This window comes from Eubalaena glacialis, chromosome 2 (assembly GCF_028564815.1).
Source record: "Eubalaena glacialis isolate mEubGla1 chromosome 2, mEubGla1.1.hap2.+ XY, whole genome shotgun sequence".
NCBI lineage: Eukaryota > Metazoa > Chordata > Mammalia > Artiodactyla > Balaenidae > Eubalaena > Eubalaena glacialis.
In genome coordinates, this window is record NC_083717.1 from 25877596 (window position 1) to 25937170 (window position 59575).

General features: G+C 43.7%; 1 protein-coding gene across 2 annotated transcripts; it reads left to right on the plus strand.

Annotated features, from left to right (window-relative positions):
• Positions 1 to 2904: 2904 nt before the first annotated feature.
• IL15RA (interleukin 15 receptor subunit alpha) lies at positions 2905 to 47651 on the plus strand. 2 transcript variants are annotated; one of them, XM_061179618.1, is made up of 7 exons: positions 2905 to 3006; positions 36179 to 36373; positions 38138 to 38230; positions 40319 to 40513; positions 41085 to 41117; positions 45047 to 45131; positions 46918 to 47651. In XM_061179618.1, exons 1-7 carry the CDS (start codon positions 2922 to 2924, stop codon positions 47012 to 47014), a joined length of 783 nt encoding a protein of 260 aa, XP_061035601.1. In that variant the 5' UTR covers positions 2905 to 2921; the 3' UTR covers positions 47015 to 47651. The 2 variants fall into 2 exon arrangements, with proteins under 2 accessions (XP_061035601.1, XP_061035605.1); XM_061179622.1 differs by lacking the exon at positions 38138 to 38230.
• The last annotated feature ends 11924 nt before the right edge of the window (positions 47652 to 59575 follow it).

Here is a 59575-nt window from a genome sequence, read left to right on the forward strand (position 1 = left end):
TTGGGAGAAACTCCTAACAGGCCCTGGGTTTCTTTTTGAGGTGATGGAATTATTCTGGAATTCGATAGTGGTGATAGTCATACAATGTCATGAATAAAAACCACTGAATTATACTCTATATAAAGTGGTGAATTTACTGTTACAGGAATTATATCTTACTTTAAAAAGTTAAGATTCTAAAGCAAGAAGGAGGAAGAGGAGAAGGGGTTGGGGAATAATCCATTAGCCTAGATCCATAGCCTCCCCTTCTTGGTGGCCCAGTGTGACATGTTACCCTCCTATCCTGAGGGTTCACTGCCTGCCCCCCTCCAGAGGACAGCCGATGGCTGAAGACCTAGCTCCCAGGTATCATCTCTACTGACCCCACAGCCCTGTCCTCAACTCCAGCTCTGCTCTGAGTGGTGGCTGCTGACCAAGCTCCCCAGCCCTGTAAGGGGCCCTCTTATTTGAAGGCCCCAAACAAGCTCCCACCTGAGTCACCCTTGAGGTGTGGACACTGTACCTTAGGGATCCAACTGTTCTGCAGCCAGGTCAGTTCCTTTGGCCTGAGAAAACAGGTCTTGGACTTTGTTCTCAGAAATAAAGATACCATATTGTTATAGGTGGAAGTGTGTCACCCCAAAAAGATATGTTGAAGTCCTAACCCCCACTAACTCAGAATGTCACCTTATTGGAAATAGGGTCTCTAAGAGGTCACCAAGTGAAAATGAGGTCATTAGGATTAGGGTGGGTCCTAATCCAATACGACTGGTGTCCGTATAAAAAGGAGAAATTTGGACACAGACACGCACAGAGGGAAGACGAGGTGAAGACACACAGGGAGAAGCCAGCCACGTAACTGCAGTGACGCACCTACACACCCAGGAACACCAAGAATTGCCGGCAAACACCAGAAGCTAGAAGAAGCAATGAAGGATCTTCCCCTGGTGCCATCCAAGAGAGCATGGCCCTGCAGACACCTGGATCTCGGACTCCTGGCCTCCAGAAGATCAGAGGACCAATTCCTGCTGTCATTAAGCCACCTAGTTCTTGGTACTTTGTTAAGGCAGCCCTAGGAAAACAATACACATACAAAAGCACAGGGCTGTTTGGGTGTGGATGGCAGAGATTCACATGTTTTTAAAAGAAACCATCAGTACTGCTCATAAAAAGGAACAAACTGGGCTTCCCTGGTGGTGCCGTGGTTAAGAATCTGCCTGCCAATGCAGGGGACACGGGTTCGAGCCCTGGTCTGGGAAGATCCCACATGCCGCGGAGTGACTAAGCCCGTGAGCCACAACTACTGAGCCTGCGTGTCTGGAGCCTGTGCTCCGCAACAGGAGAGGCCGCGACAGTGAGAGGCCCGCGCACCGCGATGAAGAGTGGCCCCCGCTCACCACAACTGGAGAAAGCCCTCGCACAGAAACGAAGACCCAACACAGTCAAAAATAAATATAAATAAATAAATAAATTAAAAAAAAAAAAAACCTAATGTGTTTAAAAAAAAAAAAAAAGGAACAAACTACTGACACACAGCAACTTGAATGGATCTCGAGGGAATTATACTGAGTGAACAAAGCTGACCTCTACAGGTTACAAACTGTATGATTCCATTTACATAACATTATTCAAATGACATTACAGAGATGGAGAAAAGATCAGTGGTTGCTAGGGCTTAGGGAGAAGGTGAGAGTGGAAGGTGGCTGTGACTAAAAGAGTAGTAGTGGGAGGGATGCTTTTGATAACTGTTCCCCGTCTTGACAGTGGTGGTCACAGACATCTACATATGTGATGTGTGGTGCCCAGAACTGAATACACAAGCTCCACTGAGTGCATGGAAAACGGACTAAATCTGAGTAAGGTATGGGGGTTGCATCAATGACATTCCCTGCTTGTGCTGTTGTACTGGAGTTATTCAGGATGTTACCACTGGGGGAACAAATGGAGACCCGAGCCCAGAGACGACCCATCCTGCCTAATTTCACTCCCAGAACTGGGGATTTCTGATTGTGCGTCCCGAGCTTTCTCACTGCACACCCGCTTCTCAATAATGTCAGGCTTAACTGGAGATGCCAAGAAAGAAAAAAAGCCACCTGCAAAGCAGCAGGATGGTAGGCTAGCCGAATCGTCTAAGGCACAGAGGTGAATAACTGTCGGTCCTCCCTCCCACGCCCGCTTTAGAGAGTTTAAATGTTCTTGGGGAAGAAAGATGCAGCAGGAGTAAGAAAAGTGGCGGTGCCGGGAGCCAGGCAAGGTTCGGGCAGGCGGCCTGGGCTTCGCTCCCGGTCTGGGCCTGGGCGCACCGGGCAGGTGACCGGGCCAGCCGCGCCGCGGCGATATCCCCGCTGTCACTCAGCGTCACCGGCCCGGACCAGCGGGGCGCGCGGCCACTCGTTCGCCAGCTCCTGGTCCAGGACCTTCGAAGTCGGAGCAACAGGCGGAGACAAGCGAGGCGAGGTGACCGAGTGGAGCCGAAACCAGGTGTGACGCCCACCGGCCGTGTTTACGGGAACTAGTCTGCTTCCTGACAGCTTCTCCCACTCGTCGCGGGGACACACGACGGAACGGACTGCTGGGGTCACCAGGGGCGAGGAGGGCAAAGCCGGGGAGGACCCCGGGCCTCCTCAGGGCACAGTCCGGATCCCCGTCCCGCGCTGCCGGTGGCGCTGCGGGGACCGGGCGGCGGCGCGGGGGTCATAGGGGCTTTTTCCAGGGGAGGGGGTGGGGATGCTGAGTCACGGGTCTGTCACCGCTTCTCACCTCTCCAGCCCTCGGGGGCTAAAGCAAAAGCGAAAGCGAATGCGACTCGCGGGGCGGCCGGTCTCGGAACTGCGCCCGCCGCCTGCTCCCGGGCAGTGGGCATCTGAGCGCGCGAGCGGCGGGGCGTCGCGGCAGGGGCGAGCCCGGGAGGAGGCCGGCGGGGGCGCGGCCGAGGTCGGGCCATGTCGGGGCGGCTCCGGGGCTGCGGGGTCGGCGCCCTCCCCGCGCTGCTGCTGCTGCTGCTGCTCGGACCGCCGGCGACGCCGGGTAGGGAGCGCGCGGGGAGCGGGGAGCGGGAAGCCGGGCTGGGGGCGGCCCGCAGCACAAGGCTGTGCGCCCGCGCGCCGGAGACACGTGGAGGGACGCGGGGACCGTCGGCTCAGGGCCCCGCTCCCCGGCTCGCCTGGCCTCTCAAGGCAGGGAGCGAGTGGCCGGGCTTTTCATTCTACGTTTTCCCCAATTTCCGAGGCAAAGGGAAGAAGCCGGGGTTTGCAATGCGGGCTCGGACTTGGGAGTTTTACAGCGATTTCGAGAAACGCATCAGCCCCGCGAGGAAAGCTGTGCGCGCGTTCATCCGCCGGCAATCCCCCCGGGGGGCGGGGCGGTCCGGGGAAAACGACTGGTCTCTACCCTCCGACCAAAGCAGGTTATATGGGTGGGTGGTGGTAGGACGGGGTACGGACTGCGTGCGTCCCGGAGAAGTGAAGACGTGTCGGGCAGGTTGCACACCTGGGGGACCTGGCAACAGCTCCAAATTCTTCAGCCTTAGGAAACCGAGAGAGTGCGCGGGGGCGGGGGCGGGGGCGGGGGCGGGGGGGGGGCGCCCCGGAGTACGCGCTCCCAGGCAAACGGGGAAGAACGAAGTTGAGGATGGCTGGGTGTGTTCGGGAAGAACTTTAGGTCGCACAGATGTCATTTCCCGGTTAGACTCGAACGAGTGTCCCATAGGTTGTAGATTTTCGTCCCGAGAGCTAGACAAGAGGGAGGAGAAAGGAGAGATGGGTCTGGCTTTATCCACGTTGGCGCGCCTTAATCTTGTTACAGTCACGGAGCTCTTCGAGGGTCTGATGAAAGCTACGAACCCTCGCCTCTGAAAAATACATGAATGCACATACTTCCAAAACTTGCATATAATTTGGGGGTTTGGGACCCCAAAGACCAACCATGGACTCTCCAGGAGATAGTAATCCCATGATCTGTGTGTGTGTGTGTGTGTGTGTGTGTGTGTGTATGTGTGTGTGTTTAAGGCAACACTCCTAATAACTTACCTCCAGTAGGGCCAGTCTACCCATGACTCCATCAGAGGCGTCCATCCACAGTTGTGGCTGGCTGACCTGCTGTGAACCCATAGCTCTGAAGGCTGTCCTAAAGTTTAATTTTCCTGAGACTATGTTCGCATTTCCCCCAACTTCTGAGAATCTGAGTTATGTTGGTGACGGAGTCAGTTGGCTAGCCAGTGTCCCACATGACCCCTGTGGGATGTGGGGCACAGCCAGAGCACTGGGGCAATTCTCCTGGACAATGTGAAAGTGAAATTCAGCTTTAGTCAGAACCCAGCAAAGATGAGCCATCTGCTTACAAATGCAGAGGACACTGCAGGCAAGCTCTCTAAAGCTCATCAACCGGCATAGCTCTTTGACCCCACAAAGGCATTGCTGCCATCTTTTAGCTCCTGGTGTTTCTTAGTTTTTCTTAAACAGTTCTCTTGGGGGTACAACTGACAGATAATAAACAGTACACATTTAAAGGCACAATTTGACAAGTTTAGAGGTAAATGTATAGTCACGAAATCATCACCACGGTCAAGAGAGTAAACATGACCATCACTATCAAAAGCTTCCTTACATCCTACATTTATCCTGACCTCCCAGCCCTGTCCCCCAGGCAACAAAGATCTGCCTTCTGTCACTATCGATTTGTTGCATTTTCTAGAATTTTATATAAATGGAATCATGCAGTTTGTACTCTTTCTTGTTTGGCTCCTTTCACTCATAGTAATTATTCTGAGAATTCTCCAGCCTCGTAACTTGTATCAACAGCCCATTCTTCTTTATTACTAGCACTGTTCTACTGCATGGATATTGCAGGTTTTTTTAATCCATTCACTTGTTAGTGGACATTTTTGGGGTTGTCTCCAGTTTTTGGCTATTACATATCAAGCTGTTATGAACATTCACATATAGGTTTTTATGTGGACAGAGGTTTTTGTTTCTTTTGGGTAGAGAAAACGGCTAGGAATGGAATGGCTGGATCACGTGACATGTGTATGCTTAATTTTTAAAGAAACGGCCAAGTTATTTTCCAAAGTAATTGTACTCATTTACACTCCCACCAGCGGTGGCTGAGAGTTCCACTTCCTCCACATCCTTGTCAGCACTTGGTATGGCCAGTCTTTTTTTGTTGTTTAACTTTTTAAATTTTTAATTTTTTTACAGCTTTATTGAGATATATGTAATTGGTATATAATATTGTGTAAGTTTAAGGTGTACGACATGATGATTTGATATATGTGCATATTGTGAAATGATTACTACAATAAGATTAGTTAACATATTCATCATCATCTCACAGTTACCAAAAAAAACCTGTGTGTGTGTGTGTGTGTGTGTGTGTGTGGCCAGTCTGTCTTTTTAATCATTCCATTCTAATAGATGTGTAGTGGTCTCTCATAGTTTTAATTTGCATTTTCCAAATAATGAATGATGTTGAGCGTCTCTTCTTGTGCTTATTTTCCATCAATATATCTTCTTTTGGTAAAGTGTCTAGTTAAATATTCTGCCCTTTAAAAAAAAATGAGTTATTGAATTGAGTTTTGAGAGTTCTTTCTATATTCTGGATACAAGTCCTTTATCAGATATTTGATTTGCAAATATTTTTTCAGAGTCTGTGGCTTGTCTTTTCATTCTCATAAGCATCTAACGAAGAGCAGAAATTTTTTTTATATAAATTTATTTATTTTTGGCTGCGTTGGGTCTTCATTGCTGTGCATGGGTTTTCTCTAGTTGTGGCTCACGGGCTCTACCCTTCCTTGCAGTGCTTGGGCTTCTCATTGCGGTGGCTTCTCGTTGCAGAGCACGGGCTTACAGTAGTTGTGGCACATGGGCTCAGTAGCTGTGGCTCGTGGGCTCTGCAGCACAGGCTCAGTAGTTGTGGCGCACGGGCTTCGTTGCTTCATGGCACGTGGGATCTTCCCGGACCAGGGATTGAACCCATGTCCCCTGCATTGGCAGGTGGATTCTTAACCACTGCACCACCAGGGAAGCCCAGAAATTTTTAATTTGGATGAAGTTCAGCTTATTAATTTTTTTCTTGTACATACTGTGCTTTTAGTGTCATATCTAAGAAATCTTTGCTTAAGTCAAGGTTACAAAGGTTTTCTTCTATGTTTACTTCTAGAAGTTTTATAGCTTAGGTTTTACATTGATGTCTGTGATGCATTTTTTTTTGTTTTTTTTTATTATTATTTATTTATTTATGGCTGTGTTGGGTCTTCATTTCTGTGCGAGGGCTTTCTCTAGCTGCGGCAAGTGGGGGCCACTCTTCATCGTGGTGCATGGGCCTCACTATCGCGGCCTCTCTTGTTGCGGAGCACAGGCTCCAGACACGCAGGCTCAGTAGTTGTGGCTCACGGGCCTAGTTGCTCCGCGGCATGTGGGATCTTCCCAGACCAGGGCTCGAACCTGTGTCCCCTGCATTGGCAGGCAGACTCTCAACCACTGCGCCACCAGGGAAGCCCTGTGATTCATTTTGAATTAATTTTTCATATAATGTGAAGTATGGCTTGAAGGTTTTGTATTGGTTTGGTTTTGGGTTTTATTGCATGTGGATATCCAATCATTCTGGCACCATTTGTTGGAAAGATATCTCTGCTGAATTGCTCTTACACCTATTTTGAGCATCAGCTGTTTATATATGTGTTGGCTGCTGTAGACAAAACATCAGTACATGAAATTCATTTATATTGCTATACATTAGCACTGACCAATTGGAAACTGAAATTTTTTTAAAAAGCAATATCACTGGCAATAGCATCAAAAAGTATGAAATACTTAGGGATAAATCTGACAAAAATGAGAAAGACCTGTACACTGAAAACCACAAACCACTGCTGAGAGAAATTAAAGAAGATCTAAATAAACGGAGGTATATCATGTTCATGGATTGGACAGATCAATATTGTTAAGCTGTCAATTCTCCCCAAATCAAAATTCCAGCAGGCTTTCTTATAGAAATTGACAAACTGGTTCCAAAATCCACATGGAGATGCAAAAGACCTAGTATAGCCAAAACAACTTTGAGACACAACTGAGTTGGAGGATCAGCACTTCTGATATTTAGAGTTAGAAGGTTACAGTAATCAGGAGAGTGTGGTATTGGTGTAAAGATGGACAAAAAGCTAACAGAACAGAGGGTGCCTGATGTTTTTAAGTGAGCTTAGAAAGGAAGTGGATACAGATGGTTAGATTTGCTACTTGGCAGTATGATCCTGGTCAGGAATTATACAGGGCAGCTCATTCCTTACAACTAGCTGGGTAAATAATAGTCTCAGATCTGTTCCTGCTAGTTTTCAGCGCTAACAGACACAGCAAGTTGTTGTCATCTGTTCTTATTCAAAAGGCCTGATTTGGAGGGGAAACCCATCATCTCGGCTAGGAGGTCATTTGCTTCTTAAAGATCCTCGTAACCTGAAAGGCTGCAGATGATTTGCCCAAAGCAGCTGGAAACGACAATGATTTGTTTGAAGATGAATATCCCTGCTCATCAGTTTGGATTTTGTTGTGCAGGGTGCTAGTGTATTTGGGGGTGGTTGTAAAACTTATGTCTTTAAACATTTTTTAAACCATTTTTCAGAATCTGGGAAGTTTTGCTAAAACCTTTTTTTTTCAAATCATTTTTATCTCATTATTGCTTTGTGCTGCTACTGACAGCAAAAAAAGTGACAAAAACTCAAATGTACAAAATATGGGATTTGTTGAAATCAACCTAAATGTCCAACAGTGGAGGATTGCATAAATAAAATAGGGTTGCTTTCAAATAGTATGCATCATATGATTCAGTTTTTACTAGAAGATCTAGAAGTAGTTGTCATTCAGTAGAAAAATTATAGGTTATGTCTGTGTGTATGTGTCTGTGTGTGTAGTTGTCCGCCTTTTCTTATTTTTCTGTCATAATTTGAATTGCTTTTGTAATGAAAGGAAATAAATAAAACTACAAAAGAAATAATGCAAAAAAGATCTAGAATTTTGGAATTTTTTTCTAATTCATCTTTAATTAATTATAGCCGATCTTGTTTGGCAATGTTTTTGTGGCTTTATAAATTTTTCAAATTGCTCAAAATCAGGTTCTATAAAGTCACTGCATATAACATTTGTGCATTATATACATACATTTATAATCCTTTACAACTTGTTTAAACAATTCCTTATTGTTAGAGCTATTTGTAGGCTTCTGTTACCTCCCAATGGTTGAATATTTAGGTTGTTTCAAAATGTCTGATATTCTAAAAAGCACAGAGTAGGAATAATTGGATGAAAATTAGCTATAAAGAACAAAAAAGGCAAGGGGAAAGCCCTCAAAGTCTTTTTTAAATGGCAGAAATGTTTGAGGATATTCTTTTTCAATCAAATCATCACTTCAACTAACTTGTATTGGGCTAAATCACTTCTGCCAAATTGATTTTACCGAATAGTATGTAACTAAGTAAATTCATGTATAAAATCCCCTAGTATATACTCTTGGAGTCATATCCATGTTACTCATTATACATGATTGATGTTGTTTGAATGTTTCCACTTGGAAAGACTTACTTTTCTTCTGTGCAGAAGGGACCTGATTAAGGGCTCTGGTGGGGGGATATTATTGGAGCTGCATGGTGGAAGGGGTTACTCTTATCAAGAGTGTGAATAACAAACTGTAGTCAAGAGGGTCTGGAGGCAGGAAGCTAAGTTGGAGGCTTTTGCAATAGTTCCAGTAAGTGGTGATGAAACCCTGAAGCAAGGCAGTGTCAGTAAGGGAGAGGGAAGGGGGCAGATTTCCTTTTGAGTTCTACAAGTATAGAATGTATTTCATTCTTTCCCTTTTTTGTTTGCCCTTCAACCTATAGCCACTCAAGTCTTCCAAGCCTTCAAAAGTCATAATTTAAGGACTTGAACTGTGATGAATCCACCTACTACACAAAAGGTAGATTAAGAAGCTCAGTGAATGAGCCTGAGAGAGAGAAGAGAATTGATGAGTTAAGGGCAAGACCTGGCTGTGGTTGGTACTCACACTGAGTGCCAACAGGAAAAAAATGTGTTGGCTTGGCTGGCGTTTCAGCCAGAAAAATAATGAGGGAAAATGGATTACTGCGAACACAGAGAGGCTTTTACGCTTTTGAGACATTAGCGTCACAAAGAGCTTGAGGGCAGAAACCATATCCTATATGTCTTTGTATCCTACCGCAGTCAGTATGCTATAGGCATTTAAATGGTAGAATAAGAGAAAGAAAATACTGGAATGGATTCTGACTTTCCTTGAAGAATGGGAGGGGCCTGCTACCCTTGAACTCTGGATGCAAGACTAGGCCAGGGCTACTTACTCATACTAGACTGTGTAAACTGACTTGATAAAGAAGTCTGATTCACAGGTTCTGAGAAGTGAAAGAGGTGTGGCCCTACACAACTATTTTGGTGACTTCATTTAAATGATCGTTAGGACTTGTTATGTATATTTTTTGCTACTTAAGAGCTTTGAAAATGCCAGAATCTTAACATTTTCTCCCATTTCCATTACTTCATCCATTCCACTCTATAGATTCATAAGCTAGTAACTAACTTGAGAAAACACCCATCACATACTGGGTTTAGATCTGTAAGAGTACCAGAGAAATATATTCCCCACCTACAGGAGCTTACAATATTGTAAACAAGGTGAGACTTGCTTACACTGAATATCTAGGGAACAATGTCATGAGAGAATATATAGAGAAATTATAATTGAAGTATCAAAAGATGTGATTAAGGCCTCTGAAATGAAAGGTTGTTGATGCAATCAAATGTGTTATCTCCAGTGCACGTGTGAGAGAGTCTAGCTTTGTAAAGTTAGTTACTGGCCAGTATGTGGCTGATTGGGTTGGCTGCAGTATACTAATACCCTTGTGGATTCATGTATCAATTATTCATGGATTTATCTATCTTTGAGGACTGTTCACAACGGAAAGTAGACTCCCTTTCTTAGCAAAATGACAGAGTAGGTATTCTGAAAAACTCTCCTGCTGAAAAAAACACCCAGAAATGATAAATAATACAGAGCAAACATCTATTAAAATCCATAGCCAATAAAATAGGTAATCAACTGTTTAAGGCAAAAATAATAATAATGTTTTGTGGTGCTTATAAAATATTTAGAAGCAAAATGTATGACAAACTAGCACAAAGGCTGGGCAGAGAGAAATGAAAGTATATTGTTTAAGGTTCTTATACTATATATGTGAAGTAGTATAATTTCACCTGAGGGTAAGCTGTGATGAGGTAAAGACACATACTGTAAACCCGAAAGCAACCACTAAAATAATACAACCAAGAATCATGAAATTTCTATGGGACCATCTCCATAGAAAATCCTATGGAATCTACAAAAATGCTACTAGAATGTGTTTAGCAAAGTTGCAGAGTACACAATTAATTTACAAATATCAGTATACAAAATGCTAGCAACAAACAATTAGAAATTGAAATAAAAATAATGCCATTTGTGTTGGAATAAAAATATGAAATACTTAGGAATACATCTGACAGAAGATGTATAAGATTAGTACACTGAAAACTATAAAACATTTCTGATAAACTACTGAAGATGTAAATAAATCAAGAAAGATACTGTGTTTATGGATATTGAGAAGACTCAATATTATTAAGATGTCAGTTCTTCACCAACTTGATCTATAAATTTAATGCAATTGCAATCAAACTTTCAGCAGGCTTTTTTTTTTCCAGTTAGAAATTGATATACTGACTCTATAACCCAGTAAAGAACCAAACTCACCTTTGAAAATAATTAACAAAGAGGATTTACACTACCTGACTTTAAGACACATTATAAAGCTATAGTAATCAAGACAGCATGGTATTGGTGTCAAGATTAACAAATAGACAAATATATCAATGGAACAGAATCATCAAATATATCAAGTCCATAAATAACCCCACATATACTTGGTCCTGTGTCAAGATCCTACACTAAATACCACTGGAGGTCCACTACTGCTGCTGCTGGATGAGAGGAAGGAAGTTTTTTAATGCACAAAACCTGTCAAAGATACAAGGGAGAGGTTGGCTGCCATGAAAGGAAAAAGCAATATAACTGAAAACTCCAACCCTGAGAGCCAAGCACACAGGGCCAGCCTAAGAGTGAGGCTGGACTAAGACCACAGAGAACTTCCCCTGATGCCACCACATCCAGGCAAGCAAGCACCAAGTAAAAAACACAGCAGTCAACTGCTCAAGGTGGGGTGGGCAAGAGTGTAGAGAGATAACCCCTGTGGTTTAGATAAATAGAAAAGGACAAAAGATGAGGGTGGAGCAGGAGCACTGAGAAAAATCTTCTGCCACTCTAGCCCCCACCCTAAGCACAAGATAGAGGAATTTGAAGCCAATGGTGTTCTGAAGGTAACCATAGCAACAACAAAATCCAAATCCAATTCAACAGCTGACTAGATTGACTCAATCCTCCCTACATCATCAGTTTAGCAGAAGTGTTCACATTTTCAGGCATAAATACTATTTATCTCAGTTCTACACACATAGTTCAGCATTCAATCAAAAATTATGAGACATACAAAAAAGCGACAATAGCACAGTCCCACTATGAAGAGACAGAGCAATAAACAAGACTCAGAGATGACCCAGAAATTGGAACTATCAGACTGGAAGTTAAAGTAACTATCATTAATATGTTAAAGGCTCAAGTGAAAAAGATGGACAGGATTCACAAGTAAATGGGGAATTTCAGCCGAGAGATGGAAATCATAAGAAAGTATCAAATGGAAATGTTAGAAAATTTTTAAAAAACAAAATGAAGCAAGCCTTTGACAGGCTTATCAGAACACTTCACACAGCCAAGAAAAGAATCAGTAAACTTGCAGATAGGTCAGTACGAATTACTCTAATAGAAACATAAAGAGAAAAAATGAAAGAAAAAACAAAAAAAACCCATAGAAGAGTATCCAACAGCTGTGGTACAATAGAAAGTAATCTAACATATGTGTAATCAGAATTCCAGAAACAGAAGAGAATGGAGCAGAAGAAATATTTGAAGAGATAATAGTTGAGAATTTCCCCAAATTTATAAAAGATATTCAGTCACATATCCAGGAAACTCAGAGAACACCAAGAAGGATAAATGGCCCCCCGCCAAAAAAAAAAACCAAAAACCTCATGCTAGACACATCATATTCAAACTGCTGAAAAGTAAAGAGAAAATCATGATAAAAAGAATAAAGATACATTATACACAAGAAACAAAGATAAGAATTACAGTAGACCTCATCAGAAACTATGCAAGCCATAAGAAAATGGAGTGACATCTTTACAGTGCCAAAACAAAACAAAACTGTCAAGCCAGAATTCTAATAATCAGGAAAAGTATCCTTCAAAAATGAAACCAAAATAAAGACTTTCTCTGACAAACAAAAGGTGAAAGGATTCATGACCAGCAGACTTGCGCTACAAGAAACATTAAAGGAAGTTCTTCAGGCAAAAGGAATATAATCCTAAATAGAAACTTGGATCTACAAGAGAAAAGCTCTAGAAATGGTTAAAATGGAGGTAAATAAAATATATTTTTCCTTTTCATCACTCTAAAAGATACTTACTGTCAAAAGCAAAAATAGTAGCAAAGTATTGTGGGTTTATAGAATATATAAAAGTAAAGTGTATGACAGCAAAAAGTTAGCAGACAGAAATTGTAAATATGCATTGGTAAGATTCTTAACTATTTGTGAGGTGCTGTAATATTATTTGAGGGTAGCCCATGATAAAATAAAGATGTATATTGTAAACTTTAAGGAAACCACTAAAAATAATTTAAAGTGGTACATATGATAAGCCAATAGTCAAGATAAAATGGAATAATAATAATCAATCCAAAAGCAGGCAGAAAAAAAGGAAAATGAACAATGATCAAATAGAAAACTAGCAAAATGGTAGGTTTAAATCCAGCCACATAGGGCTTCCCTCACGGTGCAGTGGTTAAGAATCCACCTGCCAGTGCAGGGGACACGGGTTTGAGCCCTGGTCTGGGAAGATCCCGCATGCCGCGGAGGAACTAAGCCTGTGCACCACAACTACTGAAGCCCGCATGCCACAACTACTGAAGGCTGTGCACCTAGAGCCTGTGCTCTGCAACAACAGAAGCCACTGCAATGAGAAGCCCGTGCACCACAACAAACAGTAGCCCCCGCTCGCCACAACTAGAGAAAGCCCCCACGCAGCAACAAAGACACAACGCAGCCAAAAATAAATAAATAAATAAATAAATACACTTATATATTTAAAAAAAACCCAGCCACATAAATAATTACATTAAATATAAGTGACCTAAACACACCAATTAAAAAAAAACAGAGATTGTAAGATTGAATTAAAAAAACAAGACTCAACCATATGCTCACTATAAAATACTTTGAATATAAGGGCAAAGATAGGTTAAAAATAAAAGGATGAAAAAAGATATACCATGCAAACAATCCCTATTAAGAAACAATTTACTGACCAGAGGGCAGACAGCAGAAGCAAGAAGAACGACAATCCTGCAGCCTGTGCAATCCTGTTCCTGTGGTGGAACAAAAACCACATTCACAAAAAGACAGACAAGATGAAAAGGCAGAGGGCTATGTACCAGATGAAGGAACAAGATAAAACCCCAGAAAAACAACTAAATGAAGTGGAGATAGGCGACCTTGCAGAAAAAGAATTCAGAATAATGATAGTGAAGATGATCCAGGACCTCGGAAAAAGAATGGAGGCAAAGATCGAGAAGATGCAAGAAATGTTTAACAAAGACCTAAAAGAATTAAAGAACAAACAAACAGAGATGAACAATACAATAACTGAAATGAAAACTACACTAGAAGGAATCAATAGCAGAATAACTGAGGCAGAAGAACGGATACATGACCTGGAAGACAGAATGGTGGAATTCACTGCTGTGGAACAGACAAAAGAAAAAAGAATGAAAAGAAATGAAGACAGCCTAAGAGACCTCTGGGACAACATTGAATGCAACAACATTCGCATTATAGGGGTCCCACAAGGAGAAGAGAGAGAGAAAGGACCCGAGAAAATATCTGAAGAGATTATAGTCGAAAACTTCCCTAACATGGGAAAGGAAATAGCCACCCAAGTCCAGGAAGTGCAGAGAGTCCCATACAGGATAAACCCAAGGAGAAACATGCTGACACATAGTAATCAAATTGGCAAAAATTAAACACAAAGAAAAATTATTGAAAGCAGCAAGGTAAAAACGACAAATAACATACAAGGGAACTCCCATCAGGTTAACAGCTGATTCCTCAGCAGAAACTCTACAAGCCAGAAGGGAGTGGCATGACATATTTAAAGTGATGAAAGGGAAGACCCTACAACCAAGATTACTCTACCTGGCAAGGATCTCATTCATATTCGATGGAGAAATCAAAAGCTTTACAGACAAGCAAAAGCTAAGAGAATTCAGCACCACCAAACCAGCTCTACAACAAATGCTAAAGGAACTTCTCTAAGTGGGAAACACAAGAGAAGAAAGGACCTACAAAAACAAACCCAAAACAATTAAGAAAATGGTCATAGGAACATACATATCGATAATTACCTTAAACATGAATGGATTAAATGCTCCAACCAAAAGACACAGGCGTGCTGAATGGATACAAAAACAAGACCCATATATATGCTGTCTCCAAGAGACCACTTCAGACCTAGGGACACAAAGAGACTGAAAGTGAGGGGATGGAAAAAGATATTCCATGCAAATGGAAATCAAAAGAAAGCTGGAGTAGCAATACTCATGTCAGATAAAATAGACTTTAAAATAAAGAATGTTACAAGAGGGCTTCCCCGGTGGCGCAGTGGTTGAGAATCTGCCTGCCAATGCAGGGCACACGGGTTCGAGCCCTGGTCTGGGAAGATCCCACATGCCGCGGAGCAACTGGGCCCGTGAGCCACAACTACTGAGCCTGCGCGTCTGGAGCCTGTGCTCCGCAACAAGAGAGGCCGCGATAGTGAGAGGCCGGCGCACCGCGATGAAGAGTGGCCCCCACTTGCCACAACTAGAGAAAGCCCTCGCACAGAAACGAAGACCCAACACAGCCAAAAAATATAAATAAATGAATTCCCTCCGAAAAAAAAAAAAAAAAAAAAAAAAAAAAAAAAAAAAAAAAAAAAAAAAAAAAAAAAAAAAAAAAAAAAAAAGAATGTTACAAGAGACAAGGAAGGACACTACATAATGATCAAGGGATCAATCCAAGAAGAAGATATAACAATTATGAATATATATGCACCCAACATAGGAGCACCTCAATACATAAGGCAACTGCTAATAGCTATAAAAGAGGAAATCGACAGTAACACAATAATAGTGGGGGACTTTAACACCTCACTTACACCAATGGACAGATCATCCAAAATGAAAATAAATAAGGAAACAGAGGCTTTAAATGACACAATAGACCAGATAGATTTAATTGATATTTATAGGACATTCCATCCAAAAACAGCAGATTACACTTTCTTCTCAAGTGCGCACGGAACATTCTCCAGGATAGATCACATCTTGGGTCACAAATCAAGCCTCAGTAAATGTAAGAAAATTGAAATCATATCAAGCATCTTTTCTGACCACAACGCTATGAGATTAGAAATCAATTACAGGGAAAAAAACGTAGAACACACAAACACATGGAGGCTAAACAATATGTTACTAAATAACCAAGAGATCACTGAAGAAATCAAAGAGGAAATCAAAAAATACCTAGAGACAAATGACAATGAAAACGTGACGATCCAAAACCTATGGGATGCAGCAAAAGCAGTTCTAAGAGGGAAGTTTATAGCTATACAAGCCTACCTCAAGAAGCAAGAAAAATCTCAGATAAACAATCTAACCTTACACCTAAAGGAACTAGAGAAAGAAGAACAAACAAAACCCAAAGTTAGCAGAAGGAAAGAAATCATAAAGATCAGAGCAGAAATAAATGAAATAGAAACAAAGAAAACAATAGCAAAGATCAATAAAACTGAAAGCTGGTTCTTTGAGTAGATAAACAAACTTGATAAACTATTAGCCAGACTCATCAAGAAAAAGAGGGAGAGGACTCAAATCAATAAAATTAGAAATGAAAAAGGAGAAGTTACAACAGACACTGCAGAAATACAAAGCATCCTAAGAGACTACTACAAGCAACTCTATGCCAATAAAATGGACAACCTGGAAGAAATGGACAAATTCTTAGAAAGGTATAACCTTCCAAGACTGAACCAGGAAGAAATAGAAAATATGAACAGACCAATCACAAGTAATGAAATTGAAACTGTGATTAAAAATCTTCCAACAAACAGAAGTCCAGGACCAGATGGCTTCACAGGTGAATTCCATCAAACACTTAGAGAAGAGGTAACACCCATCCTTCTCAAACTCTTCCAAAAAACTGTGGAGGAAGGAACACTCCCAAACTCATTCTCTGAGGCCACCATCACCTTGATACCAAAATCAGACAAAGATACTACAAAAAAGAAAATTACAGACCAATATCACTGATGAATATAGATGCAAAAATCCTCAACAAAATACTAGCAAACAGAATCCAACAACACATTAAAAGGATCATACACCATGATCAAGTGGGATTTATCCCAGGGATGCAAGGATTCTTCAATATACGCAAATCAATCAGTGTGATACACCATATTAACATTGAAGAAGAAAAACCATATGATCATCTCAATAGATGCAGAAAAAGCTTTTGACAAAATTCAACACCAATTTATGATAAAAACTCTCCAGAAAGTGGGCACAGAGAGAACCTACCTCAACATAATAAAGGCCATATATGACAAACCCACAGCAAACATCATTCTCAATGGGGAAAAGCTGAAAGCATTTCCTCTAAGATCAGGAACAAGACAAGGATGTCCACTCTCACCACTATTATTCAACATAGTTTTGGAAGTCATAGCCACAGCAATCAGAGAAGAAAAAGAAATAAAAGGAATACAAATTGGAAAAGAAGAAGTAAAACTTTCACTGTTTGCAGATGGCATGATATTATACATAGAGAATCCTAAAGATGCCACCAGAAAACTACTAGAGCTAATCAATGAATTTGGTAAAGTTGCAGGATACAAAATTAATGCACAGAAATCTCTTGCATTCCTATACACTAATGATGAAAAATCTGAAAGAGAAATTAAGGAAACACTCCCATTTACCATTGTAACAAAAAGAATAAAATACCTAGGAATAAACCTATCTAGGGAGACAAAAGACCTGTATGCAGAAAACTATAAGACACTGATGAAAGAAATTAAAGATACCAACAGATGGAGAGATATACCATGTTCTTGGATTGGAAGAATCAATATTGTGAAAATGACTACCCAAAGCAACCTACAGATTCAATGCAATCCCTATCAAATTACCAATGGCATTTTTTACAGAACTAGAACAAAAAATCTTAAAATTTGTATGGACATACAAAAGACCCCGAATAGCCAAAGCAGTCTTGAGGGAAAAAAATGGAGCTGGAGGAATCAGACCTCCTGACTTCAGACTATACTACAAAGCTACAGTAATCAAGACAATATGGTACTGGCACAAAAACAGAAACATAGATCAATGGAACAAGATAGAAAGCCCAGAGATAAACCCACGCACCTATGGACAACTAATCTATGACAAAGGAGGCAAGGATATACAATGGAGAAAGGACAGTCTCTTCCATAAGTGGTGCTGGGAAAACTGGACAGCTACATGTAAAAGAATGAAATTAGAACACTCCCTAACACCAAACACAAAAATAAACTCAAAATGGATTAGAGACCTAAATTTAAGACCAGACACTATAAAACTCTTAGAGGAAAACATAGGAAGAATACTCTTTTTTTTTTTTTTAATTTATTTATTTATTTTTGAGTGTGTTGGGTCTTCGTTTCTGTGCAAGGGCTTTCTCTAGTTGCGGCGAGTGGGGGGCCACTCTTCATCGCGGTGCGCGGGCCTCTCACTGTTGCGGCCTCTCTTGTTGTGGAGCACAGGCTCCAGACGCACAGGCTCAGAAGTTGTGGCTCACGGGCCTAGTTGCTCCGCGGCATGTGGGATCTTCCCAGACCAGGGCTCGAACCTGTATCCCCTGCATTGACAGGCAGATTCTCAACCACTGCGCCACCACGGAAGCCCAAGAATACTCTTTGACATAAATCACAGCAAGATCTTTTTTGATCCACCTCCTAGAGTAATGGAAATAAAAACAAAAATAAACAAATGGGACCTAATGAAACTTCAAAGCTTTTGCACAGCAAAGGAAACCATAAACAAGATGAAAAGACAACCCTCAGAATGGGAGAAGATATTTGCAAATGAATCAACAGACAAAGTATTAATTTCCAAAATATATAAGCAGCTCAATATTTAAAAAACAAACAACCCAATCCAAAAATGGGCAGGAGACCTAAATAGACATTTCTCCAAAGAAGACATACATATGGCCAAGAAGCACATGGAAAGCTGCTCAACATCACTAATTATTAGAGAAATGCAAATCAAAACTACAATGAGGTATCACCTCACACCAGTTAGAATGGGCATCATCAGAAAATCTACAAGCAACAAATGCTGGAGAGGGTGTGGAGAAAAGGGAACCTTCTTGCACTGTTGGTGGGAATGTAAATTGATACAGCCACTATGGAGAACAGTATGGAGGTTCCTTAAAAAACTAAAAATAGAATTATGATATGATCCAGCAATCCCACTACTGGGCATATACCCAGAGAAAACCATAATTCAAAAAGACACATGCACCCCAATGTTCATTGCAGCACTATTTACAATAGCCAGGTCATGGAAGCAACCTAAATGCCCATCGACAGACAAATGGATAAAGAAGATGTGGTACATATATACAGTGGAATATTACTCAGCCATAAAAAGGAACGAAATTGGGTCATTTGTTGAGACGTGGATGGATCTAGAGACTGTAATACAGAGTGAAGTAAGTCAGAAAGAGAAAAACAAATATCGTATATTAACGCATATATGTGGAACCTAGAAAAATGGTACAGATGAACCAGTTTGCAGGGCAGATATTGACACACAGATGTAGAGAACAAACGTATGGACACCAAGGGGGGAAAGCGGCAGGGGGGTGGGGGTGGGGGTGTGCTGAATTGGGCGATTGGGATTGACATGTATACACTGATGTGTATAAAATTGATGACTAATAAGAACCTGCTGTATAAAAAAAGAATTAAGAGAGATATAAAAAAAAAGAAAGAAACAATTTACCATAAGTAACTCAAGAATAGATTAACCTGAATATATCCTTTCAAAACAAGAACAAGACAAAGCTTCACACTATAACCATTCCTCTTCAACTTTAAACAAGAGGTCCTAGCAAAACAGTAAAACAAGAAAAACAAATAAAAGCTATGCAGATAGGAAAATTTTTTTTAAAGATCTCATTATTCTCAGATATATGACTGTTATTACATCATAATAATTTACAGAAACATTATTGTAAAAGACTGAGCAAGACTGTGCTGAATTAAAAGTCGATAATTGGGAATCAATATTTTCTCTATGTATCTGCAAAAAACACATGTTGATAATACGTATTTTTAAAAGATAACATTTAGAAAAGCACACCAAAAAAATTACGTAGCTAGGAATAAAGCAACAAAAGACATGTCAGTCCCTTCTATAGAAAATTAAAACTTTTGCAAGAAACCTTAAATAAGTAGAGAGCTATACAATGTTTTCAGGTAAAAAGACTCAATATCTTAAAGATGTCAAATCTCCCCAAATCTATCTTTTGATTCAATTTAATTCCAAGAAAAATACTAACAGGATCCTTTGTGATCACTGATAAGCTGATTCTAATTCATATAAAATTCATATAAAAAAAGTCAAGAATAGCCAAGAAAATATATTAGAATAACATGAGGGGAGAGGTTCTTGCTCTATTAAACATCAGGATTTGCTACCTAACTCCATGGTGTAGAGATAGAAAAATAAATCAATGAAATAAAATGGCCTGAAAAGAGACAAAATACAGAAACTTAATTTATTACGGAGCTGAAAAAGATAGCCTATAATAAATCTTAATGAGATAATTGACTATCTTTGTTTTTAAAAATGAAATTGAATTCTTACCTCACATCATACACAAAAATCAATTGCATAATGACAGAAGACTTCAATTAGAATGGCAAAAATACAATACTCTTAGAGAAAAATGTAGGAGAATCTCTTTATAACCCTGAGTTAGGAAAGATCTCTTATTAAGACACAAAAACTCTAATCCTAAGTGGAAAACAGTGATAAATTTGACTACATTAATATTTTAAAACTTCTGTTTATCCAAATGCACCAAAAAGAAAATAAAGCCATAACCTGGGAAAAAGTAGTTGTACTTATCTAAATAACAAAGAATTATATCAAGAATACATAAAAAGCATGTAACAATCAAAAAGCAAAAGACAACCTAATTTAAAAACTGGCAAAAAACACAGAAATTTTATTAAGAAACATAAATATTTCATAAACACCTCATTAATAACAGGGAAATGCAAGTTAAGTCCAATGAGATACCATGTCGTATCCACCAGCTGGACAAAAATTAAGACAGACAAGTGTAGTGGGTTTGTATAACAAGAAATGAACTACTGCTGGTGGAAGTATAATCTGGTACAGTCACTTTGGAAAACAATTTGATATTATCTAGTAAAAATGATAATGTGCTATGTCCCAGCAATGCCATTGTTAAGAAAATACCCTAAAGAAACTTTCCCATGTGCATCCCTTGTACATATACAAGAATATTCATAGCATTATTATTTGTAATAGCAAAAAGACTAGAAACAATCCAAATGTCTAACAACAGTAAAATGGATAAATTGTGGCATAGCCATAAAACAGAATAATTTAATACCAGAAGTGGATAAACTACAGCTACATGCATCAACATAAATAAAAAACATAACATTGTGTGATGGAAGCATATGTAGAAGAATATATGTAGTATGATTCAACTTATAAAAAATTCAAAAATATAAGAACTATATATTATATGGAAATATTTATATGGTATAAAACCATAAATAAGAACAAGGGAATAATTATTACAAACATCAGTACTGTATGGTGTTCATCTCTTGGAGAGATAAAGGGGGCTACAGCTAGGGAGGGTACTCAGTGGCCCCTAAGTTACTGGGAATATTCTACTTCTTAAGCTGATTGATATGTACATGAGTCTTTTTTTTTTTTATTGGAGTAAAATTGCTTTACAATGTTGTGTTAGTTTCTGCTGTACAATGAAGTGAATCAGCTATATGTATACTTATATCCCCTCCCTCTTGGACCTCCCTCCCATCCCCCCCCATCCCACCCATCTAGGTCATCACAGAGCACCGAGCTAAGCTCCCTGTGCTATACAGCAGGTTCCCACTAGCTATCTATTTTACACATGGTAGTGTATTTATGTCAAACCCAATCTCCCAATTCATCCCACCCTCCGCTTCCCCCACTGTGTCCACATGTCTGTTCTCTACATCTATGTCTCTATTCCTGCCCTACAAATAGGTTCATCTGTACCATTTTTCTAGATTCCACATATATGTTTTAATATACGATATTTGTTTTTCTCTTTCTGGCTTACTTCACTCTGTATGACAGAGTCTAGGTCCATCCACATCTCTGCAAATGACCCAATTTCGTTCCTTTTATGGCTGAGTAATATTCCATTGTATATATGTACCACATCTTCTTAATCCATTCATCTCCTGTTGGACATCTAGGTTGTTTCCATGTCTTGGCTATTGTAAATAGTGCTGCAGTGAACATTGGTGTACATGTGTCCTTTTGAATGATGGTTTTCTCAGCGTATATGCCCAGTAGTGGGATTGCTGGGTCATATGGTAATTCTATTTTTAGTTTTTTAAGGAACCTTCATACTGTTCTCCATGAGTCTTCTTTTCATGGTTATTCCTTAAATTGCACATAAACATTTTATATACTTTTGTATATAAACCACAGTAAAAAGTGTTTTAGGAATATACAGAAGAGGAAGAGGGTGCTGAGGAGGAGAGTACTATCCTGCCTCAAATACAACTTCTGGGACTAAATGATTACTGATCTACTCTAATCAATACTTGTCAACAATAAACTGATATAATCAACTGCCAAAAATCAACATTAACATCCTTACTCAAAAAAAAATCAATAGAGAAATTAAACATCAAATTACAGCCAGCTAAAGAGAAATCAGTGAACTAGAAGATGGGTCTGAAGAAATTACACAGATGGTGAATAGGAGAGTTTAAAAGATATGAAGGCTAGAGCTAAGGACTGAGTGTTTGTGTCCCCCCAGATTCATGTGCTGAAATTCTAATCCCAGACGTGATGATATTTGGAGGTGGGGCCTTTGGGAGATAATTCGGTTTAGATGAGGTCGTGAGGGTGGAACCCTGATGGAATTAGTGCCCTGATAATAGGAAGAGACCAGAGCATGCTCTCTCTCTCTCTCTCTCTCTCTCTCTCCCTCTCTCTCTCTCTCTCTCTCTCTCCCCACCATGTGAGGACACAGCAAGAAGACAGCAGTCTGTAAACCAGGAAGAGGGCTCTCACCAGAACCCGACCATGCTGGCACCCCATTCTTGGACTTCCAGTTTACAGAACTGTGAGAAATAAACATTTGTTATCTCCCAGTCTATGGTACTCTGTTATAGCAGCCTGAACTAAGACAGAATAAGAATCACATGATCAGAGTTCCAGAAGAAGGAAATATGAACAAAGTAGAAGAAATGACATTCAAGAAGATAACGGCTGAGTATTTTCCAGAACTGATCAAAGCCACCAAAGACATGAAAGGTCAAATTTGGGAAACACAACCAGACAAGATAAACAAAAAAGAAACCCATACTAAGAACCATTGCAATGAATCTGCAGCACACCAAAGACAAAGAGAAGATCTTAAGTATCCAGAAAGAAAGGACAATTACTGTTAAAGAAACAATAAGTAGGCACACAAGTGGGCTTTTCAGTAGCAACAGCAACAATAAAAGCCAGAAAGCTTCAAGTGCTGGGAAGAAAAGCCATCTGCCTAGAATTGTATATTCAGGGTAACATTCAAAACAATAGGGTAAAATGGAGAGGATTCTGGGAAGATGGCAGAGTAGGGAGCATCTGGAATCTATTTCCCCACCTAGACAATAATTGCACTGGCAGAATTTGTCTGATGTAACTATTTGGAACTCTGGAGTCTATTGAAGGCTTGCAAGGTTCAGAGGAAGAACTGGATGGTAAATTGCAGTCACCTGTTGTCAACTTCAGCTCTTAGCACAGTAGCAGCTACCCATCCCCCACCCCCAACCATGTGGCAGGAAGCTGTGCAGGTGTTCCTGGAGCAGATTGCATACAGCTTGCCGGAGCCAGGATGGGCAACAAGGACCCTGTCCTACAAATATCAGGGATCTGTGCTGTGATGGATGATTGCTGCTTCTGATCACAGAGGTGCCACCAAAGGGCTGGGCAACCATTGCTATAGCACCTCCCCCCTGTTGTTGCAGCCCCTCCCAGACCAGCTGAAGTGACTCCCAGGGGTTTTTTAAAGGGGTAGCACTCTTCTTTATCCACCCCCCTTCATTTTTCTTTGTTTTCCCTTTTGGGGCCCAGACATTAAAGACTAGGACATTCAAAAACAACTGTATATACAGGGAAAATTAGAAAGTGACTGTGTAAGCCAGGGAGAAGTTCAGAAAACACCCAAAAAGACCTTAGGTTTACACCTCAGGCTGACCCTTGGCACAAAGACAGCCCACAATTTTTTTTTTAATTACAAAAAAAGTAAACCCTGGAGTAGGAGGGACCACATTATTAGATTCAAATGTCCAGTTTCAACCAAATGTCACAAGTCATAGAAAGAAACAGGAAAGTAAAACCCATTCAAAAGAAAAAATAAATAACAGAAATTGTCCCTGAAAAAGACCTGATGGCAGATATACTAGACAAACACCTTAAAACAACTGTCTTAAAGACGCTCAAAAAACTAAAGGAAAGGGGCTTCCCTGGTGGCGCAGTGGTTGAGAATCTGCCTGCCAATGACACGGGTTCAATCCCGTGCCTAGAGCCCATGCTCTGCAACAAGAGAAGCCACTGCAATGAGAAGCCCGCGCACTGCAACAAAGAGTAGCTCCCATTCACCACAACTAGAGAAAGCCCATGATCAGCAACGAAGACCCAATGCAGCCAAAAATAAATAAATTTATATAAATAAATAAATAATTTTAAAAACTTTTAAAAAAACTAAAGGAAGAAGTGGAGAAAGTCATAGAAAATGATGTATGAACAAAGTGGAAATATCAATATATAGAAAATCTAAAAAAGAACCAAAAAGAAATTCTGAAGCTGAAAAATACAATAACTCAAATGAAAAATTCATTAGATTCAAAGGCAGAGTTGAACAGGCAGAAGAAAGAATTAGCAAACTTGAATACAGGACCACAGAAATTATCAAGTCTGAGAAACATAAAGAAGAAAGATTGAAGAAAAGTGATCAGAGCCTAAGGGACCTGTGGAAACCATCAACATATGCATTGTGGGAGTCTCAGAAGAAGAAGTAAGAAAGAAGCAGAGAGAAACACACCAAAGCTTATGGGACACAGTGAAAGTGGTGCTATGGGGGAAATTTATAGCTATAAACACTTACATTAAAAAATAAGAAAAAAATAAGAATGATTTCAACTCAACAACCTAACTTTATACCTCAAGGAACTAGAAAAGAACAAAGTAATCCCAAAGCTGGCAGAAAGAAATAGTAAAGATCAGAGCAGAGATAAACAAAATAGATAATAGAAAAATACAGAAAATCAATGAAATCAATAGTTGGTTCTTTGAAAAGATCAACAAAATTGACTAACCTTTAGCTAGATGGGCTAAGAAAAAAAGAGCAAAGACTCAAATTCTAAAATCAGAAATGAAAGTGGGGACATTACTACCAATTTTACAGAAATACAAAGGATTATGAGTATAATGAACAATTATATACCAACAAATTAGATAACCTATATGAAACTGACAAATTCCTAGAAACACAAAACCTACCAAGACTAAATCATAAAGAAATAGAACATTTGAATAAATCTATAACTAGTAAGGATCAGTAATCAAAAATCTCCTGATAAAGAAAAACCCTGGACCCAATAGCTTCATTAGTGAATTCTATTAAACATTTTAAAAAGACCTAATATTAATCCTTCTCAAACTTTTCCAAAAAGTGAAAAAGGAAGGAACACTTCCTAACTCATTCTGTGAGTCCAGCATTTCCCTGATACCAAAGCCAGACAAAGACAGAATAAGAAAAGAAAACTACAGGGAATTCCCTGGCAGTCCAGTGGTTAGGACTCCGCACTTCCACTGCAGGGGGCCCTGGTTCAATCTCTGGTCGGGAAACTAGGATCCCACAAGTCACGCAGCGCAGCCATAAAAAAGAAAACTACATACCAATATCCCTTATGAACACTGATGTGAAATCCTTAACAAAATACTAGCAAACTGAATTCAGCAGCATGTTAAAAGGGTTATAAACCATGACCAAGTGGGATTTATTCATGGAATGCAAGGATGATTCAACACATGAAACTTGATAAATATAATATACCACACTAACAGAATGAAAGGAAAACACCACATAATCATCTCAATTGATGCAGAAAAAACATTTGACAAAATTCAATACCGTTTCATAATAAAACACTCAAAATACTAGGAATAGAAGAATACTACTTCAATATAATAAAAGCCATATATGAAAACCCACAGTGAACATTGTACTCAATGGTGAAAGACTGAAAGCTTTTCCTCTAAGATCAGGAAAAAGGAAAGGATGCCTACTTTCACCATATCTATTCAACATAGTACTGGAAGTTCTAGCCAGAGCAATTAGGCGAGGAAAAGAAATAAAAGGCATCTACACTGTAAAGGAATAAGTAAAATTATCTCAGTTTGCAAATGGTATGATCTTATATGTAGAAAACTCTAAAGATTACACACACACACACACACACACACACACAAATGTTTGAATAGATCAGTTCAGCAAAGGAGTAGAATACAAAGTAAACACAAAAATCAGTTGCATTTCTATATACTAACAATAACAATTTGAAAAGGAAATTACAAAAACAATTCCATTTTCAATAACATCAAAAAGAATAAAAATACTTAGGAATAAGCTTAATCAAGGAAGTGAGAGAATTATACAATGAAAACTACAAAATATGCTGAAAGAAATTAAAGAAGACATAAATAGATGGATTGGAAGACTCATACTTCCTGATTTCAAAACTTACTACAAAGCTACAGTAATCAAAACAGTGTGGTGTTGGCATAAAGACATACGGGCCAATGGAATAGAATAGACAGCCCAGAAATAAACCATTGCATTTATGGCCAAGTGATTTTTGACAAGGGTGCCAAGACCATTCAACTGGAAAAGGACAGTCTTTTCACCAAATAGTGCTGGGAAAACTGGATATCTATATGCGAAAGAATGAAAGTAGGATCTTACCTAATATAACATACAAAAATTAACTCAAAATGGATCAGTAAGACCTAAAACAATTAAACTCTTAGAAGAAAACATAAGACAAAAGCTTCATGATATTAGATTTGGCAATGACTTCTTGGATGCGATACCAAAGGCAAAGGTAACCAAAGAAAAAATAGACAAATTGGACTTTATGAAAATATCAAAATTTTTTGCATTAAAGACCCTATCAAGAAAGTAAAAATCAACCCACAGAATGGGAGAAAATATTTGCAATTCATATATATGATAAGGGATTAATATCCAGAATATGTAGATTCCTAAAACTCAACAACAACAAAAAAACAAATAACCTGATTCAAAAATGAGTAAAGGACTTGAATATACATTTCTCCAAAGAAGATATAAAAATGGCCAATGGGCACATGAAAAGATTCTCAACATCACTAATCTTTAGGGAAATGCAAACCAAAACTTCAGTGAGATATACCTCATACCCATTAGGATGACTGTTATTAAAAAAAAAAAATGTGTTGACAAGGATTTAGAAAATTGGAACCCTTGTGCACTGTTGGTGGGAATGTAAATTAGTACAGTCACTGTTGGAAAATGGTATGGCAGTTCCTAAAAATATTAAAAAATAGACTTACCATATGATCTAGCAATTCCACTTCTGGTGTATACCCAAATTAATTGAAAGTAGGGTCTTAAAGAGATATTTGTACACCCATGTTCATAGCAGCATTATTCACAATAACTAAATCGTGGAAGCAATCCAAGTGTCCATCAACAGATGAATGGATAATCAAAATGTGGTATACACATACAGTGCAATATTATTTAGCCTTAAAAAGGAAGGAGATTTTGCAATATGCTACAATATGGATTATGCTAAGAACATTATGCTAAGTGAAATAAGCCAATCACAAAAAGACAAACACAGCTTTGAGCAAGTTGTCTTTGTAATCCCAAGGAAATGGCCTGGTCTTGTGAATCACCATGTGTATGGCGTTTGGGGTGAGGTAGGGGTTCTCAGGCTCTCTCTCCCTTCCGAGGCTTCAGAATAACCCATGGCAGAGGTCATCAGTCCCCCAGAGACTCAGCACTTGACTCTGTGATATCACAGGCTCTTCCAGGCCCAGGACAACAATGCTGTCAGCTCCAAAGAGCAGAAATGGCATAAGGAAGGAAAGGGGCAGGTGAGGAAAAACCAGTTAAATACACTCCTGCCAACTAAATTCAGTCTTTGCCTAGCCTTCTCCCCTGGGGACCTCACATCTCTTGTATTCTCTAGTTACTGGTCTGTGGCTGGATGGAGACCATCCAGTCACCAGTGATACAACCTGAGGCGTCCAAAGATCCAAGGTCGATTCGGGCTCCCTCAGAAGGAAGGAACATTTTATCATAGAGCAAAGTCTAGTATTTTTATGACACTATCCATTCTGGTCCATTGTCAAATGTTTTCAGAGTTGAGTTTTATGGTCATTTCTCTCCACTCACCCTACCCCTCCACCTCTAAGTATTTCCCCAGCTCTGTTAACATACAGCAAAGCCCCCCAGATGCAGATTTAAGATTTTGGTAGCAAAAATTTGAGATTTAATTTAAGATTTTATAGTGTGGTACTGCCAAGGTAAACACACACACACACACACATGCACACACACAATATTTTTGAGATGGAGGTGGGGGAATTAGATCCAATTAAAAAGTATTAGAACACGGTCCAGAGGTTAAGACTCTGTGCTTCCAATGCAGGGGGTGCGGGTTCAATCTCTGCTTGGGGAACTAAGATCCCACGTGCCGTGTGATGCGGTCAAAATATTACAATAAAATTTTTTTAATTAAGAAAAAGTATTAGAACAGAAATTCAGAAAAGCACATCAGGAAGAACCTGTAAAAGAAATCCTCATTGATAGAATCAATACCATGACCTGGAAAAGTATGAACAAAAAGTGTTAATGTGTGCTGAAAAGTATTGTAACTTGCTGTGATGCCAAGAGACTCATGCACCTGTAAATACCAGAGAGCATGGTCCCTGGACCAGCAGCATCACCATCACCTGGAGCTTGTTAGAAAGTCAGATGCTCGGGGCTTCCCTGGTGGCGCAGTGGTTGAGAATCCACCTGCCAATGCAGGGGACACGGGTTCGAGCCCTGGCACAGGAAGATCCTACATGCCGTGGAGCAACAAAGCTCGTGCGCCACGACTACTGAGGCTGCGCTCTAGAGCCCGCGAGCCACAACTACTGAGCCCACGTGCCACAACTACTGAAGCCCGCACGCCTAGAGCCCATGCTCTGCAACAAGAGAAGCCACCACAATGAGAAGCCTGTGCACCTCAACGAGGAGTAGCCCCCGCTCGCGGCAACTAGAGAAAGCCCACGCATAGCCATGAAGACTCAATGCAGCCAAAAATAAATTAAATAAATTTAAAAACATACAAACAAACAAAAAAAAAAGAAAGTCAGATGCTCGGCCCCTGCCCTGGACCTACTGACTCAGGAGCTCCGGGAAGAGGGCCCAGCACCCTGTGTTTTAACAGGCCCTCCAGGGGGTTCTGGTGATGAAGGCAGTAAGGAAGATGAAGGCAGTAAGGAGCAGAGTTGATGTGGCAGAGCAAGGCCTCCAATGTGGCCGTGATGGAGACTAACGCTACGATCATGACCAAACGTAGAAAGAGCGGAAGCACCGCTACTGGCCCCGGGAAATGAGGAAGAAACTCTAAAAGGTGTGGAGAGAGGACAGGAAAAGAGGGGAGGTCGGCACCATGAAAACCACAATTAGGGAAATAATTAAAATTTTCCTGACCAAAAGGTAATCTTGGTCTGAGTTGTCAAGGGCTCATAGAGTTTCCTTCAAGAGGAAATCTCAAAGAAAGGGCCCCAAGTGCCACTCATCAGGTGGTTTTTCTTTGGATACTTATTTTTTAACTTATTTATTCTGATACAACCTCAAACTTACCATGAAGTTGAAAAGATAGTACAAAGACCTTCGGAATATCCTTTACCCAGATTCGCCAACTGTTTACATTTTTCCCCATTTGCTTTACCATTCCCCCTCTCTCTAAATAAATCTACATTTATTATACACGTGCACGTTCTTCTGAAGCATTTAAAACTAAGTTGGCAACACTATGCTTCTTTATGCTTATATATTTCAGTATATGTTTCCTAAGAACACATTCTCTTACATACCTTCCTAAAAAACAGCACTCTCACATAATCGTAGTACAACTATCAAAATTAGGAAATTTAATCTTGACATAATATTATTATCTAATACTCAGTCCATATTCAAATTTTGTCAGTTGTCCCATTAATGTCCTTTTTAGCTGTTTTCTTCCTAATTCTGGATCTAATCCAGGACCATGTATCACATTTAGTTGTCACATTTCTTTAGCCTCTTTCAGTCTGGAACATTCCCTCTGCCTTTCTTTTTCTTTTTTTTTTTTTGGCTGTGTTGGGTCTTTGTTTCTGCGTGCGGGCTTTCTCTAGTTCCCGCGAGCAGGGGCTACTCTTCATTGCGGTGCACAGGCTTCTCATTGCAGTGGCTTCTCTTGTTGCAGAGCACGGGCTCTAGGCACGAGGGCCTCAGTAGTTGTGGCACTCGAGCTTAGTTGCTCCGCGGCATGTGGGATCTTCCTGTACCAGGGATCGAACCCATGTCCCCTGCACTGGCAGGAGGATTCTTAACCACCGTGCCACCAGGGAAGTCCCTCTTGATCTTTCTTGATCGTGAATACAGGCCAACTACTTTTCAGAATGTCCCTCAGTTTAGGTTCATCTGGTGTTTCCTCGTGGTTAGATTCCGGTTATGGATTTGGGGGAGGGAGACCACAGATGTGATGCTTGTGTCCTTGTCAGTGAATCGGATCAGGAGGGATATGACAGCTATTTGTCCCAGTGTTGGTGATGTTACTTCTGATCACTTGGTTCAGGTGGTGTTTGTCAGTTTTCTCCAATATAGTTACCATTTTCCCCATTGTAACTAGTAACTAATTGTGGGAAGATTCTTCAGGACTCTGTGTACCAGTCGGGATTGTGGTCCTAGGAATCTAAGAAGAGCAGAGCCACCTTGTGCAGCTGTGGGAGCCGGTTACCATCTAGGTGAGCTGTTCCTTCTGTGTCTGGAGCCAGAGCCTCCAGGCCACGGTCTGAGTGGGAAGATGGCCATAAAGTGGGGGAAGCAAGAGCCACCTGGGAGCCGTGAGGCCGAGCTGGATCCCATGTTGGTCTTTCATCTTCCCTCCGAGACTCCAGCTTCCATGAGGAGCGTGTCCAGCAGGAGAAGCTGGTGCTCCTCATCATGGCAGTAGATACACACCTGGCCCAAAGGTGGGAGAAGCTGCAGCAAAGAGTCACGGGGCTGGAGGAGCCTGCAGATAAGCGACAGTGCGTGAGCGGCAGCGGCCCCCGTCTCCCAAGTGCAAAGGAACGTGGATGCTCCTTCCCTCCTTCCAGATTGAACATAAAATCTTTGTTGTGTCACAGGCTAACTGGACACTGTGCAGGGAGGGGAATTTAGGGCGTGTGTGTCCAGCTCAGCTAAACTGACGCAGGGCAAATCTGCCACACTATGTAAATACTATGTCCCTCATTTTTGCATCCATTGTCCCTTTTTCTTATTCCATCATCCTGTCTATATTTATTAGTTAGCATTATACTGAAGGCTTTCTCTTCTCCCCTATTTAGTTATTAGTCCTTTATTTATTTATATTAGCACAGACTTAAGGAGTTTTGTTTTATTTTATTCCTTAATCTGTTAGTATATTTGTTTTGACACTCAGATTGTCCCAGATTGGCCAGCAACAGCCAGTTCAACCTGGCCACCAAATCCTTTTGACATGTTGCCATCATTCTCTAAGCCTTTCCCTACTTTCTGGTACCAGATATTCCACGCTCACCTTGTGCTTTCCCTCTCCCGGCCCCGGGTCAGCCTTTTCTCCAAGGAGCTGAGGTTCCTTTTAGTGGAGTCCAAGATCTTGGTACTAAATATGTTTTCTGCTTATATGTCATTGCTTCCAGGCACTGTCAGAGGACACAGGTAGCGTGTGTGCACACACTTACGTGTACACACAGAACCACATGTACACAGACGTGTACACACACACTATGATTACATCCTGACACCTCCAACCCCAATTCTATCCCAGCACCACAGGGTCCATTCCAGTCGTCCCCTCCCCATTTCCATAGTTGTAACTTCTTCCTCCAACAGTGAGGACCCTGGGTTGAGTTTGTCTTACTCACTGATGACTGGTTCCAGTAGAGAATCAAGAAGAAAAGGAGGGATGACAGAGACTTCAGACCTTTGCCCTCAGGTTTAACAGCAGAGATGGGCTTGGGAGGAAAATCTACGGATGCTACAAGAAGTCACTACTCATTCACTCAGGATCTGGCCCAGCGTGCTTTGCCTTGTAAAACAGAGGTCCTCAACTGTGTGCACAGCACATTTCCTGATCAGTGTGTAAAATTCACTGTTGATCAAGTGAATATACCGGCAATGACAACGTTTGGCAGAAGGGGTGTCGAGCTGGGAGGGATACTACCTGCTATGAATCTAAGGTGAAGTCAAACCACCACAAAGAAGACTGCATATTTACTGAAGGCTGTAAGAACTTTGAAGTATTATATACGCCATAAACGTAGGTACTTTTATACGCAATAAACTATCCCACCCACATAGCAGCCAGCCCTGAAGGATGACCAAGTGAATTACACATTATCATGGATACCCTTATGCTGTGGCAGTGGCTCTTTATAACTTGCTGACTCGGTCGCCATTGCCTCAATGTTTTAAATCCCCTTGAGTGGGAGGGCACAAATGTTTTATTTCAGAGAGTGCCACAGACACTCAAAATTGAAAGCCACTGCCCTAAATGGAGGGGAGTATTTCAAGACTTAGAAAATGTAGAACAATTTGCTGACAAAAATCCCAAATCTGAGAACAACACAGAAAACAGTGAAGACTGAAAAAAGGTGGCCGAGGAAAGATCAATAGATTCAGAACATCATTTGAGGGACTTCCCTGGTGGCACAGTGGATAAGACTCCACGCTCCCAATGCAGGGGGCCTGGGTTCGATCCCTGGTCAGGGAACTAGATCCCACATGTATGCCGCAACTAAGAGTTTGCATGCTGCAACTAAGGAGCCCACGGGCTGCAACTAAGAAGCTGGTGAGCCACAACTAAAGGAGCCCTGGAGCTGCAACTAAGGAGCCCTCCTGACGCACCTAAGACCTGGTGCAACCAAATAAATAAATAAATATTTTTTAAAAAAGAACACCATTTGAAATTAGAATCAGTGGATTAAGCTGAACTTGAGGACTACACGGCGAATACAAACGTTTGGGAAGGGATTCAGGCGAAAGAGGTACAACCCAAAGACCAGATGGGAGAGAAAGGAAGATGAAGGAAGTAAACCTAAACAGCCAGATTTCTTCTCTCCGCTATGAACTTTGTTCATACAAATTAGTAAGAAAAATTTTTTTTAGAAAACTGGTACATTGAAATAATGATTATCTTATGATCTCATTGAAAAGAAAATGAAAATGTTTGAGTCTACTATAGAAGCCTCGTAAGCGAAAAGAGAACGTTGTCACCATCAGGATGGAGTGATAAAGGACGGCAAGCTGTATGTTATAGTTTTAAAAATCTAATATTAGATGTCAATGGGGCTGCAAAAGAAGAGTCAGGAGTTGGATTAAGAACAAAAAGCAAACAATCCATTTTCCCTCTTGAGACTAGGGAGACCAAAGTAAAGCCTGGAGTGACTGACCCACCGAACTCAGGTGGGCTCTGGTATGAGGATGCTGACACCTCAGTGACAGAGCCTGAAGCAGGAGGGCAGGGTCTGACAGCTGACCCGGCAGTGGGCTGGCCTGTCTGCAGGCTGCCAGGCACTTGACCGTGGATTGCTCCAACCACACTCTGAATCTGGAGATGGCTCCTTCTTTTTTTTTGTTTAAGATTTTTTTTTTTTTTTTGATGTGGACCATTTTTAAAGTCTTTATTGAATTTGTTACAATATTGCTTCCGTTTTATGTTTTGGTTTTTTGGCTGCGAGGCACGTGGGATCTTAGCTCCCCGACCAGGGATCGAACCCGCACCCCCTGCATTGGAAAGCGAAGTCTTTTTTTTTAATAGTAATCTTTATTTATTTATTTATTTATTTATTTATTTTTATATTTATTTTTGGCTGTGTTGGGTCTTCGTTTCTGTGCGAGGGCTTTCTCTAGCTGCGGCAAGCGGGGGCCACTCTTCATCGCGGTGCACGGGCCTCTTCACTATCGCGGCCTCTCTTGTTGCGGAGCACAGGCTCCAGACGCACAGGCTCAGTAGTTGTGGCTCACGGGCTTAGTTGCTCCGCAGCGTGTGGGATCTTCCCAGACCAGGGCTCGAACCCGTGTCCCCTGCATTGGCAGGCAGATTCTCAACCACTGCGCCACCAGGGAAGCCCGGAAGGCGAAGTCTTAACCACTGGACCACCAGGGAAGTCCCTGGAGATGGCTCCTTGTGATTTTGATATCTAAAGAGGCCCACCTTGCCAGCAGGACGTGGCATAAGGGGTCCAGGTGGTGGTGACGCTGACAGTCAGGTGAGTAAGTGTCCTGGTGATTCTGGCAGTCATTCTCTGATATCCAAACCTAGGCCAGCAGCTGGGGAGTGTGGAAATCCAGGGGATGCCCTCTGGAGGAGAAGATGGACAAGACCTGGGCAGAGGATCAGTCCCTAGTCCAGAAAGCTAGGGTTCTGGACAGAGGCGGCCCAGTCCACAGGGAGCAGGTGAGAAGGATGGTGAAAGCTGCTATTTGGGGGGCCCGTGGCTAGTCAAAGCTGACCCCAGATCCTGCCCGACCAGAGGAAGGTTCGGATTTCTAGGAAGCAGGCACAGGTTCTGTTGGGGTAAATCAAACAAGACTGGCTTATTCGAAGGCTGTAGAAGGAACTCAGCACCACCAGAACACGCGGGTGAAGACAGAGACATTTTCCAAGGCAGATGAAGATTCACGTTCTGGAATCCAGCATCCTCAGCACATCATGCAAAACTGTGGAAGATGGTCACATTTTCCAGACTGTGTCCCCCCGGGTGTAGCACAGGCTCTAATCTGGATAGGACACAGTCTTATCCGGATAGGTGACTGAGCCCACCTCATCCATTTGGGAGTTGGGCTGTTCCCAGTACTCTCAGGTGGCTAAATCAGCAGACTTTCAGACTAGCACTGTCTGATCCTAGCCTGTTCCCAAACTCAGATATGAGAACAAAGGACTTCACTAGGTGTCATGCTAAGAGCACTAGACCAGCTATGGAGCTGACTGCAGATCTACTGAGCATCTGTCTACAGAGAGGTGCCTCAGAAATGAAATGAAGATCCAGGATGGGGCAAACCCCAGGACACTGGTTTTAGCCATCAAGTTTCATACAAAGAAATCTTAGGGTCTAAATCTTGCTCAAATCTTTCAACTTCCAACTAATTAGAAGAAGGGGGCAATTATTAAGAAAACTTTAATTGTTCTAGTTCTGGCTCTTACCTTCTTTTGGTAATATTCTTCTGATAAAACGTATCTTATTTTTCACTCCACGTGCACTTTGTCACATCCACAGTCTGCTGGGAGTCACTTGTGTCTTGTCTCCCAAAAGGCTGTCCAGAATCCTCCCAAATGGCCTCACAAGTCTTCTCGGCTTCAATTTTACCCTAAGCTGCCCTAACTTGCCCAGAGAAAGGAGAAAATTCCTAATTCTAGGATCTCCTACATTTTTCACATTCATTTAGCAGCAAAAGCACTGAATACCCACCCTTGGCATGGTTTAGCCCTCTCTTGCCCTGTGGTCAGCCAAGGTTTCTGACTTCCTGTGGCAGGGTGTTTTAAAATCCCCTCCCCCACTTTTTTATTATGAAGTATTTCATATATTTAAAACAGTATATAATATATACACATGACTAATATTCTTCCAGTCCTCATCGGTGTAGCCTTTCATCTTTGGCCAGTGGTTACCCCGCGGGGTCCTGGTTAATGCCAACAGCTATTCTGATTGTGGGGCTGAGGGAGGGCTTTCCGAGGAAGCGATGTTGAACTAAGCTAAGAAGGGTGGCAGGAGATGGCCAGCCAAGAGTGGGCGGGGGAGGTGCATGGTGAGAGGTATGGAGGGACCAGAGGCCAGTGTGGCCAGAGGGAAGAGTAGCTGGAGAGGCAGACAGGGCCGGGTCCAGCAGAGCCTTGATTTTAGTTTTTATTCTAAGAGCAGTGGGCAACCAAGAAAGAGTGAAGTCATCAAACTTGAAGTCATCTGAAGATGATGCCAGCTGCCTTGTGGAAATGGATTAAAGGCTTGTAGGGATAGCAATCCAGAGGCTAAGAGATACTGAGGCTGGAGACTGATGGGAGTGGAGGGCAAGAGAGAGGGGTCTCTATTGATGACCCCTGGTATCTAGCTATGCTGAATGGCTGGTACTTGAGGCAAGATTCTGGACAGCTTCTATACGGTGGGGGCCCTTCCTCAACATCTTCCACATGCTTGGAATCTGGGGTGTATCCCCAGGGGCCCCTACGATAATCCAGACCCCGACTATAAAGTTATTGACTACCACCCAAGTGGTTCCCTCGGAGCAAGCTGAAATCTCTTCATCTCTCCCCTCTCATCTGCACTTCTGCAGGCATCACGTGCCCAGCTCCCACATCTGTGAAACATGCAGACATCCGGGTCAAGAGTTACAACCTCAACTCCAGGGAGCGGTATGTTTGTAACTCTGGCTTCAAGCGTAAAGCTGGGACCTCCAGCCTGACCGAGTGCGTGTTTAACCAGACTGTGAACATCGCCCACTGGACCACTCCCAATCTCAAGTGCATCAGTAAGTGCACTGTCCCTCCGCCCCTTTTGCCAAGGCCATGCAGAGAGCAGACTGCAGTGTGGGCAGTAGAATGAGGTGGCCTTGACATCTGGGTTGAGGACGGAGACTAAATAAACCAATGGGCTTCTAAACACACCTCCGGGAGGTGGAAATACATGGGCTTTGGGGTCACACAGTTCTGGGTTCAAGTCCTGGCTCTGCCACTTAACCATCCGTGAGACCTGGGGTGAGGGCCTTAAGGTTTTGGATCTCTTTGTTCCTTATCTAGAAAATGGACCCAATGTCAACATTGTGGCTTGTAGGAGGATTAAGAGAAATCTGGTAAATATTAACTATTATTACCTCAGTGCTTTAAGATCATAGAAGCAAGAATTTGGCTACAGACAAAGGTGTGTGCTCACAGCATGCTTGTTTCCCAGACAGCATTCCCGATTCCTCCCTAGGAGACAGCCTGCAAGGAAATCACTCCCTGTTCTCCTCCCCTGATAGCAGCATGGAGACCCACAGAGCAGAGACCCCCTTAGCCCAGTTATCACGTCTAGGGCCCCGCCAGAGCTCAAGACTGAGTGTGAGGAAAGATCTCCAGAATCCCTTTTTTTTTTTAACCATCCACAGCTGGATAACCACACCAGAAGTCAAACAATCTTGGAGTGGAAGCCAATAGTCCTATTTTCAGGAATACTAAGCCCCGTACCCTAGAAAAGGAAAGGTTAATCTGTGGTCTTCCAAGAGAATGATGATTCAACAAACATTTATTGCACACGTGGTGCATGTCCAGCCGTGATACTTTCTCACGTAATATTTGTGAAAATTCGCCACGCCTCTCTGGGGAAAGCAGACAAGCAGGGCCGTTCAACAGCAAACTCACGGCTGGGGGACTCCTTGAAAAGCCAGACTCCCTCTGGCTTTTTGAATCTGTAGCGCTGAGATCGCCCTGTACCCCTTCCCCTCCCCCTGCATGGCCACCATGCAGGCATCAGAGGCCGGGCAAGGAGGGAGCCTTCTGCTTGTTGCAGAGGAATAGCTGGGCTGGGAACATGGTGCCCACGGCATCCTGGGGCCAGTGGAGGGATGAGCTGGGTGAGGACAGGTCTGAGCAGTAACTGCAGGGAGAACACAGATGTGTTCCTCGGTCTAGTCCGGGGACCCACTGGAACCGTAGTCCAGGGGCAAAAATAAGGGCTTTCCACTGTAGGGAAAGTGACTGTTTCTTCAAAGTTCCAATTCCTCTGGGTGAATGAATTGAGGATGGCGAACTGAACAGGGCAGGTTGCAGGTGGAAGGGGAGAGGAAAGAAGGGGGCGAGGCCTGGAATCGTAGACTTTTAGAACCCAAAGACTGGAGGAACCTTTAGGTCTCATCCCCAAAGCCCCCACCTTTTACCACTAACAACAGCCTCCGTTATTTTCCCCAACCTTTTGTGCCAAAAACAATCCGCTGAGTAATCATTTATTTTCCCACGCAAAAGCCAGCGTTATAAAGCTGAGTTGCTATCGCTGCTATCATCCCAGCCAAAAATAAAACACATGTGATACTTAACTTGTGCAGTCTTTTTGAAAGGCTAGAAAAAAATAGTGTGCAGTCTGATTGCAATGGGAACTGCAGACTGATGCTTGTTTATCTCTTGTGCTTCTGGCCTAGCCTAGGGAGCCAGATGTGTCCACTTTAAATTTATATATTTATTTTTTATTTACATCCAGTTCTGAAGCCATACCAGGTTCCACCCTCAGGATCATAAACGCCATGTGGTTATCCTCTCTCTAGGAGACCCCTCCCTGACTCACCAAACGCCACCCTCCACAGCAGCACCGACAGGGGTGACCCCAGAGCCAGACAGCCCCAACCCTTCTGGAAAAGGTAGGAATGTCACAGACTCTCTCCGGACTCTCATTCCCTGATGCCATCCGGTCCACAGAGAACCCTCAGGTTCGTGGACCACTGCCAGGGTTCCACTGCAAACACTTCTTATTCACGTCAAGAATGAGGATTGACATTAGTTTCATTTTCCCTTTTAAACCAAAGTAACTTGATAGCCAGGCTTCACAGGTGCATAATTAATAATGGTTTAAAATCCACTCTTAATAGGCCAGATCACACTTTGTGGTAGAAACGTAGCCTCAAGAACGGGGGAGGGTCAGAGGTTCTGACTGCCTTGCACGTCAGCCTTCCCAGGTCTCATGGGCGCTGGCAGAAAATCTGACCCTCCTGGGTCAGAGATGGAGGACTTCCCTACCCGGCACCACAGGCAGCAGGACCATCAGCAGGTTTCATCAAGTCCCTCGTCCCCACATGCCTTAAGCAGGCCTAAACAGATGCCCGTACGGGCAGCCTACGTCACTGGAGGGGAAGCCTGAGCAGGAACCTGAGTGTTTCACTGCTGGCATGAACATGTCTGCCCTGTGTTCCAGGGGGAGGCGCTGTCTCCACCTTCCAAGCCCATCTAAGCATCCTTGAAAAGATGGTGCCAAGAAAGGGCCATCAGTGCCCTGCTGGCAAGATGTGCAGAACCCGGAGAGACCCACGCAGAGCCATCTCCCAATAACCTGTGATTGCTTTAGTACAGACGCTTGCACGAAGCTGCCAGGGTTCTGCATTTCCACCAAGTCTTAGGTAAACTCTACCCCAATTTCCTCAGCACCGTCCTGATGTTAAGAAAATACGAGCTCTTGGAGGCTGAACATCCTGGGACAACGTGCGCTGTATCCTCTAATAACCTCTCTTGACTCCTGGTTTTCTGTGGCCCATTACCCACTGTGAGGCTTTTCCTGGTCCCCGTCTCCTCCTTTCCCTCCAGGCACAGCCATCCCACTGTGGTTGACGGTGCTGCTTGGGCTGCCTCCCTGGAGAGCTGGTTCTTAACCGTGGATACTCGTTGAAATCTCCTTGGAACTCTGGGTGGTCTGGGGAGCATCTGGGAATTAGGGTTCTAGAAGCTCTCCTGGGAACCCTTACTTAGATGCCCAAGGCTGAGAACCACTGCTGAAGGGAGGATGGAGAGGCGGGAGCAAGGTTTCCTCCCAGTTACTTAGCCGATGACAAACGGAAGGAAGGGGCTGGAGTACCCAGAATCCCTTTGGTCCAAGTCACACCTGGTTCGGGTGGCCTCCCCCAGCCTTGCCTTCATGCCCCAAACACTTGGCATACGCAGCTGCACAGTGAAACCTCAGACATGAGATTGATCTCCCAGGCGGGCGCCATGGCCATGGGTGCCCACGCTCTGCCCACGTGGCTGGGAGAGCGTGGGGAAGCGGCCCGACTGTATGGCCCGACAGCCCGGGATGCGGGGCTCACAGCCACCCTTGCGCACCCTCTGCTCCAGGGCTGGGCTCCTAAGCACCGTATTGTCACAGTGGAAGACCCATTTTTCACAGAAAGAGAACAGCGGAGTTGTGCCACCACACTTTACACTTTGGGGCAGCCGTTAGCCAGTGAGGGATGGGGAGGTAAAGGACAGGTGGCCCACCCTCCCCGAGATGGGGGCCAAGCCAGGACACGTCCCTCAGGTCCCCTCTCTAAAGGTCAGAGGGGCAAATCTCAGGTTCCCCTGATTTCAAATGTTTTGTGCAAACATGTAAAAAGTAAACTAAAATCAGCATCCCAATGTCTTTTGGCAAGTACAGTTCCACTTGTTTATCTGAGCTGGGTCTCCTGGTAAACACTTCTCTAGTGCCTGGTTCTACTCAGATCTTTGGGATGGTTAGTTTATGTGCCCCATGATAAATAACCATAAATCCTCTAGCGTCCTCAAAAGCCCCCTGGCCATTCCAGATGGATGAAGATGTTACCCACTCAAGGGGTTTTCCCCCAGAGCTGTGGAGGAGTTTGCTGGGGGCGGGCTGGCCGGGGTGGGCTCACGAGAGCCGGTGTTAGTACACTCTCTTCCAAAGCCAAGAAAAGACACTGTTCTCAATATTTTCGTTGTCCATGTCTTGCACTTCCCTGCAGAGCCAGCTTTTACTTCCAAGTCAGACACCACAGTGGCCACAAGGCTGGCTACCGGACCAGGCTCCAGGCTGATGCCATCCAAAGCTCCTTCTGCGGGGACCACAGGGGTAGTCAATAATGAGCCCTCCCAAGTCCCAGCTCAGACAACAGCCAAGGCTCCGGAACACACCCCCTCGGCCTCGCAGGACCCGCCCGGTTAGTGCTGGCTTTGCGTGCTGGAGGAGAGGGCAGCTCCCACAGGCTGCTTCTGAGTCGCAGATCCTGAGCGAGCCGATCGCATCACACCATCCAATCCAAAGTCAGGATGACTGAGCAACCCTCTGCCTCCTGCTCTCTGCCACAGCCTTGGTTCTCTGTGCTCCACCCTGGCTCAGCTCAGCGGGAGAGAAAGCCTGTCTCCTACATGTGACAAGCCTCCCCGTATTAATCCACATGGCAGAGCCTTTGCCAAGAATCAGAATAAGATCTTCCTCCTCCCGATATGGGAGGGCAGAGGAAGCTTTCCTTGATCTGGAATCATAATGTGTGGGATGGGGGAGCGCTCGGTAATCGGCATCTTCTCTAAGGGTGTATCTGATTCTTAAGCATGGCCCAGCATCGGAATCAATGACCCTGGTTCTGTGCTAAAGTGAGGCTGGTTTTGCTAGCTGTGACTCTCTCAAGGCTTTAAGATGGGAGCCAAATTGTCCAGGATTTCTCTTGCTTAGTGAGAAATTAGTGCCTTTAGGACCATGGCAATAACTGAGTTGCAATCTCTCCTCTGCAGGTGCGTATCAGTACAATCCCAGAGCTGTGACTGGTAAGTATTTTCCTTTGTCCTGGTGGTGTTTATGCTCAGGAGATCTCAGTGCCAGGGTGCTGGGCGGACCTGGCTTATGCCTGCTGTCCTGGCATGGTCACCAACAGCTGCCTCTTTCACTCTCAAAAGTGTCTATGTTTAGGTAAGTTACATGATCCCCCGTTTATGGAATTCTAGCTTGACTATTTATCTTAATGTTGGGAGTTTCTCACTGTCAGGCTACTGGCGTAGAAGCCAGAGTTGGTACACCACATTACGCTGCCATATTCATTTAGTGCACCAGGAGTAAAGGGTTTATCTTTCAGACTGTATTATACCTCTCATCTTTCATAGCTGAAATACATTTGCTGCAGTTTATATGCTCAGCCTTTAACAGGAGCTACCCCTATATTATGTCATTCATCTGTTCAAACAATATAAATTGAGTTCCTATCTTGTGCCAGATATGGTCCTAAGCTGCAACGAAATGCAGATTTCTCATTAAAAAGCAAATGGCACTTTACATGTCCTTCAGCTTATGGAAGGTTAACGGTTTAATTTGATCAATTAAGTATTTACTGATTACCCACTCTGAACCCAGCAGAGTGCTCAGTACTGGAAGAAACAGAAAGGAAACCACTGCCCAGGAATAAGGAATTGACATTCTCACTTCAAAACTACCTTCAGCAGATGCAGGCACACGGCACATCAAATACACTACCCCGCGACTGAACTAGTTTGCAGGGACCGCCGAGAAATGACGATTCCCTGGATGTTCACAGAGGACACATTTAAAATTGAAGTATAGTTGACTTACAATATTACGTTAGTTTCAGGTGTACAGCATAGTGATTCAGTAATTTTGCAGATTATACTCCATTTATGTTATTATAAGATAATGGTTATAATTCCCTGTGCTGTGCAGTATATCCTTTTTGTTTATCTATTTTACGTGTAATGTTTTGTATCTGTTAATCCCTTACCCCCAATTTGCCCCTCCCCCTTCCCTCTCTCCTTTGGTAACCACAAGTTTGTTTTCTCTGTGAGGCTCTTCCTGTTTTACAAATACATTCATTTGTATTATTTTTTTAGATTCCACATATGTGATATCATACAGTATTTTCTCCTTCTCTGACTTACTTCACTAAGCATAGTATTCTCTAGGCCCATCCACACTGCTGCAAATGGTAGAATTTCATTTTTTTTTTAATGGCTGAGCAATATTCCATTGTATATATATACCACCTCATTATCCATTCATTTGTGGATGGACACTTGGGTTGCTTCCATGTCTTGGCTTGGAAAATAGTGCTGCTATGAACATTGGGCTGCACATATATTTTCAAATTAGTATTTTCATTTTTTCCAGACATATAGGCAGGAGTGGGATTGCTGGATCATATGGTAGTTCTGTTTTTAGTTTTTTGAGGAACCGCCAGACTGTTTTCCATAGTGGCTGCACCAATTTACGTTCCCACCAATAGTGTAGGAGGGGTTCCCTTTTCCCTGCACCCTCTCCAGCACTTGCTATTTGTAGACTTGTTGATGATGCCCATTCTGACCGGCGTGAAGTGATACCTCATTGTGGGTACAGAGGACCCTTTCATCACCCACACTGAACAGTGGCCACTGGCCACCTCGGCCGCCTTCCCCACTGTAGACCCAACATCACTGTAGGTTGAAGTCAAGGTGGGGGCTCCTGGCCCTTCTGGGCTCCTGTGCAATAGTCCACCTTTTCTCCCCTCTTTCCTCTGTCTCGCCAAATCTCTTTTCCTTTTTCTCCAATCCACGCGCCCCCTTGGAAACACAAAAGGGTGGAGAACGTGGCAGTTGATATATTAATCCATTGTTTTGGTGATTCTGGTTTCTTTACTAAATTTGCCTGGAAATAACTGAGGAAGAGGCCAAGGGTCTGAGTTCAAGTGGCTGAATTCAAATTGCTGTGTTATATCATTGGCTCAGGGCCGCTCTTCTCACTTGAGTTTGAGTCTGCAGTTTTTATTCTCAATAAGAAGAAACAGGAAGCAGCATTGTGAAAGTGAAACTATAGTTAACATCAGCTTGCCTTTTCCAATAAATCTCTCCATGGACAGTAAATGCATGCCAACCTGATTAGTCAACATGAAGGAATAGTTTAACGGAGAGAGTCACAGCTCTGCTAAAAAAAATTTGTCTTTTAGTCATAATGATGATTAATGTTAAGTCTAAAAACTCAAAACAACTTCCACTAATTTCCCATGTTTTCCATTACTTTTTTTGGAAAAACTTTTCTATGCTTATTTTTATTTACTTAGGTGCAACTAGTTATGTTTCTGTAACTTCAGTGTCTCTTCTGATTACAGGATCATTGCAAAAATATCAGGAAAAAAAACTTTTTAAAAAAGAAAATAAGGTCATCTACAATCCTAAAGTATTACCTAATACTTTGGTATATAGTCTTCAAGACTTTTCTGTGCGTATGGATACACACATGGCTTACTGGAAATTTTTTTCTATTTGTTTTTATGTCAACCAGCTTTTTATCCTTAAGGCATTGTAGACATCTTTCCACGTTAACAAATGTAGATTTCATAGTTTTAAAAAGCTGAATAATATTCCATTGTGTGGGTATGCCACATTTTATTTAACTAATTTTCTACTGATAAGAGATTTAGATTAACATTTTAAAAATTATTTTAAACAATACTTTAGTGAATACTGTATATATATTTCTTATCTCCTTAGAATAAATTTCTAGTAGTGGACTTAGACAGTCAAAGGAAACGGTCTTCTCCAAAGCTTCTGTTACACGTTGCTAACTGCCCTTGAGAAAAACTTCACCCATTTCCTCTTCTACCCTGCAGAGAATCTGGGTATTTCCCCTCATCCTTATATTTGTTTTTCAGGAAAGTTCTATTTTTAAGGCCACGTCATGGGTGATTCATCCTTGTACACACGGCTGTGTGCTGTCCATATAGGTGCAGGTCTGAAAAGCTCAACAGTTCAGGAGATGAATGTGCCTCCTGGTCCACAGTGAGACTCCTGGGTCCCCAGACGTTCGGGGTTTTCATCTTACACACAGGGCACACAGGCGATTTTTTTGCAGGGAGATTTCACAATAGCAAGGCAAACTGGCCAAATCTGCTTGGCGCTTATGATTGATACAAATGTTTTAAAGATAGTTCTGTTCAGCTTGCCCTCAGGCTCAGCCCTCTCGCTTCCATGTGAAGATCCCACCCTCCCTAACAATCTCAAGCCATCGTGCCTGGGGCCCTCCACCCTCAAGTCCCCCTCCCAATGCTGGTCCTTTCAACTCCGATGAAACATGTGTTCCCCTTTTCCTAAGCTGTTAACCTTATTCTCTTCTAATCTGTAACACCTGCCTCATGACACCCTTCTTAACACCACCGTAGAAAGTTGCAAATAAAAAAACATAGTAAAGATGAAATTGGAAGAAAAATGGCACTGCCTGCTATTGTTTCTAAATCAGGATTCTGTGAAGGTGGAGAGAAGGGGGACATTGTGGCAGGGACAACCGAGGAGGATCCCTGCCCTATTTCCCCACCTTCGGGTTTAGCAGCAGCTTCCTCTCCTCCTGGGGTGCTGGTGCCCTCGCCCTGATGCTCACGCCCAGCTTCTGATCGCTGAGGCCCTTACTTTCTCCTCCGGCCTCACTCCCGTCCCTGCCCCGTCACCCATGCCACGTTGATCGGGAAGGACGAGGATGAGGATAACGCGAATGGGGACGGTTTGAACTGGCAGTGTTGGTGGGAAAGGAGTGTCCTTTGTGCCCAGACGTAGAATAGGCTGAACAGCTGGACCTCAGGGAACTGTTAGTAACGGTGAGCTGGCTAGGAAGGCATCTGGATCTCGCTGCAGGAATGTAAACTGTAAAGAATTTTTAGTCTCAGAAACAAATCTGCTGCCGGGCCTTCGAGCTCAATGCCAACTCAGTTCTGCTCTCTTTCCAGCGGCCATCTCCACGTCGGTCGCCGTGCTCTGTGGAGTGTGCGCGGTATGTCTTCTGGTATGTTACGTACGTTACATAAGGTCAAGGTGAGTAGACGGAAGACTCGCACCGCACAAGATGCTTCCTGGGCTTCCCTGGTGGCGCAGTGGTTGAGAATCTGCCTGCCAATGCAGAGGAACATTCCATGAAATGCTACTGTAAAGCCAAAATGAAAAACAGCCATCAAAAAATTCACACAAATCTTCAAAAGCTGTTAATACCATCCCAAGCAAAAGAAATGCCACAAACCTCAAAGTTTAGAAATCAACAAAATAAGGTTGATATTTTACCTAAAAATTCATCAAAAATCCCCCCAAATGCTAAAATATTAGCAAAACAGAAAATGACTTTTAAAAGGATTTTAAGAATACCGTTACAACTAAATACCACATAAAATGTTGTATTTGGAATTATATTCTTAGGAGATTATAATGAATATATATATTTTTAAATTTCCTTCCATTACTTTATTTATTTTAGTCTTTGGCCGCACCCCACGGCATGTGGGATCTTAGCTCCCCGACCAGGGATCAAACCCATGCCTCCTGCATTGGAAGGCGGAGTCTTAACCACTGGACCGCTGGGGAAGTCCCAATAATGAAAATATTCATTGACTATATTAGAAAAGAATATATACACAATCTTTTTTAAGAATACATTAAAATATATTTTTAAAAAGGATTTGTAAATTTGATATATATGGCCAATAAATATGCTCATAAAAGGAAAACATCAATATTCACTGACTATATTATGGAAAAGTCATAAATATATCTGTAAGAAGAATTGGTAAACCTGATAAGTGTGACTACTTGGGCATTTGGTGAGTTGATTCTTGCCATAAACTGATAATTTGCAAATAGGTTATTAGGTAGATTTGTCATTCAACAAGTTGGCTTTTAGAAAATTGTTTTTGGTAAATTGGCCTAGAGTCCTAATCTACAGTTTAGCCCTCACTCCAAGGAGCTCAAAGTGCTCACTCTAAAACGTCCTAAAAGTTGCTTATCCTCAGGAGGTAGACTGTATAATCCACAGACCCACATACTCAGGGCCTAAAACACATGTCCAACGACAGACAGGGAACTGTGGAATTAAGATGCTCTGCATCCCCAACTCTTGGCTTCTCAAGGACTGATTAATATTTGGTTTTTTGTTTCTTTTTTTAATTAACTAATCTATTTCTTTATATTTGGCTGCGTTGGGTCTTTGTTGCGGTGCACGGTCTTCTCATTACGGTGGCTTCTCTTGTTGCGAAGCACGGGCTCTAGGTGTGCGGGTTTCAGTAGTTGCGGCGCACGGGCTTCAGTAGTTGTGACTCATGGGCTCTAGAGCGCAGGCTCAGTATTTGTAGCGCACGGCTTAGTTGCTCCGCGGCATGTGGGAGCTTCCTGGACCAGTGCTCAAACCCGTGTCCCCTGCATTGGCAGGCAGATTCTTAACCACTGCACCACCAGGGAAGTCCAATATTTGTTTATTTATTTAACACTTACTAAGTAAATGTCAGGAGCTGTTTTAAAAGCTTTGTAACCATTACACCATTTTTATTAAGATTGTCACACCTGGCTTAGCCGGGCTCCTGGTGACTCGCTCCTTCCACGGCGCCTGGCATTTGAACCACCACCTTTAGCAGAGGGAGGATTGGCAAAGTGCGGGAGGCCACTCCAACAGCATTGGTAAACCTTGGTGGACAAAGGGCTTAAAATACCAAAATAAGATTTAAATACCACCTGTGAGTGGAGGCAATCTAGATGTTCTCCATCAGAGTGCCCAAATGAACTATCTTTTGACCTAATCTCTCCTCTTTTCAAAACCTGTGAATTACCTGCTTTACAGGCAAGCTTACCAGATACCCAGTGTTGAAATGGAAAGCATGGAGGTCGTGCCAATGACCGGGGGAACCGACGCCAGAGGAGAGGGCACAGAAAACTAACCACACGACCTAGGAGGCTCCAGGGGACGCCGAGGACAGCAAAGCCCACAGTGAAGGCCCAGCTCTGCTCCAGCCAAAGAGGACCTAGAGAAGCCTCAGGGCGGTGGCCTCGGGGAAAAGCCCGCCAGGGTGAGAAAACATCCTGGTACCATTTTACTGACTGCCCAGCTCAGGCACTGCCCGTATGAGTGGGTTCTCCGGTTTCAGGACGGACACTCGCTCCCTGCCCTGGGGCATAGGGCCCAGTCCCCAAAGTCCCAGTGGTCGACACTTTCCCAGGAGAGAGTGAAGGCCTCAGGTCTTCCTATCAGGGCTTTTATTTCATCATGACATTTATTCAGGACAGCTTATCCGCTCAACTCTCTCTCCCATTCCTCACCTGGACCTGCAGTTTACAAAGAAAAGAAATACGCTCGAGGCTCCAAGTGAATTACAAGGCTCCTCCTGGCTTGGGAGATGTTTACAAGGATGACACCAGCATTTCAGCTCCTAAAACCTCTCTCTCAGCTAGGTGCTCTGCACACACTGAAAGGGAGCAGAGATTGTGCCCAATGAATCCTCTTGATTTAAAGGTTCAGAAAGAAAACTGAACTTGGTGACATTTTCTATAGATGTGCATTTATATTTATATCCTTGTCTTTTATAGCTACATATTATAAGATTTGTATTTTGAAATTGTGCCTTGTATAAACAAAATAAAATGTCTATTTTCAATACAAAAAAAAAAAAATGCACTGAAAGAATCACGAGAAATGCACCACAAATAAAAAAAGGAGATCAGGAATGCAGAGTCCCAAATGGTTGAGCTCAGCTTTTCTTTCTCAAAGGAGAAAAAAAAGACTTGTCTGAATCCGAGTCAGATCACAGTTTTGGAGAATTTTTAATAGCATTTCCATGTCAGAAGCAACGGGTGGCAGGTTGTGGCCCAGGCATGCCTGGTGCACACACTGTCTCTTTCCCTACAGTGTTCTTTTCTTTCGTGCTTTGATGCTTATAACTGTTGTTTATAAAATCATGGGCCTGGTCCCACCTCCTCATTTTACAGATGGGAAAACTGAGGCCTAGAGAAGTGACTTGCCCAAGGCCATGTGGCTCAATTAATGCCAGAGTCTGAACAGAGTCGGGATGGGGGCAGGTGCACGGGTAGGTCTATAAACCAGGTGTCAGCTGCCCCATCACACAGCACAAGCATCCGGGAGGTGGGGCATAGGCACAGCAACCAATTCACAAGCTGCCGCGGCTCTCAAAGTACCATTTCTTATAAACTTCTTCATGTTCCCTGGTAGCGCAGTGGTTTAGAATCTGCCTGCCAATGCAGGGGACATGGGTTCGAGCCCTGGTCCGGGAAGATCCCACACGCTGCGGTGCAACTAAGCCTGTATACCACAACTATTGAGCCTGTGCTCTAGAGCTCGTGAGCCACAACTACTGAAGCCTGTGTGCCTAGAGCCCGTGCTCCGCAACAAGAGAAGCTACCGCAATGAGAAGCCTGCGCACCGCAACAAAGAGTAGCCCCCCCTCGCCACAACTAGAAAAAGCCCGCGCGCAGCAACGAAGACCCAACGCAGCCAAAAATAAATAAATAAATTTTTTTTTTTTTTTAAAGTGAAGGAAGGAAGGGGAGGAATTTTAAATGGCTGCTTTGGGGTTTTCAGAGCCACACCATTTTCACTACCTGCAAATATGTTTCAACAAGTAGGAAAACTCATTGCTAACACATGAGCTGGGCCATTCTATTCACTATTGGCCTTAAGTACTTGATTATCCTGAACCTGCCTGATTGCCTGAACTTTTTGCTTCTCTCTTCAGCTGCTTGCCCCTAAGTTTCTAGAGTTTACCATTAACTGGATCCAGTTTATTCTTACAAGAATCTTTAAGTGTATGACCCTTGTTATTTTTAAAACTAATTTGACAGGAAAAAAAAAGGGCAGATGTTCAGTGGAGCCAGGAATCTGAAAGGTTTCTATGGGATGGAAGAGGGCTGAGTCACAGGGATAGTTCAAGGATTTATGGTTCAAAATCACCATCATCTTTGGAAGAGGGAGTGACAAGATGACCTCTGGGGGGCAGCGGGGTGCTGTTTTGAAGATGCAGAATCACCCGGTTCAGGTCCACCACAGAAGTCTGCGATCTACCAGGCACCAACCAAGTTCAAGCTGGGTAAATTATACGACAAAAATTAGATCTAGACATAGAAGCGGGCTGGGTGGAGTTGAGGTCTAAAAGGACCAAGAGGGGTTGGGTGGGGACAGATCAATCAATCAATCAATCAGGACCTTTTTTTCTTTCTTCCTTTTTTTTTAAGTCTAAAGGGGTAAAATGAATTCTCTTACCAGGTGGTGTAGTCCTTCTAGGGAAATGTTTAAGTAACCTCTACGATGCCAGAACATACCATGGTCTCAGAATTTATCCATCAAGCAGTGATGAACATCTTGAAAAGAACTGTGCTTTCATCTTTGAATTCTCAGAGACTGATGCAGTGCCCTGTAGGTCATTAACATGCCAGATCAATACATTAAAAGATTCCTAATCACAGTAAGACCAAATTTTCTGAGACAGGGTAGCAGGTTCTCAGGCAAAGCTACAAAAGAAGTGATCTGGGGGGGCACTCAGCCACTTGTCTTTCTGCACCCATCTCCCTATCCTTCTTTGACAGCTCCAAGCACTGCTTCAAGTTCTACATCTGGCCCCCATTTTTACACACAAATAGTGACTGATGCCCAGAGGGCTTGGCCTGGGAGGACACAAGGTGACCTGGAAGTGAGGAATAGACATGGAAACCATAACAACGTACGCTGGACGGGCAGATAAACGGTATGCGGGGGTCTCAGGTGCACCTCTTATGTGGCATCAGGACCCCCTTCCTACTCCCTCCCACCTGCCCCCACCTGTAGGCTGCCTACGAGAGTTCTCCAAAACTACCACTTCCCCTCTCCTACCTGGAAGCGCCAATCCAGCCAACCTGGGAGGGTCCTGCAGGCAGACCTGGTGTGAGGCTACCTCCTCCAGTTACCTGTCACCGCATCGCAGGCCACCCCAACAGCAGCTCCGCACCACCACTGTTACTGTCTCTGGGGGCCGACTGGGCTCAGCCAGGCAGTTCTGCTCTGTGTCATCAACTCAGCTGCATTCAGTTAGTGGCTGGGCTGAGCTGGAAGGTCTAAGAAGGCCTCACTCACTGCCCGGGGCCCCAATGCTCCCCTGAGTAAACTCTCCACGTGGCTAGCCTGGGCTTCCTCACAGCATGGCGGCCTCGGGACAGCCAGACCGCTTACAGGCGGCTGAAAGAAGAAACCGCCAGGGCCCTCAAAGGTAGGAGCTGGCACATTTGATGGGCATATCTGTTGCATTTTATTGGTCAAAGCAAGTCGCCAGGCCACCCAGCCCCAAGGGGAGGGGGGATGACAAAAAAGGAGGAAAGGAATCAAGGGAAACCATCTTTGGAGATTATACCAGAATACTTCCCAGGGGCACCAGAGAAGTGGCATTTATCTTTCGATCCTTGGCACTCCATAAACCCAGGAAATGTTGGACAAATGAGTGAAGAGAATGATCGGGGGTCAGTATCTGCCAGGCACTGAGAAGAGTCGATCTTTTTATTTTTACTTTTTAGTGAACAAGGTACATAGGACCCAAAGGGATTTGCAAGTTCTATAGCTGTTAGGTCTTTAGCCCAGATGATGTCGCCAGCTGGCTACAAACCTACATAATTCACATTTTCCCCTCCTCTCTCATTTCCTGTGCTCCACCACCATTTGTCATGAAGAAAACTGATTGCCCATCATCTTTATCTTAACTTGATTTTCCTTGATCAATAAATAAGACTTTGGCTTTCATCTTTTTAAACCCTCCTCTAGACATTATTAGGAAGTAGGAGAACAGGGACCAAAAAGGCACATTTAAGGGTTTCTCGGTATTTCTAATTGCCCAATCCACTTTCTTCAATTCTGGCCTCAGAATTTTGAGAACGTAGCCGAGAATCTTGAGTTTGCTTGTTTTCCCGTAAGCCTGTGCTCCTTGAAGGCAAGAGCAGCCTGATTCAGATCAGAGCATCCCCAACACCTCACACTGCGGGAACCTATGAGGAATTCAACGTGTGACTATTTTCACAGAATTTATAAATATATGGCGCTACATTTATGAGGGAATTGTGGTTCACAGTGTTCTCCCCTAAGGGCCTGTCTAAAAATCCACCCATTCTACTTTTGTGGTCTTGAGCTATCTGGGATGTAACACTCCCTCTTCTCCAATTTGGGGACCCGCCATTGTGTGGGGCAACCTCCCTCCCACAACGCAGGAAGGCCAATATCCCCTCCACCGACTCCCACCAGGTGTGGCCCCAGAGCCACATGAGGCCCATCAGATGCCCTCACCTGGTGAGAAGCGCTGACTATGGGATGAAGGAACACAACAGAACTGATGGAGCAGCGCCCAGCAAGGCTTCAGGGGCATCCAACGTTGTCAGGCTGCCTGTGTCCTAGCTCTCCAGACTGCTGTGGTTCCTACCTGTTTCCCAAGCCTAATCCTCCAACTTCCTGTGATTCTACGAGCCCCCAACACTCTTCCAATACATCTTCTCTTTCCTTGTTACAGATTCAGTTTTCATTACTTGTCACTGAGAAGGTCCCACCAGTATGGAATTTGGTACTAGTAACGGGTATTGCAAATTACAGAGAAGTAGGGAAAGAAGGAATAGCTTCAAATGGTTATCTGCCTTAGAGAGGGCAGAAAACAGCGTAAGCTCGGCTAGCAGCCTGAGATGGGACTCCAGCAGCCCAGGGCAGGCAGTGAACTAGTTCCCTAGGAGTGGCCTGGAACAGCACGCCCGCTGAAGGCCCAGCTCCGGGAGGCTGCACCACAGCTGGCCTAAAATATTGTGGGTGGAGAAATCCAAGGCCATAGATGGGTGGCTACTATTCATGGCATTAAATAATTTAGATAAGAGAACACGAGTTCAAATCCTTAAAATCTCTATTCAAGTTTCAAGCCACAGTCTAAAACCTAGAGATTCTGTAACCACTGAATCACATGCCTTAGAGATGCAAGGCCAAGAGGAAACCCAACTTAAGAGCTCAAGTCTTCACAATGTTGAATCATGTTAGCTGAATTTACAGCCACGGCAGGTTTAAGAGACCTGAGGGCTGGAAGACAGAGCACTGATTGGATGAGGACAAGGCCCCAGGACTGGAATTAAGAAATGGGGCGGGGGGTGGAGGGGAGATAAATTGGGAGATGGGGATTGACATATACACACTACTATATATAAAATAGATAACTAACAAGGACCTACTGTATAGCACAGGGAACTCTACTCAATACTCTGTAATGACCTATATGGGAAAAGAATCTAAAAATGAGTGGACATATGTATATGTATAAAGATTTACTATGTTGTACACCTGAAACTAACACAACACTGTAAATCAACTATACCCCAATAAAAAAAAAAAGATATAGTGGAAATTTGGAGGCTCACAAGCTTCCCAACTCTACCCCCACGGACCCTCCCTCATCCTCAGCAGCAACCCGTTTTACCTGGTAACGCTGCTCCTCGCTTGCTTCAAGGCAGTATCACTACTTCCTTGGTTGAGGAGTCACCTTGCAAGAGGAAGCCTGTGGCCCTGTTCTACCCCCGGTGGGCACGGGAAGAGAGCTTCACTGATTATGCCAGCCAGACCCTCAGGATCACATAGCAGCCTGTTCGACTAAATCACAGCCCTCACAAGGGCCTCCCAGGGCCTTGCTCCAGGCTGCCTCCTCCACCTTTCCGCCCACCGCTTCCCTGTGTCCCCACACGCCAAGCACGACGTCCACGGTCAACCCATCTGCCAGTCCTTGGCCATCCTCTCTACATCCAATCTACCTTTCAAGAGCCAGCTCGATATTCACCTGCTCCAGGGAGCCTTCATTAGCTACTCAAATGTGTGAAATCGTCCGCCTCTGAGCCCCTGTAACCTTTACTACGTGTCCTATAAATGCGGAGTTTGCTTAATAGTACTTCAAACAGTGGCAGGAGCACAGGACTCGGACCACCTGAGTGCCAAGCTCTCACTCTCTGGCCCTGTCACCTTGGGAGAGTCACTTAAGCTGTAAGGACCGACATTCCATCTTTAAAGTGGGGATAACAACACCTGCATTGTCCTTTTCACAAAGGTGAGGATCAATGCGGTGTTTGAAAGTGCTTTCTAAACTGCTTGTCTCTCTTTCTCTCTCTCTCGACACTAGAGGTGTTGAGTGCAGACCTGGTTCTTACCCTGTAGGTGCTTACAGCCTGATCAAAAAAAGGGGAGACATAGCAAAACAAAGCGAAGCAAAAACTTCATACCACACATTAGCAGATATAAACGCCACATGGGGCGTGAACACAGTAATATTATAATGTTAAGCTCAGGAGGGGAAGAAATCACTAAAAGGCCTGGACACTTGAGGAATATTTTAGATGTAATGGGACTTGAGTTAAAGTATGGGTGTGATTTAAATAAATAGAAATAGGCAAGGAGGGTTCTAAATAGGGGGAATGATACAGGCAAAGACAGAGGGAAGCAAGTGACAAGTTCAGAAGAGAAGGAGGCAGTTGGAATGACAGACCACTTGTGGGGCTGACATGACAGACGAGGCGCAAGGCAGACTGTGGAGCCCCATGCTTCTCTTACAACCCCCGGGGTGGCCTGTGACAGGAGCTGGTTCTGGGAGGACTGCTTGATGACTACTATAAACAAACAGAAACAAAAGCAGCCTTAAAGAGCGATGGTCTTGCAGGGACTGAGTGCAATCAGCAGAATCTTAGGGTCTTGCAAGTCCCAGGTGCTACCCAAGGGCCCCCTTCTGATGGACGCCATCACCATGAACTTGGATGGTTACCTGTCCAGGGCTGTTTCCTCACTTCTCTGGGCAGAGAGCCAAAAGCACTGATTACAAAACAAGCGTGTAATCTTCAGAACCCCCTTTGAGATGAATGTGATCCACAGGGCGCCTGAGCTTCTCTAATTCCAAGTTGTCCAGGGCCGCCTGGGCTGCATGTGGCTGCGGTGTCTCTGGTCTGTTCCCAGAAGCCTTAGAGCCTTAGCTTGGGGGCTTCCCAGGGGGAGAGCTTAGAAAGAATTCTAGTTGCCACCCCAAGTCCTAATTACAGCAGCTACACTTTAACTGGCAGTAAAATTTGGTTTGAAGAATGCCGTGGCTGAGAACATCGGAAAGCCTTTGATGCTTTGTTTTTGACAAATGTGGGCTTTTTGAAGAGTTCTAGTTCCAACCGTTGACATGGTGGTGCTGGAAATACCACGGGTTTGGAGATCACACCTGTTTTAACCCGAGCGCTATTCTATGTGCTACTGATCAATCACTCTAGAGGCTACTTCATCATCCGCTCCTCCAGGTTTGCTGGGAGAACTAAATAAAATAATGTGCAGTCCCGAGTATGTCTACCATGCTAATAAATGCTGAAGTCGTTTCCTGGACGAGATCGATGTGTACACTGGACAACCAGGCCCTGGCAGCTGCCTGCCCCTCTCCTTCCTTTTCAAACGAGTTCCCACTTTGGGGTTATTAATTCTCTTCCACACCATCATATATATCAAAGGAAGCAGACCTCATTCCAGACTCCAGGAAAGCAAATCCTGATTATTTTAAGCTACCCTCCTGCTAGCAGCTGGGTTAGGAATGGGCAAGTGACCCGGTTCTGACCACTGAGACGTGAGGGGAAGCTCCTGGGGAAGGGTTCCTTGCTCCCGAGAGACACAGAGGACAGGCTTTCTTCTCACTGCTGCATCTGGACACACTGCCTGACAAGATACAGGCAGCCTGCCGCGGGGAAGCCAGCCTCGCGGCAAAGCTGACACTAGAGATGGCAGGGAGGCCAGAAACGGCCCGCTCTCCTCTGCGAAACCGTCACATTTCCTGTTCAACGCCCTTTAGAGCTTCTGTCTGGGGGACTCATGGCCCCAAGTGTCCTGATACTGAATTTGGTAACACAAAGCGGGGATGGTGTAAGTTACCCTGAGATGTGAAATAGGCTGAGCAGAGGGGTAGGACAGGACAGTAAGGTCCCTCCACCTCAGGCCAGGAGGCCAGTGGCCCTTCCTCATGCAGCTCCAAACCACTCATTAGAATGTTACCTTTTCTGCCACGGGCTCCAGATCAAGAAAACGTAATACTAGGAAAATGATTACATAAAAAAAATCCAGGACCATTGAATTGGACATTTAAAAAAGGAAAAAAACCATCCAGGGTGTTGAGTCCTGTCGGCTACTTCTTGAGGCCCTGGGTAGGTTCTTTAAAGGATGACCTTGGGTGAAGGCAGAGCAGATAATAGGCTTTGCAAAGAGGACCCATCTGTTTGCAGCCCAAGTTAGACTGATGGTCTGATTGCAGCGAGAAACCCCTGCAAGGTTTTAAGCAGGATGGTGACATAATTTAGTCTTCACTTTAAGACTACGCGTCCTGGGACTTCCCTGGCGGTCCAGTGGTTAGGACTCCACACTCTCACTGCCGAGGGCCCGGGTTCCATCCCTGGTCGGGGAACTAAGATCCCACATGCTAGACAGCATGGCCAACAACACAACGACAAAAACAACAAAAAGACATGTCCTTCCACGTGGAGAAGGGAAGGGAGGGGCCAAAGGAGACATGCAGAGCAGCTGAGGATGCTGGCATAGGCCAGGTGGGACGAGACAGAGACCTGGTCCAAGGGTCAGAGGATGGAGAGAAACGGGTGGACTTGAGATAGTTCAGAGGAAACGTCAAAAGAACTTGCAGTGGTGCCATTTACTGAGTTGGGGAGGGCGACGGGGGGACCCGGTTGGGGTGGGGTCTACACCACATTCCTAAAAGCCCAGAGGCTCAGGGTGACTAGGAAGGACTGATGGAAACGACGAGGCTTGAGGGAAAGCATTAACCACAGCAGTCTGATTGGAGAGGTGCCTGAGTCCTGTGTTAGCCCAGGTAGCGGCGCAGGGGCAGGCCTGCCGCCACCACAGGAGCAGGGTCGGGCCTGCGACACACGACCATCTCCCACACGGGACCTTGTACTTCTGTCCACATTAGTGTTTAGTAAACTGTGTTTTAGTAAATCTAACCCCTTGTCTTCTCCATCAACTGAAAGCTCGGTGCTGATCTCAGTGGGGTGGGTGCTTCCACCTGTCGACACCTGCTCCAGACATTCCACACTCCCTCTGCAAGACCTTACCTGTGACTTCACTAAAAATAAAAAAACTGGATGGGAGCCACCTGAACTTCCGCCTAATCACTTACCTGTGCACTGACCTGGTTTCCTTTATATTTCAGGTCCCAACCCATCAACCACCTGTGTCTTTCCTAGCTCATCTTTGCTGTTATTTGCCACTCCAGATTTCCTAGTCCCCTCCCTGACACCTCACCTCTTCCAGCCTCCCTTCCTGAGACTCGTCCACGTGGATGGTGTCCGTTTCTCCACCTCCCACTCGTGTTCTCGAAGTTTATCACCCGGCACAGAGATGAAGTCAGGAGTTACATACGGTCCCCTACCAGAAAGCACCTCACCTCCCCTCCCAAAAGGAAAGCATTTCAAAACCTTGTAGCTGATTGTTTGGGTGTGTATCTCTGGATCTGCAAGTAATAAGCTCCCAGTGACTTCTGTTTTTAGGTTTCAGGCATCATAACCGACTTCCTACTGTGGAAGAGGAAAATGGAGCCTCCCCTTCTCACCACCATTACACACCTCCCTGCCGACGGGCACGTGTGGACACTATTAATACTATGAAGATTATGTGCAGCTGAGTGGTAAACCATGGTCACTTTCTCTCCCCTGTACAACACATCCCTTCAACTATTAAAGACTTAATAATCGCCTTGTTTCCCCATCCCATTTGCTTCGTTTTCTATGTGTTTCTCACTAACTCCAGGGCACACAAGAGCCCTTTACTAAATATCCTGCCCAGGTGTCCCCGCCCTCCTGGGTCGAGCTCCATGTTTCCTGGGGAAGGTCCTCCTCATTCTTGATTGGCCCTTCGCTTTGCTGTAATTCAATCCTCCTGTAGCTTCCTGAGGAAGGCGGAATGGTGAATGACATTTTTACATGTGAATGACATTTTTACGTGCCTTTGTTCTATTCCTCCTTTGGCTAGGTTTGCGATTCTAGGTTGGAAATCACTTCCCCTGGGTTTTGAAGGTGCAGCTCCACAGGGTGGGGATTGCATAATCTGAAGACTTTTTCATTCCTGGACGTTTGTACGTAGATGAATGACATTCTTCTTTCTGGTAGCCTATAGGATCTTTGTCTCTACTACTCCTGAAACTCCACCACGATGGACTTGCTGGAGGTTCATCTTCATACATTTAACCAGCATTTCAACCTGGAAACTCATATTCAGTTCTGGGTAATTTTTCATGATTAAAAATAAATTTTTCCAGCCTGCTTTCTCTTCCTGAAACTCCTCTGGCATCCTGATGCTCAGCCTCTTCAAGTGGTTCTGACTACTGTTCTCCTTTCTAATTTTTTTTTTTTTTTTTAAGAAACCAGTCAGTTTAATTATCGTACCTCTGTAGGTAATCTGGCCTCTAACTTTGGTGGCTTTTAAGATTGTCTCTTTATCTGATATTCTAGAATTTCACCACAACCTGTCTAGATGTAGCTTTATCTTTGTTTAACCCACTTGATTCTAGAGTTTATTTTTTTTTAATTAATTAATTTATTTTTTAATTTTTTTGGCTGTGTTGGGTCTTCGTTTCTGTGCGAGGGCTTTCTCTAGTTGTGGCAAGCGGGGGTCACTCTTCATCGCGGTGCGCGGGCCTCTCACTATCACGGCCTCTCTTGTTGCGGAGCACAGGCTCCAGACGCGCAGGCTCAGTAGTTGTGGCTCACGGGCCCAGTTGCTCCGCGGCATGTGGGATCTTCCCAGACCAGGGCTTGAACCCGTGTCCCCTGCATTGGCAGGCAGATTCTCAACCACTGCGTCACCAGGGAAGCCCTAATTTTTTTTTTTTAATTGGTACAATTCTTTTTTTTTTTTTTTTTGGTTGCATTGGGTCTTCATTGCTGCACACAGGCATTCTTAGTTGCGGCGAGCAGAGGGTACTCTTCATTACGATGCATGGGCTTCAACAGTTCTGGCGTGCGAGCTCAGTAGTTTTGGCTCACGGGCTCTAGAGCACAGGCTCAGTCATTGTGGTGCACAGGCTTAGTTGCTCTGTGGCATGTGGGATCTTCCCGGACCAGGGCTTGAACCAGTGTCCCCTGCATTGGCAGGTGGATTCTTAACCACTGCACCACCAGGGAAGTCCCTCCTTTTCTCAGTCTTTGTTTTTGCTCAACTTCCTGGATATTTTTTCAACTTAATTCTTTCAACAACTCTACTGGTTTTTTATTTTATACTTTTAATTTTGTCTCCAAATACACACACACACACACTTGGTCCTGCTGCTTCATGGATGCACTATCTTCTCTTATTCTCTGAATATATTTAAGAAATTTAGATGTTTTCTTTTCCCTGCACAGACCGTTTCTTTCAAGTTGATTCTTTTCTGTTTGTTTTGATATCCAACCTTCATCTTGGAGGCTCTTTTCAAATAGCTGGCGATCCACATCTGGTTGGTTTGCTGTTCCTATTTAATAAGAGTGGAGCGCTAAAATCCTGTTTGAAACTCTGAGCACTCAGGTGGGGTCTGAAGATGGTGGGTGCTCTGGTTGGCCAGTCACCTAATGAAACTACGTCATTGTCGGTGTTTCTGCTGAAGCTGGTTATACTCCCTAGAGAAGGAGCTGTCAATTTCCCACCTAAAGCATGTGCATGTGTGTGCATGTGTGCATATGTGTATCAAACTAGAATGTTGACTCTTAACCCCCCAAGGTGATGGTCTTAGGAGGTGGGACCTTTGTGAGGTCATAAGGGTGGAGCCCCCATGATGGGATTAGTCCTTATAAAAGGGACCCCAGAGAGCTCCCTCGCCCCTTCCTCCACACGAGGACACAGTGAGAAGACTCCGTCTATGAACCAGGAAGCAGGTCCTCAGCAGACAAAACACACACCAGCACCTTGATCTCACACTCCCAGCCTCCAGACCTGTGAGGAGTCAGTGTCTGTGGTTTACAAGTCTTCCGCTGCAGCAGCACGAGCTCACTAAGGCCGACGGCCTTGTGTTCACTACAGCCCCTGCCTTCAGCTGTGCCTGGTCCCTTACATGAGATGCTCCTCGATTTCATCCTCCCCAGAGATTAAACCTCTCGATTCTGCCAGGGCTGAGGATGAGACGTTGCCCAGTTATACAGAACAGGAAGAACGTGAGGATTTAACTGGCTTTTAAACAAACTCTCTGCCACTGTTCCCAGCTCCACCTTTACCCCTACTTCCATTGGTTCCCGGCGCCATCGAGTCCCACCTCTTTTCAGAGTTCTTGGGCTCGGGGTTCAGTTTTCTCGGGTGAGCTGTCAGTTATCCCTCACTTATCTGCCTTCCAACCTCCAGAATCTTGTGGCTGTCACCTTCTCCATGTTGTCTCTGTCCTAACAGGTTTATGCCTTAAAAAAAGAATCCTATTTATCATCACTGGAGTATGGTTTCAGGAAGCAACCAAAGTACATACGTATGT

Excerpts from the sequence above, each read along its gene's own strand:
- IL15RA (XM_061179618.1), top strand. The coding sequence starts at position 2,922 with ATGTCGGGGCGGCTCCGGGGCTGCGGGGTCGGCGCCCTCCCCGCGCTG. Across the intron at positions 36,374-38,137 it reads TCCCAATCTCAAGTGCATCA|GAGACCCCTCCCTGACTCAC; the intron begins GTAAGTGCACTG and ends TCCTCTCTCTAG. Across the intron at positions 40,514-41,084 it reads GGCCTCGCAGGACCCGCCCG|GTGCGTATCAGTACAATCCC; the intron begins GTTAGTGCTGGC and ends TCTCCTCTGCAG.